The following is a 69,103-nucleotide window of genomic DNA, read 5'->3' as shown; positions in this document are numbered from 1 at the left end:
TTCGTGGTCAGAGCTGGTAGGTCTTGACCAACACCCTGGTGGTTTTTGTGCCTCAGTTTCCTCACCTGAAAGTTGCAGGACTTGCTCCTTTAGCCTGTTCAGCTTCTTTGAGCCTCTTCTCCGCCACACTAAAATTAAAGGGCTCCTTTGCAGCCAGGCCTTCGGGAAGCAGCCTCTGGACTCTCAACCACCATGAGACACAAGATTTTTCCTCACTTCAGAGGAGGAAAAAAATGAATCTGTTATAGGACAGGGAGAGGGGCAGCCCAAACCCCGCAAACCTGCCTATTCTAAATGGGTTCTGCCATCCGCCGCATCAACACAAAACATAGGAGACTTTAATGGGAAGGAACTTTAATAAAACTAGGAAACAATACAGGTAAGGCAAAGAGTCTAGTTTCTAAATGAAGCATCCAGAGTTACCCATCCCCTCGTGGGTAAAAGTCCATCCAAATGGGATTGGCCCAGAACAAGGCCCCAAAGCCTGCCACAAGTCTAAAGCATCTTCCAGTGGGGACCCACAGCAAAGGGTCACAAACAACTGGACAAGCCCGGAAGGAAAAGAGCAAAATCAACATCAAGATAAAAGCTGCCATGGTCACCTCCCCACGGGTCTCACCCACATCTGTGTCACCCAGTCCACGACCAAAAGACAAGCGCAGTTTCTTCACGTGTCTCTAGGCTCCATGCACCTCCTCCAGGTCTCCTGGCTCCATCCTGCTTCCTTCCTCAGTCTCTTCTGCACCTTCTCCTCTTCCTGCTCAGCTCCACCCTCCCTTGGGTGGAGCAGGGAACCTCCCCCTTTCCTGGGGACCACCCTGTTGCAAGTCCAGAGAGGTTAAAGGCCTAGGTGGTAGAACCCAGGTTCTCTACATTGTTTAGCAGGAGAGCAGCATTCTGTGTTCTCAGACTGGCTTGGTAGGAGTTTAACTTGTATTTGGAAGGCTTAAAACTCCAAGTCACTGCTATTGGCATTAAAACAAAGTAGAGAAGGATGTTCTTTGCAGCATGATAGCCCCCCAAAATGGGACTGAGTCACTGAGTCACTGTTCAGTTGTAGGGTAGTGGTTAACTAAACTGATGTGTGTAATAGGGTATGCCTTTAATTTTTTTTTTTTTTTTTTGCTTAAACCAGCAGTCATTTAATATATCTCATGGCTTGTGGGCTGATTGGTTCTGCTGAGTAGTTCTGTTTTTCTCACTTAGATTCTTTATGTGGTTGTGGACAGATGGTTGCTGGGACTGGAGTGATCTGGGGCTCCGGTGTAATATTGAAGTGGCTTCTTTCCTTTTCATGCCTTCTCTGAGACTCTCCTATGACTTCTTCCTTTGGTCTCTCTAATTGATCTTTCCAGGAGGGTAATTGGATTTCCTCATAGTGGCTCAGGAACTCAATATGTCTGCTCTCTTCTGAGTTGATGAGAGTCTTGCACTTCCTCACCACCTTGAAGTACACAGTAATCTTAGTTTGCAGCAATCTCCTTGGGAAAGTCCTGGAACTCTAGAACCAGGACAGTGTCTGAATCTTCCTGTGACCAATTAGAGATTGCTGGGGAGGCACCTAAGTAATTCCTGGGATAGTAGGCAGATAGTTGGTGTGAACAATATCAGTCAACAATAAAATGTTATCTTTACTCATTGTGTTAGCCCCCAAAACCTTTGACTTAAGTGTAGTCCACCTAGTTTTTTGTCAGGAATGGGAAGAACACCTTGGGATACTGGTGGAGGCAGGAGCCTGGTATAATGAGTAGAAAGCAGGAGGTACGTCAGGGGAGTAGGCCAACTCGGGAGAATGTCAGCTACTGTTATTCCCCCCAGCTAAGGCTGGGAATGTTGAGAAATATTGTACAGACTAGTAGTGGACCACTAGAAGTGTGTGTGTGTGTGTGTGTGTGTGTGTGTGGGCGGGTACAGAGGTAATCTCTATGGCAGCCCAACCAAAGGGTGGGGACAGCCTCAGGCCAGAGCAGACTCAGGCCAGAGAGGCCTCAGGCCAGAGTGGTCTCAGGCCAGAGCTGTCTCAGGCCAGAGCGTAGCAGTTAAGTGCATGAACTGGGAATTTGAATCCCCAGCTTTGCTATTTAATAGTTTTGTGCCTAGGGCAAGTTACTTAACTTCCCCATGCCTTATTTTCCTTATCTGTAAAAAGATTGTATTTAACTTCTCAGATTTGTTAAGAAGACTTACAGGGGGCTCCCATGGTGGCATAAGGGGTTAAATCTCAGCACTCAGAGGCAATCTGCATTCACTGCAGCACAGGTGTGATCCCTGGCCAAGGAGCTTACCCACATAGCGCAGCAGACCTCTCCTGACTGGTCTGCTGCTCCCCTCAGCAGAGGATTTCAGTAGATCTGCCTGTTCTGCTCCCCACTCTGCCTCTGGTGAATCTTCTCACTCCCCCCACCTACTTCTGGCCTACACCCCAGTTTTTTTTTTTTTTTTGAATACAAGAACCGGGGTATAGGCTAGATGCACGGGAGGGTCAGAGGATTCACCAGAGACGGAGCGGGGAACAGAACAGGCAGACTGACGAAATACACTGCTGAGGGGAGCAGTGGGTGAGACAGGAGAGGTCTGCTGCGCCATGTGGGTATCTCCCTGGCCGGCCGGGATAGAACCCGCGCTGCAGAGGCTGCGGACAGCTTTACAGTGCGGTGCTCAACCGCCTGTGCCACCAGGGAGGCCCCACCCCAGTTCTTGTATGCATAAATAAATCAATCTTTAATAAAAAAGAATAAAAAATTGGTAGAGGGTGGTATCACTCAGGTGTCAGGGCACCAAATAAATCATCTGTAATCCCTCTGGGTTCTTCTTGGGATGGATGAGTAATCAAACAGCATCAGACACAGATAGCTGAGGAAAAACAGTAACATATTGATGGAGAATGTAAATGCTTAAGAAAGGAGCAGGATGCAATATTTAGCCCACGTTGCGCCCACGTTGGGGCCTCAAGGATAGAGACAAGTTCACTTGACAGACAAGGCAGGGGTGGGGGTTATGTCATCTGTATTCTGAGAGTAAAGATGAGATTTTTTTTTAAAGATTTTATTTATGCATATATGAACTATGCACAGGCCAGAGGTGTGGGGTGGGGGGGTGAGAAAATTCACCAGAGACAGAGTGGGGAGCAGAACAGGCGGATCTACTGAAATACACTGCTGAAGGGAGCAGCAGGCGACTCAGGAGAGGTCTGCTGTGCCATGAGGGTCAGCTCCCTGGCTGGGGATAGAACTTGTGCTGCAGTGACTGCAGATAGCTTCATAGTACTGCGTCTTAATCCCTTGTGCCACCAGGGAGGCCCCATGATGAGATTCTTAAAGAGTTCACTGATAAACCTACACGTGGAGAAGACCCTCCAAACTACTTTCTTCTAGGTATTTCTCTGAGGGAAAAGTGAAGGAATTAGGCAAGGAAAGAAGCTTCTAGCCGTCAGGTCCCTCGCAGCTCTCAACTCAAAACAATTTGGTTATTTCAGTAATGGTAATAATGGACTTCTCCAGGCACATAGGGCCTTGATTGACCTCCAGTTCCCACATGAAGGTGACAGGAGGTCTATTCTGAGTATATTGAGAAAAGTCTAACTGACCCTTTTGGGAAGACCAACCTCACACACGAAAGTGGTTTGGGGGTACTGACTTGAGATTGAAAGTTTGCCAATCCTTCTGTTCAAATTATCACATGCTAACTTGGAAGGCAGCAAATGTACCAAGTTTGTTTGTTTTTTAAAGATTTATTTTTTTATGCAATCAAGAGCTGGGGTACAGGCCAGATGCGCGGGAGGGTGAGAGGATTCACCAGAGACAGGGGGAACAGAACAGGCAAACTGACTGAAATACACTGCTGAGGGGAGCAGTGGGCGAGACAGGAGAGGTCTGCTGCGCAGTGTGGGTACTCCCTGGCTGGCCGGGGATCAAACTCATGCTGCAGAGGCTGTGGATTGCTTAACAGTGTGGTGCGCTTAACCCCTTGAGCCACCAGGGAGGCCCCCAAATGTACCAAGTTTGAAAGCCAATTTGAAGACCTTGGAAAACAGAATTTTAGTACCATGGTAACTGTTGGTTAATTTGGCAAGGTACCAAAAAAAAAGTTTGAAAGAAGAAATACAAGATAATTACATCCAGCACATCAGGCATGGGGCCCAGGGTCATAGAAAACGGTGAATGGGGGAGTCCCTCCCAGTCAGCCTTACACTGAACACTGTCTCAAGGTAGAGGGCTCCCAAGTGGTCTCCCTGTTATAGGACAGGGAAAGGGTCAGCCCAAACCCCGCAAACCTGCCTATTCTAAATGGGTTCTGCCATCCGCCGCATCAACACAAAACATAGGAGACTTTAATGGGAAGGAACTTTAATAAAACTAGGAAACAATACAGGTAAGGCAAAGAGTCTAGTTTCTAAATGAAGCATCCAGAGTTACCCATCCCCTTGTGGGTAAAAGTCCATCCAAATGGGATTGGCCCAGAACAAGGCCCCAAAGCCTGCCACAAGTCTAAAGCATCTTCCAGTGGGGACCCACAGAAAAGGGTCACAAACAACCGGACAAGCCCGGAAGGAAAAGAGCAAAATCAACATCAAGATAAAAGCTGCCATTGTCACCTCCCCACGGGTCTCACCCACATCTGTGTCACCTAGTCCACGACCAAGACAAGCGCAGTTTCTTCACGTGTCTCTAGGCTCCATGCGCCTCCTCCGGGTCTCCTGGCTCCATCCTGCTTCCTTCCTCAGTCTCTTCTGCAGCTTCTCTTCTTCCTGCTCAGCTCCACCCTCCCTTGGGTGGGGCAGGGAACCTCCCCCTTTCCTGGGGACCACCCTGTTACATCCCCAGTGATGTTTCATGAACGTTGCGGACATTGACTTTACTCTCCCCCTTGCTGAATGGAAGTGTTTCCTACAGTTTTCCTGTCCCTAATTCACCACCATATGCTAGCTCTGTGGAAGGCAGATGACCACATATCATAGAATTTCAGCTTAGCAGCTAGCCAGCTGGAAGTTTTAGGTTGTCTCCCAAGGTAGATATATTTTCTTGAGGGAAGGAGAGGGTAGCCTGTGCTTGTCAATAGAGCCATCCACAAATATTCTGACTCTCCTGGGCCACAAAAGGCAGGATGGTATTAATAGTTCCCCTCCCTGTGAAGTTGCCCAAGGCCCTGTGACTTGCTAAATCTAATGAAATGAAACAGAAGCCACATGTGCCCCTTTCATTACACTATCTTCTTGGCTTCCTCACAATAGCTGGCAATGTTCCAGTGACTGCTCAATCAGCCTAGGTCAACCACTGACGGGGGTTTTAGCAAATAAGTGAGAGATTAAATCTTTAAGCCAGTAAAGTTGGGGAAGGGGGGATTTGAGGGCAACACAACCAGTCTATTTTGATAAGAGAAACTGGGGAAGGTGCCAATTATGCCTCTATTTTTTTCTCAGGTTGCCATCTACTGATTCCTACTGCATCACCATATGATCAACAGGACTTTCTGCTTCCAGTCTTGTTCTCTCCAATCAGCCAAAATGAGGTATTCAAGCATTCAGCCCCTCAGTGCTTCCAAATGGTAGTCCTTTCAAGCAGTGTAAATGTTTAAACATGGCTTAAATTTGCAGCCCCCTCTAAATCTGTTCTAGTCATACTACACTGTTTATAGTTTCTCAAACTTGCCATGCTCTTGCCTGGCTACCATAACACTTGTCATTTCTTCTTCGCTAGCATAGCATCTGCCATCAGATCTGCAACAACCAGTACATCCAGTATACCTTAATGTTGTTCCTGCTGCTTTTTGGTCATTTTATTTTTCACAGGTAGATTCCGTGAAGGCAGGGACCTTGTCTATTTTGGGCACTGGATATAAATTTTTCCCTAAGTGATCCTAGGAGTTAAAATAATCAAATTTTCCTTTAATCTTTATTAAAAAAAATTATCTTCTCCAATCAAAAATTTCCCTTCAATCTTTTAAAAAATGCTTTACAAATTGATGTCATTCTTGCAGAGGCCATGCTCATCTCTTACCATTCCAATTTTAGTATATGTGCTGCTGAAGCAAGCACTGTATCTTCTTTTATCTCCTCACATTTCTCCCGTTTTTGAAACCTGAATAAAGTCAATAATGATCCTTATTTCTAAGGTGCTATTTTTACCAGCTGAGAGTTGACTAATATGATGACTAATCTATTTTAGAGTATCCTTTATTTAAGTGAACCAAACTGTCATTTCCACTCATGAGCCCACCCTACAATAATTTTTTAGCTTTGCAACATTTTGGAGTGATCTTATAAGTTTATGTTGTAGTGGTGCAAAAAGAGGGGGACTCATGCCTTGAAATCTGTCTACAAAATACTTTTTTTTTTTATTTTTAAAGATTTATTTATGCAAAAACTGGGGATAGGCCAGAGGTGTGGAGGGTGAGAGGATTCACCAGAGACAGAGTAGGGAGCAGAGTAGGCAGATCTACTGAAATACACTGCTGAGGGGGGCAGCTGGGAGACAGGAGAGGTCTGCTGCGCCATGTGGGTAGCTCCCTGGCTGGGGATGGAAATCATGCTGCTGTGGCTGGTGATAGCTTGATAGCGCTGAGATCTCAATCCCTGCACCACCAGAGGCCCAGACTTAGATCTTACTTTCAAAAAGTATTTGCTGTATCAAAACATCAATATTGTCTTTTTTTTTTTTTTTAGAGGCATGTTTTATTTATTTGTTTTGTTTATACATGCACTGGGTACAGTCGGAAGCGCGGGAGGGAGGGTGAGAGAATTCACAGAGCCAGAGCGGGGAGCAAAGCAGGCAGAAGGACCGAAGTACACTGCTGAGGGGAGCAGCGGGTGGCAGGAGAGGTCTGTGCGCCATGTGGGACCTTCCTCTGGTGGCCGGGGAGCAGCCGGGGATTGAACCGCAGAGGCCGCGGGCAGCTTCGCAACCCAGCGCTCAACCGCTGCGCCACCGGGGAGGCCCCATCAATATTGTCTTATAGTTATATGTAGATACATATGTGGCAAATATGGTTATGGTGGTTTTAAAAATAATCCACATATTCTGAAACCCTGCTTTTTTTTTTTTTTTAAAGATTTTATTTTTTCATATTAGAACTGGGGTGTAGGCCAGAGGTGTGGGGGGTGAGAGGATTCACCAGAGACAGAGCGGGGAACAGGAGGATTGACTGAAATACACTGCTGAGGGGAGCAGCAGGCGAGACAGGAAAGGTCTGTTGCATCATGTGGGTCAGCTCCCTGGCTGGGAATTGAACTCAGGTTGAGGTGACAGTGCTAAGACTTAACCCCTTGGCCACTTGGGAGGCAGACACTCTGCCTTTCAAGCAGCTTAATGTTCCTTCCCTTAGAGTGTGGGCCCAAACCAATAACTCACTTTTAACAGAATATTACATTATTATATTCTTCTTTCTTGGATCACTTTTGGGGAGGGGGGGAACCCAGCTGCCAACCTATGACTTGCCCTATGGTGATGGTGACACACCCCTGTGGCAGGGAACTAAAGGAAGACTCCATTTCAAAACCTAGCAAGGAGTCAGGCTTTGTCCAGTAGTCTACAGAACTGAAGCCTCAGTGTCCACCTGCATGGGCTGGAGAGGTAACCCTTCAGCCGTCGTCAAGTGGTGAGATGACTACAGCAGGGCGGACAACTTGAGTCCAACCTCATGAGAAAGCTGGACCAACCCCTTTTAGCTTCTTTTGCATCTCTGATCCATAGAAACCATGAGATAAATGTCGTTTTAAGCTAAGTTTAGGGTAATGAGTTAGCGATGGATAATACAATGGCTTATAACTTGAAAAAGCTCCCCCATTGTTGAATGAGGCGTAGAGATTTCTTTGCTAAAGCAGCCCAGAACTACCATATCTGAATACATATTTCTGGAGGTGATATATTTACTAAAATCGTGTTACTGCTCAAGTAATTTTCGAAACTAATCTTTAGAACATGAATCTTATCCTTTGGAATTTTGCTTAATGGTGCCAATTCAATATTTAAAGGTATTTGTTATCTGCAGTAAGTCTGGTATGAATATGTACATTTTTTCATTATGGATCAAGCTTAAGGCATCTTTTAAAGTAAAAGGCTTAATTTACTGGTATGGGAAAAATAACAGGAAAATTCCTAAGACTGCCTGATACAATACCAGCACAATCAAATTGTGTATCCTTAAAATGATTAGCTTGAAAGATGGTACTAATATGGATGTGTAATTTTTGGAAGTCTTCCTTTTAAGGTATTATAGAATAACTAAATAAGGTCACTTTTAAAAATAATAATAAACAGAAATTAGTATTGTGTGATATTGACATTAAAGGTTTCTTTTGGAATTAGCAGAAATAACCACTAGATGCCACTGTTGCTGCTGTTTTAAAGGTGAGCAAGCAAGATCAAAGAAAGGTTCAGGATAAACAATATTTTGGTCACATTGAACACTAGAATAAAAATTGTTGGATTATGTCAATAAAGAGCCAAGATCCTGTTTTTACTACACAGAAGTTTATTGTGAAAGTAAATTAAACATATAAACAACAGTATGGCTAATGGTAGCAAAAGCAATCTGGAAGCTTAAGGCAAGTTTTTATGGAGATGAATTTAGAAAAGATGATGCAATGATGTAATTTTGTTTAAATACAGATTATGGAAAAATATCAAATTGCATCAATAACTTAATAAAAGTAGTTTCCAAGGCCTGTACTACTGGAGAAAAAGGGCTCATGATCTTAATGCCAGCATTAAGACAGACAAAAGCAGCATAGTGCCAAATGATTGGAAAAACCCAGTATTTACAGGAGGATGGCAACATGAACATTTAATAACATGTGATTTTAGTTACTGGTGGACTGAAAGCCCTCAGCTAGATGCAACTGAGAAAAATGTACCATCATCACGTTACTAAAAAAATTTAAGTGCAGAAGTCAAAAACCAAGGAGCTCTGTAATAAAGTAATAAAGTAACCTTAAAACACCACTGTAAGGACCACTTAAAAAGGCAATTCCCTCAGGGGAAATTAGGGCACTGAGTGTGTAAACATGTGAGCTGTATAACACCAAATACCAACCAAATTCATTCATAGTATTTAGTCACACAAAATCAGCATGGTCTTTTATGATGCACTATTGTTGATAACAATTTAAACAAACTCCTTACCATGCATGACTTCAAATATATAACAAATATTTTTATTCAGATACAGGATATGTTTATGAATTATAAGACCTATATACAATGAAAGTCAGACCTCCAATATCAAGTACATATATAAGTTTTAAATGCAGTGACCTTATTCAGACTTCAGTTCATTTTCTGAATTGACCATGTCCGTTTTTCAAACTCTTTAAAATAATGCCATTCTATTATGATAAAATACATTTTTGCAAAAATTCAGAAATGTACTAACATTTAATGAATGTGACCATGAAAAATATTTTAAGGAGGTGCCAAATGACTTAGCACTTTTTTCCAGTCTTGTATTTAAAAAAAAAAGTTGCATTCAATTTGACAGTGAAGCTATTCTTAAAAAATATTCTTACACTAATTCATCTCAAAAGGTTCTATTAATAGTCCTTTTGAAAAATACCATATATATAGATGTGAATTTTTTTCCCAGGATAATTAATGGAAGAAAATGTATCCTCTGCACAGATGAACATTTTCTCTTATCTTTTATCACCCAGCTTTGTTTTTACAAAAGCTTGCATTTTAAAATACACAAAAAAGCAGACATGTTAAACATGGTTTTAATACAATATTACCTTGTAGCTGATTCATCACTGTCTCCAGTTTAATATGCTGTTACATACATGAAGAAGCTCCAGTATCCCTTTTCTGACTGACTTAAAAAAAAAAAATCCCTGAATAAAACAGAAGCCAGCCTGTGACTTCTTTTAGGCATTTCAGTAGAAATATTATTATCTATGGAGAATTATCTCCACACAACTCATGATTACAGAACAGAATCTAAAACAGATCTGGGACAGGTTAGAATTAATACCAATTTAAATTTTATGTTTAAAAAGGAAAGGAGCTGATTACTGACATTTGAAAGGATACTGCAACTTTAACAACTGTAAACTTTGTGTTAGAAGGCTGTGGCAGACAGCTCGATGCTACTAGGTTTTTAGCTTGTAAATAATGCAAACATATCAGCAGTTTAAATGCCATAGATTATAAAAACATGAAAGGAAATTGGGGGAACAAAACACAAAAACCAAGAATGCCTATCTAAAATGAAGTCGTATAGCCATCTAAAATTACAAAAAAAAGAGCAACCGACTAGGGAAAAAACCCTCTGATAAAAATTTTAATTTCTTGACTTGTCTTAAAATGACATGAACTTTAAATTAAAATGGAGTGAAAGAAGAGCTTTACAAGTGGATAGTTTCAACTCACTAAAATAATGCCAACAAGGTAAGCTTGCATAGGAAAAAATTTCAAATTATTACTGGCTACATGCATACAAAATTAGAAATGCAGGTATTATAATTTTAGTGCAAAACCATGGCAGTTTGTGATGTCTTATAACTGCCTACGGTTGAGAATTAGACCAAAGTACCTCCAGTTATCACAGTTTCTGGTCTTTTTAATCAATTATTTCTGCCAACGAGAAACAACACATATGTAAAGATGGGAACACATCTGCTGTGCTACTAATTAACGAAGTTTGAGGTCATCACCACCTAAATTAGAACCAGGACTAGGGTCTTGTTGTCTTCTTGCCTGCAATGACAAAAATCATAGATTGGGGTCAAAATGAGTTTTGAATTATCAAAGTTGTTATATAAAATATAAGATACAGTAGCACATAATTTCACAACTAAAAAAACCCTAACCACTATCTCCATATGTAAGAAAAGACTTAAAATTAAGTATGGATTATTTTTCCTCTTTATATAGTACATATCAACGAATGTTGAAAGAACAATGAATCTATATTTATAGTTTTGAGGCTAGCGGGCTTAATTTTAACACAGCCAATCGACCCAAGCAAACTTTCCCTTTTAGTAATAGCTGACATGTATAGAGCACCCAACTATATGCTGGGCTCTCTCCTAAACACTCCATAGATGAGCCAGTTTAATTGCTACCAATCACCTGTAACATAGGTACTATTCATCCATCTTATAGATGAAGAAACTCAGTCATACAGTAGTATATGGTCTACCAGTTTATGACTGTAGTAGTGAATTTCAAGTCTTAATTCCACTTCTGTCAACTGAAATTTAACTAGACACCTCTATCTTGGGAAATAAAATCCAGAATTATTGTGGATAAAGTACTGTCCCAAAACCAAAAATAGAAATTTAAATTTAAAGAGTTCTCGGTATACATCTATCTCTGTAAGTTATCTTTGTAACAGTATTTAACTCCTAAGAAACTTGACAATTATAAACATAGAGGATTTCAAGATTCAATTCAATTAACTGTAACAACACTTATAGTTAAACTATTTATGGCAAATTACTTAAGAGAACATCTAACATACTGTACTTGACACTGCTAATACATGGTTTTATATAACACAGTGCCCCTTTGGTTCACATGCAACATTTACTTTCAGTCTCTTTTTACAAATTCCAATTCACATTCTTTCATGATCTTTCTTTAGTGACTACAAATATCAGTCAAGCATAAACATCTGATTGTATCCAGACCCTGGCTCCTTTAGCAACAGTTTTCCTGTATTAGATAATTTGACTACGTCCACACTCTCACCCTACTCTAAGCCACCATCATCTTTTATCTGGATCTTGATTTTTTTGCCACCTGTTAGATGCCAGTAACTAGAACTAAATGCAATTAATCACCAGTGCAATTTTTAGTTAAATGGAATTGTGTATTAGTATCACCAATTGATTCTCCAATGTCTGTTAATTTTTACGAACAAACATATCCTAAAATTGACACTTAATTCCTAAGATCTAAAGCAGCTGTTAAGAGAAAAGGCATCCTTGACCTTCAAAGAAATATCTCAACAAAGTCACACTTCTATAAGATCAAGTTTAGTCAGAAGCTCCAGCTATTTCCTAATTCCTCAAGAGGGTCATGTCGTTTCGACAAAAAGGACACTCACTGCCTTATTCACTTTCAAACCAAATAAGTAAAATCAGTCTTTCTTAGACATTTTTATGTATCTCTTTAGCAGATTTTTTTTAACGATTTATTTATTTATACAAGAACTGGGGTACAGACCAGATGCACGGGAGGGTGAGAGGATTCTCCTGAGACAGAGCAGGGAACAGAACAGGCAGACTGATGAAATACACTGCTAAGGGGAGCAGTGGGCGAGACAGGAGAGGTCTGCCACACCATGTGGGTATCTCCCCGGCTGGCTGCAGACAGCTTCACAGTGCAGTGCTCAACCACCTGCGCCACTGGCCCTCTCTTTAGAAGATTTTAACTTTTTAACTAGCATACTTCACACGGACTACATTTTAACACATTCCTTTCGATTAACTGGTCAGGTTAAAGTTATGCTGTGTGTGATCTCAGAGTGAGAGAGCTATGGAATCCATATGCATCAGAAAAACGATCTATGCTCCATATAGAATCAATGCTGGATGTAGTATAAGGACAGATCAATTCTGCAAATTAGAGATGGTGATATAAGCATCTGGCTTCAGTCAATGAAGGTAGAAAGGGGCTGAGCAATGAAGAAAAAATCTGGAAAAAAAAATCAATCCTAATTAAATATTTATAATCACTACTAACCTACCAATACTTTGTGAAAAGGCTATTTCAGCTTTTGTCTTGGGGTAAGAATCATTTTTAAGTTATTTTAATAACAGGATGACTCCAAATGAGTGACAAATAACAGTTACCTGGAGTTCTCCCATTTGGTCATGGCTATTCAGGGTTGCCATGGGTTTGATTAAAATATATTTTTGTAAAGCATGGGGAGAAGTGAAGAAAGTTGTTTTGCTATTTATATTTTTGATTTCTATTTACATTGTGAAGAAGGAATGTGGAAGATGTGTGGGAAGACAATGTGAAGGAGAGTCAATAATAGGAAAAATAAGAGGAGTGTAAGTGATAATAGTATAACTATGAGCAGAAGAGGGACAACTGAGAGCTGGGAAGAAATTTAATGCTAGAAGGGACAATGCCTGGGTTGTCATATGAAGGAGACAAATATGGAAACAGATTTAGGTTCAGTGCAATAGTTCCCACAGCACTGGGTTTCAACAACTAGATGAGCTGCCCTTGAGAAGCAGTGCCTTCTAATGTGACAGCTTTCTAATATAGGCTGATGTTTTAGAAGCAATTCTTTTATGCGTAGTTAGCTAGACTAGATGATGGGAAAGGAAGTGCTCTGAACTCAATTATTCCAAAAGCACAAAGCTTGTAATTTCTAGTTTAGTCAATCCTCATGGATCCTTGATTCTAACTTTTATCAATAGTTATTTCGGAATAAAGTTTTAATATAAAGCAGACACTCAAGTCTGTTCAGAATACAAATCTGTTTTTAACGTTTATAGAGAATTTAATCTAGACATTTTACTATAGACTGCTTACTACTTGTTCTCCTGTTTTTTCTCTTTCAATGTACATTACCTAGAAACATGGCAAATCCATTTCTAGAAGGCAGTCTAAAATGGAGACAAGGAACAGCCACCAGGGAGCTGGAGTTTTCCCTACCAGTCAGGGCTGTGCGGGGGTAGCCAAGAGCTGATATCAAATGAAAATGAACAGAACTAGAGAAACCTGACCAAGGGCCAGATAAAGTCAAACTCAAAACCTAGACCTTGAAAGCAGACTACAGAACTGAGACATTCAGAGGGGGAGGGGAGGGGTGAGCACAAAATGGGAAGGGAGTGCAGTGGTAGACTATGGGTGCTTTGGTGGTGAGAACACTATGGTAACAACACTGAAAGGGGGAGATCCTATACCTCCAAAACACAACAATGTAAACCAACATTACCTCCATTAAATTCAAGGGCTTCCCTGGTGGCGCAAAGGGGTTAAGACACAGCACTATGAAGGTATCAGCAGCCACTGCAGCAGCAGTTCGATCACCAGCCAGGGAGCTACCCACATGGCGCAGCAGACCTCTCCTGTCTCGCCCGCTGCTCCTCTCAGCAGTGTGTTTCAGTCAGTCTGCCTGTTCTGTTCCCCACTCTGTCTCTGGTAAATCCTCTCACTCCCTGCACCTCTGGCCTGTACCCCGGTTCTATGTAAAAATAAATCTTTTAAAAAAATAAAAAGAAAATGAGTAAAACTTGATTTCCCTAATAATCAAAAATGGCTACAATTTTTTGAATGCACATCCATACACTGTGCTAATCACGTTGTTTGACACGGGGCCAGATCAGAACATAGCATTAAAGAATTTCAGAGTGGTACAGTGTTTTCAAGATCTAGTTCCATTCGTTTTATGGATGTTCAGCCTGAGAGCAAGAAAGTTAAGTGATTTCCATAATGTTGAACTGAAGCAGTCAATGTGGCACTCAAAGTATAAACCCAGATTCCTGGGAAAGATGAACCTTTTAATTCACATTTAGTACTAATGTAAGCTTCCTAAGTAATTGCTATTGCTTTTATCTATTTTTTTAAAGATTTATTTATTTATGTATACAGGAACTGGGGTACAGGCCAGGGGTGCAGTGGGGTGAGAGGATTCACCAGAGACAGAGACGGGAACAGAACAGGCAGACTGACTAAAATACACTGCTTAGGGGAGCAGTGGACGAGACAGGAGAGGTCTGCTGCACTATGTGGGTTACTCCCTGGCTGGCCGGGGATTGAACTCGTGCTGCAGAGGCTGCAGATAGCTTCATAGTGCTGTGCTTAACCCCTTGCGCCACCAGGGAGGCCTGCTATTGCTTTTAATTGCTATCACTTAGAGGAGACATAAAGCAGAAATTTTAAGTCTTAAATTGAGAGAACAGAATGCACTTTCCTCAAACTTATTATTTTTTAAAAGATTCATTTTATTTATTTATGCATACAAGAGCTGGGGTGTAGGCCAGAAGTGAGAGGATTCACCAGAGACAGAGTGAGGAGCAAAACTGGCAGATTGACTGAAATACACTGCTGAGGGGAGCAGCAGGTGAGACAGGAGAGGTCTGCTATGCCATGTGGGTAGCTCCCTGGCAGGGAATTGAACTCATGCTGCAGTGGCTGCTGATAGCTTCATAGTGCTGAGACTTAACCCCCTATGTCACCAGGGAGGCCCTCCCTAAACTGATTAAAAAGGTTAAAACACAACATAACAAAGAATAAGGTATAAAACTTATGGAAAACTTTAAATATAAAAGTAACATTTCTAAATAAAAGAGACAGTAGAAATAATCTACATTTCTGGCTTTGGATGATTTTAGTACTTTAGTTATATGATCTTGGACAAACTTCTTGTTCTTTCAGCCTCAGTTCCACAAAAATGGAGATATACTTGGTAGGAGAATTTAAGAATCATGTGTGAAGCAACACTGTCGTATATTCAGCACATATTTCTCACGCTTTTGTTACAAGAAAGCTATTCATCACCTCCCAGTTTATCTATGTGAAATTTTCGAATGTTAAAAAAGATTTGCATCCTGCATTATTTTTTACAAACTAAAACAAGGTTAACTGAAGTAATTTTTTTTTTCAAGATTTATTTATGCATACAAGAACTGGGGTATAGGCCAGAGGTTGGGGTTGGGGGGGAGAGGATTCACCAGAGACAGAGTGGGGAAAAGAACAGGCGGACTGGCCGAAGTACACTGCTGAGGGGAGCAGCGGGGTGAGTCAGGAGAAGCCTGCTGGGCCATGTGGGTTGCTCCTTGGCTGACCAGGAATGGATCTCCTGCTGCAGTGGCTGTGGATTGCTTCACAGGTTGCGTCTTAACCCTTGCACTACTAGGGAGGCCCAACTAAAGTAAATTTTAATAAAATCTACATCTCCTATGATAGAGAGCAAACCAAGACACCTTTCCTTTTAGAATGGGTAAGTGAGGAAAGACTCATTTATCTTTCTCCAATTCTCTCATTTTTTCCCCAATTCTCATTCTTACTCTAAGTTCACATTCCCAGTTTACTCTCATCTACTGCCTTTACCCAAAACGTGCCTCAGGAAAGCCCAGCACAGACAGATTCTTACTTTAATTTGTCCTTACACAAAATGAGTGTTGGTAGTCAAGTAAGTAAAAAACTGAAGTCTGTGGGAATTTAAAATAAATAGAGGCTGGGACCACACAGAACTGAAGTCTCCAAAAGCATAAAAACACAAATACAAAACCACATAAAGCCTTTTGCCTGTTTTTATTTCCAAATTGTTTCCACATAAAATTCTAAGATTTGCTGAATGGTCTTAGAGCTGCCTGAAGTAGAATAAGCAGTAATTATTTACCCATTCTCTGATATTAAAGACAATTTTTTTGCTAATGCTTTTTAGCCTAACTAGATATGAAAGCATTTTCTAGATAATGATAAAGAAAATCTCTTTCAGCACCATCACCTTGAGTTAAGAGCCAACAAGTGCTGTATTACAAGTTCAGGTTAAGAGGCCAATCAAGTTGAAAGTGGACTCCTAACACACGGCATATGTGTGAGTTGCTATAAAACAAATGGCTAAGTTTTTCCCAATTTATCTAGGTATGACCAGAGTACTATCTCTGTCCCTTATTAAACCCAATCTCCTTTCAAAAAAGCTAAAAGTAAGACATTTGAATTACAGTTATAGAAATGTGTAACCTGAAGAGAACTCTGTCATGGGTAACATCAATTTCAAATCATGGAGGGAGTCTCAGGGAGAAAAGGCACTTTACAGAAGAAATGTCTGTGATTTTTTTTTCCTATAAAGTTTATTTTTTATTAAAGTACAAAAGAGTGCACAAATCATAAATACCTAATGGTAAATTTTCACTGAGTGGAACACACTCATGCAATTAGTGCCCAGATGAGAAATAGAACACTACCCAAACTTGGAAACTTCTCTTTATGTCCCCTTTCCAGTCACTAGGAAGCCCCATGGGCAACTGCTATCTCAACCTCCAGCAGAACCAAGAAAAGCTCAAAATCCTTTATTGTTGTTAAAAAAAAAAAAACAAACATACACCACTAGAGTCTAGACTTTCACAGTTTAATATTAGGATGTGCTGCCTTAATGTTCTGCTGCCACTCCAGATATATATATTGTGAGCCAGGGTGCATAGAAAGGGCGGTTGGGGGTGAAAAAAAATATCGGTTGGTTTCACTTATAGGAGGAATATAGAGGATCCAAATAAGGGATCAGGGGTAAAAAAAAGTAATTATAATAAAGTAAAAATCACAATCAACAGGCAACTATAAGCCAGAGACATTGTGTGGGGGGGTTGGGTGGGGGTGGGAAGAAGGGAGTGGGATCAAAATGGGTGGGAAGGGCATAAGGGACTATGGTGATGGTTCACCATTCACGGGTGAATGGGTGGTGGGTATTTCACGGGGACTATACCCGAGATGAAAATGCATACATTGTACAAAAGTAAAAAATGGTGTAAAAAAAACAAAACAAAACTATCTTTCCTAAAGGCCCCATTTTAAAAATCATACTGAATTAGATAGCAGCTTAGAAGGTAGGATATAGGGCCTCCCCTGGTGGCGCAGGCGGTTGAGCGCTGCACAGTGAAGCTGTCCTCAGCCTCTGCAGCGCCAGTTTGATCCCAGCCAGGGTCCCACATGGTGTGGCAGACCTCTCCTGTTGTGCTCGCTGCTCCCCTCAGCAATGTATTTTGTCAGTCTGCCTGTTCTGTTTCCCGATCTGTCTCTGGTGAATCCTCTCACCCTCCCGTGCATCTGACCTATACCCCGATTCCTGTATAAATAAATAAATCTTTTTAAAAAAAGAAAAAGGTAGGATATAACCCGTTTTACAGATAAGGCACAAGAGGATAAGCAACTTCCCCAGTGTCACATGGTAACAAGTAGTAGAGCCAGGATTTAAAACCAGGGTAATGGATTACAAATTTCATGCTCATTCAACATCATCAAGGATTCTCCAGTTATTCAATCTATTCTACCATCTACTGGGTTCCCTGAAGGGAACTCCGGAGGAACCCTCAGGGACCCTACAGGAAGACCCGGACAACCCCTACCCCCGTTTCACCCAGAGCATCGCCTCTTTAAAATGCTTCATAAGGGCCTCCCAGGTGGCGCAGCGGTTGAGCGCTGGGTTGTGAAGCTGCCCGCGGCTGCAGCACCGGTTCGATCCCCGGCTGCTCCCCAGTCCCATATGGCGCGCAGACCTCTCCTGCCGCCCGCTGCTCCCCTCAGCAGTGTACTTCGGTCCTTCTGCCTGCTCTGCTCCCTGCTCTGGCTCTGGTGAATTCTCTCACCCTCCCGCACTTCTGACTGTACCCAGTGCATGTATAAACAAAACAAACAAACAAAATAAATAAATGAAAAAAAAAAAAACATGCCTCTATAAAAAAAAAATGCTTCATAAAATGAAGTTCTGTATAAAGCTTCAAATGAAGAAAGACTTTCATAATTTTTAAAACAGTCCTGTATACTAGAGAATACAGATAGCAAGATCTAGATGCTTATTTTGAGTACTCTGTTAACATTAAAATTTTTAAAAATTTTTAAGCAGGTGATTGATGCAGATGATACAAAATTTAAAATGCACAAGTGATAAACAGTGAAAAATAATCACCCTCCATGTGCCCCTCCCCTCAGATAGCTGATTTCCCTCTAGTTTCCAGGTGAAGTTTCTCACACATCCTACTAGAAAGAGCCCATGCACATCTAAACAAAGATGTGTATCTAGTCCTTTTAAAAATACCTAAAAGCGTAAGGCATTATACACTATTCTGCATATCACTTTATTGTACCAAAGATTTAACAGCGTTTGGACAAGGTTACTAAAATAAATGTTTCTTCAACTCACTAGTTTTTCACTTGCCAAATTAATGATAATATGCCATTTACCTCTGAAAGATAAAGAAAATATTGTACCACTAAAATACCTTTTCCCAGAAAAACCAGAAAAAGAAAATGCTGAATCCCACCATTGAATGATAGATTGAAAACTATAGATAGACTGAAAATTTTACAAATGGTGAATGAAAACATGCCCATGGAGTTTTATAACTGGTTTCAGGTTAGAAGACACTGGCAAAAATCACAATCTTTTGGGCGATTCTCTACATGGAATTCTGCTTCCCACTGTTGTAACCTTAACTCTACACGTGTATTAAATGCTTGTGAGCACTACCTTTAAAAGTTTAGCATGGCAGGGCTGGAGATCTCAGAGGTTATCTAAACAGGGGTGGCTCGTCCCTAAGCTCTTGTGCTGCCAGGATCTCAAGCTTCCAAGGACCATTTACTGGTTACTGCTCCCCACAAATTACCAGTGCTCCTTGGCTGTTGTTTCTAGTCAAGGCATCAAGACCACCCACTGGAGCCATTATTATTCTTTTCAGCTTCAGCTTTTTCTTTTCCAGGCAAAATGGTTTCTAACCTCTCCTGGCAAATTTTATTTTTCAACTTAATCATTTTTATGGGTGATGTGGAAATTCATTTCCCAAAGCTAGGCTGTATTTGTGGAGACCCTTTGGTTAAGAAACTGGTTAGTCTTCACTCTTCCTTCCATTAACCAACTATTTGAAAGAGGTCAAGTCCAGTTTTTCTCAGAGTCTGTTTCCTCAATTGTAGTAAGAATGTCAGACTGTATGATGTAAGGTCCCCTATAGATGCTTGAATTTGCAGGGGGGAAAGACAACATTATACTCCAATGTTGTTCTTTTAGAAAAAGAAAGTAAAATGCAAGAAAATAAGCTAACATTGGGATTTTATTATTTTTTTAAGGAAAGCAAAATATATATACATGCAAAGTATCAAAACACATGCATACCCTTAACTCCTGTAAGTGATGGCCAACGCAACCTCTAAAATCAGATTCCAACCCAATTTGTAGATGACTGTTCTCTGTAAGAACTGATATTTTAAATTACTGCCATAAGGGACTGCAGGATCTTAAATCATTGATGAAAATCTAACCATTTTCTCTATGCTCTAGGTCATAATGCAGGGAAAGTGCCCTGATACACTTTAGAGAACTAAAAGGATGCTCTTGTTAGCCAGATAATTCAATTAACTGGAACCAGCACTGTGGTAGAGCTTTTAGTGCTAAAAGAAGTACTTTAGATCTATTATTTACTGTAGGCATTCACATACCAAGCAACACACTAAGTGCTTTACAAGCATTTTCCTATTTAATTCTCACAATTTCTGAGAGAAAACAGTGATGGCTTCTTGCAGGAATCTCAAGGAAGTCTGATATAATCTATCTGAGTAACAAGTTATATGATACATCAACAGATTATGCTTTTGTTCATACTTAAATATACACATACATATAAACTCACAAAATGTTTTTTTCAAGTAATACTATTTATAAGAACAAGCAAACTAAAATTTTTAGGACAATTCTTAACAATTTTTTAAAGACAAAAATTTATTCCCAAACTCCTTAAGTCCATTATCAAATAGTTACTTTTCAAATCTATTGTAGCTGAAAAACACTTTTTCTAAAACAATTCTTCCCTGAATTTAAAGTCATACTAGCTTGCTCCAGAAAGACTGATCACTCATGTTCTCTGATGTGGGGAGATCTCTTACTCCTTCACACTTTTGAATAGTTATTTCACCACTGTTTCTTTGCCATGTACAAAAACCAGAGTACTTTTCTTGACCTGTCCAGCTGGCCAGTTTACACTCTTCCTTCAAATCCCTGCAAGTATTTCTCCTGTAAATCCCCCAGCAGAGGCAAATGTAAGTATGCTTTCTCTAGATTGCCACTGTTCCCACTCTGAACCTCAATCACGCAGGGCTGCTGCTAAAGTAGATTGCAGCCATCTGTTTACACATATCTATTTTCCCTCAAGACTGATAGCTGCTCAAGGACAGAAATAATAGTGTCGATACAATTTTGTGCATGGAAAAACCCCCACAATTTTCTGTATTAGAACAAATTTTATTGTGGCAAAATGTATGTATCATTAACAATTACCATCTTAACCATTTTAATTGCACAGTTCAGTGTTGTGCTTCTGATCTCCCGAACTCTTTTAGTTGATATATGTATTTTTTAAAAGATTTATTTATTTATTTATTTATTTATTTATACAGGAACCGGGGTACAGGCCAGAGGCGCAGGAGGGTGAGAGGGTTCACTAGAGACAGAGCGGGGAACAGAACAGACAGAATGATGAAATATACTGCTGAAGGGAGTAGTGGGCGCGACAGGAGAGGTCTGCCGCCGCGCCATGTGGGACCCTCGCCGGCCCGCAGGGATCAAACTGGCACTGAGAGGCTGCAGACAGCTTCACAGCACTGCACTTAACCACCTGTGCCACCAAGGGAGGCCCCTAGTTGATATATATATATATATTTTTTTGAAAATAGGTTTTATGATATGGATTCTGATAAATAGGGCTCTGATAGATGTTTAACAACCAGCTGTCTGGGAGAAAAAATGGGAGTGAGAGGGAGATCAAGAAGCCAAGCCCTGATTTGAAGTGTTTGCCAATGTCCATGTTGTGAATGCTCCTGCGGTAGCTGATTTTAATTTACCAAACTGGTGCTGGATGTGGCAATGACAAGAGACACCCAGCTGCCTAGTTGATATATTTTTAACTCCACTTCTTATGATTATCAAAGATGAATTATGCTAGGTTTTTATTTCTTCTTGTGTGAAATCTTTACACTGATTAAACTTTATGAATTTGAGGCATGTGATAGGTATTAACATCTGAAAATATTCTTTTTAAAACATTAGCTCTTATCTTTATAATTCTTGTTTTGTTAAAGTATACTTTTTATAGAATTAGAATTTTTTTTAAAAAATTTATTTATTTATTTATACAAGCACTGGGTACAGTCAGATGTGCAGGAGGGTGAGAGAATTCACCAGAGCCAGAGCGGGGAGCAGAGCAGGCAGAAGGACCGAAGTACACTGCTGAGGAGGGGAGCAGTGGGCACAGCAGGAGAGGTCTGCATGCCATGTGGGACCCTCGCCAGGGGCCGGGGATCGAACAGGTGCTGCAGAGGCTGCGGGCAGCTTCGCAGCCCAGCGCTCAACCACTGTGCCACCAGGGGAGGCCCCTAGAATTAGAATTTCTGAGCAACTTCTATATACTCTAAGTATTATTTTTTATAGCTGAAGACTGCTTAAACCAGGGTACAATTTTAGATAAGAAAAACTAAACATCCATGTCAATTAAAAGTTTTATCAAATTTAAACACTGGGCAAGACTACATTTCAATGTCTAAGACTGAAGAAGTCATGGGTAAGAAAACTATCATAAAAGTAATCAGGAAGCAATTACTGTAACTACCGAGATAATGATTACTTTTGAGGGGTGGGAGAAAGTCATGATTAGATGTACACATGGAGCAAGGGGATTGCTGAGGAAAAAAAATCAAAGTTTTATTGACATGGATGACTGGATGATAGTTATAAAGGGTGTATAATAACCAATGTACATATACATTTCCTGTAGTAATCTACTGGTTTCTGTATTTATATTTTACTTCACAATAAAAAGGTTAAAAGAAAAAGGACTGGATTAATTTCATTCTTTTTTTAATTTGAAAAGATCAAATTTTCTTATATTAAAGAGAATACACAGGGGCCACCCTGGTGGTGCAAGGGGTTAAGACAGACCACTATGAAGCTATCTGCAGCCACTGCAGTGCCAGCAGTATATTTCAGTAGATCTGCCTGTTCAGCTTCCCACTCTGTCTCTGGTGAATCCCCTTACCCACCGCATCTCTGGCCTGTACCCCAGTTCTTGTATGCATAAATAAATAAATCTTAAAAAAAAATAAAGAGAATACACAAATGATGGAAAATCACACCATTACAAAATTAAGACAAATATTCATCGAAAAAATGGAAAATAATATTCCCAGTATTTTCATGATTTAAAAATATGTATTCTATATTAACTAAGGTAATTTTTACAATATGGAAAATAAGAAAAAAAAGGCTAAGTATTTAGATCAACAAATTAAAAGAAAACATTCACTGTTACAGTAAATGAAGAATTCATATGCAATCTTAAAATTAAGACTAAGTTTCTTTATAGCAATTACATTTCCCTAAAACAGTCACAGAGTACACTTAAAAATGAATGACAAAATTAAACGGTTTTAAAACATTATGCACAAACATCACAAAAAAGAGCCTGAGAGTTTGGGGGAAAGTACTAACCAGTTACTGCCAGCAGCTGTGAAACTCTCACCTCCATTTCCTCCCGATGAGACCTGTCTCTATCTTCAAATTCGCGGGTCCTTCTCCGAGCCTCTTCAAAGGCCTGTTGTGCTAAAGCATCCTCCTGCTGTGAGAAGAATACATGAAATGGGTATTTAAATTTTTTTTTCCCCAAAGTGTGTAAGCATTCTTTTTTTTTTTTTTAAAGATTTATTTATTTATTTATATAAGCACTGGGTACAGTCAGAAGCACAGGAGGGTGAGAGAATTCACCAGAGCCAGAGCGGGGAACAGAACAGGCAGAAGGACCGAAGTACACTGCTGAGGGGAGCAGCGGGCAGCAGGAGAGGTCTGCCGTGCCATGTGGGACCCTCGCCCTGTGGCCAGGGATCAAACGGGCGCTGCAGAGGCTGCAGGCAGCTTCGCAACCCAGGCTCAACCGCTGCGCCACAGGGGAGGCCCGGTATTTAAATTTTTTTCAGAGATCTCTGGCCCCAAACCCACAGGTGCCTACCGTGTCCTCAGGTCATAGGGAAAGGGTTCCCCCAGCTCAGGCTCCTTTTCACTGCTTGTCATGAAGGAGGCGTCTCCGGGTGGAACAGGCTAGCGCTTCAGGCACTTTAACCCAAGCACCTTTTCCTCTGGCCTCCCTTTTTTACATATTATTTTCTCTCATACATTTCAGGAAGCTCTCTCAGTTCTTAGAGCACTGAATATGTTCAATGTAAACATTAATTCTTTTGGCAAGAATCTTGTCCTTTACTTGTTGATAACAATGCCAACTGCATGCTGGGTAATTACAGATTCTTCCTGTTTTGCCATAACATTTGTAGGGCATTCCGTTTGAATAGTGCTCATTCCCTTCCGGTCTACAACACATAACCTTTCTTACAGATTTACATGTATGTGGCCAAAGAAATAACTGCACGGTTTCTAAACGGCCTTGGGAACCATAGAGGGCGTCGTTCCCCTTATCCGTTGTGTTGGTCATTTTCTGGTGATTTATTACAAGATAGAAGTTCTGGTCAAAAGGAAGGCAATCTTTAAATTTTGATTTACTATAAGGAATTTAATTTGGTGATTTTATATTCTGAAGGAAATGAACAGCACAGTATTTCTCAACACATCAAAATAAAATAAAATTCAATACCAACCACTCAAAAAAAAAAAAAAAACCACCCTCTGTGTTTTAATATCACACCTTCTTGGAAACAGTAATTGTGTCCAATCATATTCTAACAACTAAAAAGGTTCTTCCCTTTTCCTATCTCACCCTAAATTAGTATTTAAACCAAAAAAGTACAAAAAAAAAATTGGCATATACTTCTATAATTTGAAGATAAAAGTCAGGTTCTCTACTTATGACACTGAAGTCATAAATAGAAGTAACAGAACTCACTATACAAATGTTAGAAATTCTAGATAACAAAAGGTAAATACTACTCCAAGGGATATTATCAAGAACAAACATTTGTAACACGTAAGAAATCAATCTTAATCCTTTCCTAATTAATAGCTAAACAGCTCAACAAGAGGGAAACCCCAATATCTAAAACTCGCAGAACTGTCTCCTTCATTTCCCTCGCCTTGGCAGGCGCCCACTCATTAATTTCTGCCAGAAGCTGGAGCCACCTGCATTCTTCCCTCTTCCCTTTCTCCACCAAAACAACCAGCCACCATCCATTCGACTTCCTAAGTATTTCCTAATCTTTAGTTTCCTACAAACACCATCCTAGTTAAGGCTCCTCAGATCTCCTAGATTACTGCAAACATCTCCTAATCAGTTTCCCTCTGCTTCTGTCACCCCCCAATATACCACCCAGCTGACAGAACATGCTTTCTGAAGCAAAGTATGACCATAATATCCCCAGCTAAGAAAATCTACTTCACTGTCTACAGCAGACTTACTCAACCTTTGTAAGTAACACACTTCTGAATACTAGGATTTTTTGATGGTACATGTAAGAAATTAAAAGATCAAAAACAACACCAAAGTCACCTACATTCACTGCAGCAAGGGGTGGCCTGGTAGTTCAGTTCTAGCTAATGAAACTGGAGGCGTGAGTCACCTAACAGGGCTCCTAAGAAAGTTGTTTAAGAGATCTTTCACCTTTCCTCCTTCCTGGGAAATAATACAGTGCCCAGAGGTACGACAACCATTTTCCAAACATAATAATGAGGATATAGCCAGACAAAGAGCACTGTAGAGAAAGACAGAAAGATCCAAGGCCCCAATTACTATAATTAAGTGCTATACCAAGCCTAGACTATATACTGCTTGGATATCTTGTTCTTTGTGATAAATCCTTTGTTGCTGTTAATAGGGTTTTTTTTTTTTTAAGATTTATTTATTTATGTATACAAGAATTGGAGTACAGGTCTCTTTGGTGAGAGGAATCACCAGAGACAGAGTGGGGAGCAGAACAGACGAACTGACTGAAATACACTGCTGAGGGGAGCAGCGGGCAAGACAGGAGAGGTCTGCTGCGCCATGTGGGTAGCTCCCTGGCCAGCAGGGAATTGAACCAGCGCTGTAGAGGCTGTGGGCAGCTTCACAGTGCTGCGCTCAACCTGCTGCGCCACCAGGGAGGCCCTTAATAGGGCCTTTAATACTTGAAATTTTCACTGACACAATGTCTATAACAAAACAAGACAGTGTGATCAAATTTCCATCGTCATGATGCATTCACTAGCTTTATGATAGAGAGCAAGCCTTTTCATTTCTCCGAGTATCAGTAAATACACACATATGAGCAGAGTAGGAATACTTCACCAAACTGTTGTAAAGATGAGAAAAAATCTAAAGTGCTTAAGCATACCCTCTGACAGTACTCATTAAGTGCTAGTTCCTATTTTACAAGCACTTATATAAAGTACGTACATTCAACTAAACATCATTACACATACCTACTGTATTCTCAGAATGTACAGTAAGTTCTCAATGTTGTTGACAGCTTCTTGGAAACTGGCACTTCAAACAAAATGACTGTAAGGAAAGCAGGTCCTTGAATTCATCAGCTGGGATATTTTATTGTCATCAACATTATAAAGAAACATTGAACAAAATAGTGTTATTCAAGGACCTTCTGTACTATATAAGCCAGGGGGCATCTACAAAAGAATGCCGCATCCCCAACTTGCAAAGGGTTTTTATTACTTAGTTAGGTCCCAACTGGGATCCATCTGCTGATAACAGGATACACTTTCCATCCTGTGTATTTATTAGACACTTTTCATTTATTCCACAAATATTTAGTGAGTTTTTATACTAGGTGCTCTGGATACAACGTGAGGAAACAAATAGTACTTTTCCTCATAATTCCTGGTAGAGAGGGGCAGGTGGACAATGAACATATAATTACTCAAATCAATATATAATTGTCAACTATGATTAAATACAGCAGAGAAAATTACATGATGAAATGAGAGCATGTGACATGAGATCTAATTCCCTGAGGAAGTTATTAACCACTAATCTGTGTTGCAGCAACAGTCATAGATTTTTATTTCATTATAAGAAAAAGAGGATTATTATGACAATTATAGTAAAATAAGTCTAGAGAGATTTGGTAGTCCTCCACTTTCTAATTCCAGCTTCTCCCTTGCTCTTTTTCAGTGAAATGTGAAATATACACAGTAACAGAGACTGCATGTTAATAGGTGGTTAAAACCTTTGATACCCTGCTTCTTCCCTATGGCAACTTTAAGTTAACACCTCCCTTTCAAGGACAGCATAAAGGACACTTGCTGATCAGATGATGTGTGACACAGATCACACATGCTCCAACATGGAGCAACGAGCTCTTTGCCTCAGGTGGTAGTCAGGCTGTGAATATTTTGGTCCCCCTAGTACTTCATGGTCTATACCAGATTCTGCACAAAGTAGCTAGGCAGGGGGCTTCCCTGGGGGCGCAAGGGGTTAAGAGGCAGCACTATGAAGCTATGAAGCACACTGCAGCACGAGTTCAATCCCTGGCCAGGGATGTGATCCACATGGCACAGCAGACCTCTCCTGTCTTACCCGCTGCTCCCCTCAGCATTGTATTTCAGTATATCTGCCTGTTCTGTTCCCCACTCTGTCTTTGGTGAATCCTCTCACCCGCCACATCTCTGGCCTGCACCCCAGCTCTTAAATGCATAAATAAATCTTAAAAAAAAAAAAAAAAAAAGTAGCTAGGCAGTTGATCATAAAAGGTGACAAAAATTATGTGAAACTCACTAGGGAAACAAAGGCCTAAGAGTCTTGTCATGGAGCAAACACTACATATTCTGACTATTTTTGTTACAGTAATTTTGTCTATATTGAACTACTTAAATCTAGTTATCTTTATAGCTTGATAATACTTACCTTATGAAGCAATCAATTTAACAAATGGAGGTGTATGTTTAATGAAAAACTAAGAATCAAATTTGTTTCCAAGAAAGTTGATGAGGGAAGTGTTATTTGCATATGTACTATTCTCTGGCAGAATGATATCACTGATCACATGAAAACCAGAAGAAATAAATCTGCTGAAGAAGCAACGACATAACTTCAAAGGCAACAATTTAACATTTGCAGCTGCAAATGGTACTTTTACCATCATTCTGTAGAATATAACTTCATTTAAATGACTCTTCTAAATCAATGTCACTCACATTATCAAGCACAAACAAAGCGCAAAGCTGTTTATATGTTGGCTTCATGAGAAAAACCTTGCAAACAGTTTTTGCAAACAATCCTTGAAAACAAGATACCAGTTTTCCATCAGTGTTAAGAGGTACTTCAAATAGAAAATTTATTTCAATAATGATTCAATTTTTCTAACCTGATCATAGAATAAAAATGTTTGAAAGCTCATTAAGCTAAAGGTTAAACATTTTTCTGTGATTGCCAAAATTAATTTAAAAGTACAACAGTAAGGAAGCCTCTCTGGTGTGCAGGGGTTAAAGTCTCAGTGCTCTCAAGGTATCACCAGCCACCACACCAATCCCTGATCAAATCTCTGGCCAAGGAGGTGACCCACATGGCGTAGCAGACCTCTCCTGTCTTGCCTGCTGCTCCCCTCAGCAGTGTATTTCAGTTGATCTGCCTTGTTCTGCTCCCCACTCTGTCTCTGGTGAATCCTCCTCTCACCCCTCCATACCTCTGGCCTGCACCCCAGTTCTTATATGCATAAATAAAGATAAATCTTAAAAAGAATTATTTAAAAAAATGTACAACAGTAAGACAAAATTGTTGGTTCTTACTTCAGTATTTACATTATGTAAAACCAGTTATTGCATTAGCTTAACTATTACAAAAGAGGACGCCTTTTTTGTATTGATAAAGTTCAATTTGTGTGTGGACCAGGGCAAGCAGCTTGGAAAATTCTAAGTATCAAAAATGCTGTGGCTTAAACTTAATTTTTTATTATTTTAAAGATTTATTTATTTATGCATACAAGAACTGGGGTACAGGCCAGAGGTATGGGGGGTGAGAGGATTCTCCAGAGACAGAATGGGGAGCAGAGGGTGAGACAGGAGAGGTCTGCCGCGCCATGTGGGTCACCTTCCTGGCTGCAGATTGAATGTGTGCTGCAGAGGCTGTGGACAGCTTCATAGTGCTGCGTCCTAACCCCTTGTGCCACCAGGGAGGCCTTTTACCTATCATTTTTTTTTTTTTTTTTTTTAAGATTTATTTTATTTATTTATACAAGCACTGGGTACAGTCAGAAGCGCGGGAGGGTGAGAGAATTCACCAGAGCCAGAGCTGGGAGCAGAGCAGGCAGAAGGACCGAAGTACACTGCTGAGGGGAGCAGCGGGCGGCAGGAGAGGTCTGCGCGCCATGTGGGACCCTCCTCCGGTGGCCGGGGAGCAGCCGGGGATCGAACCGGCGCTGCAGAGGCAGCGGGCAGCTTCGCAACCCAGCGCTCAACCGCTGCGCCACCGGGGAGGCCCTTTACCTATCATTTTAATAAAACATTCAGTTTTAGAAGTCAACTCCATATGAAAATTTTCCCTTATATATATTCAGTCTGCTGAATCACTTCTTATAGAAAACAGTCTTTCAAATTGCTCATTTTTGACTACTTTTCTGAAAGAGTTAGGGGGCTCCTTATCTCTATGGAAATAAAAGTATGTTTTAAAAAGATGCTTTTTAAGAATTTAAATTCTGAATCTGCACTATTTAGTGATAAGGTTTTCTTTCTTTTTTCAAATCTCTTAATATTATTAAGAAAATTTTCACATTTCCAAGGATGGAGAACAACATAGTAGGAGACAATAGAATAACAAAGAGGTTAATTCTGTAGCATCTCTTTCCCAAAGTTTGCTGCTTCTGATACCACTGCTTAAATTTTTTTTTCTTTTTAAGTCTTGCTTTCCAGAGGTTTCCTCCTGGGTCAGCATAACTTAGTGGTCAGCCATGATGGTCAGAGGTTTTGCTTAAACACCTCAAGCTAGTAGGCTTCCGTCTTTTGCCACCGAATCTGTATGCAGCTTTGGGGAATATGTTCAAAGTGCAGGAAGTTTCTTAGTTTACCCTGGTTTCAGCCAGGGACTTGTAGTTTAAAAGGGCCCTCTTTGTTTGCTCCTGAACAGGTGTAGCCTAGCACATGCACATAGTCTTCTGGACCATGAGGGGTTAAGTGTGATGTCAGTAAGATCAACTTTAGCTATCTCTTTCCCCAGGGCTGCCTGATAAAATTTTTGGATAGTTTGCCATTTTATTGCTTCCTTCAACATCAGCCTCTCATAAGTTGTTTGCACAGAGAATTCTACTGTGTCTAATACATGGGCATGGAATTAATCAAGTCAACGCCCTCCAATAGGACAGCAGAGTTGCTAGTCCTCAGGGTTTGCTTGCTAAGGGTATAACTTGAGGGACTACAAAGCAGAGGGAAGGGATGAGAGTAACCCCTTGTTAAAATGCCACAGACTATTACCGTACTTACTGAAGTGCCACATTTGTTTGAATAAATGCCCCTCAATTTATGTCCTGTTGTTAATTTCCAGAGCTCTTTACTGGGTATTTGAAAAGTAATTTTGTCCAGTTTAATCACTGCTTTCTACGGAGAGGACTTGCCAAGCTCCTCACTTAGCCATGCCACAAATGCTGGTTCTACACTTTACCTTGAACTGTTTTTTTCCCTCATAATGTTCTGAAGATCAAGTACAAGTATTAAACAGAACCATTTACAAGAATTTGAAGTTCCCCCACCAAGCAGAGAGGGGTATCCCAACAAAATTCAGAATCAATGAAGGAAAAACTTTCTTAATATCATGATCAGATTTGGGCCTCATGTTCAGGATTCCTCCCATTACTTGAACGTGAGACCATCTATACTTATTTATTTAAAAAGATTTATTTATTTATACAAGAACCAGGGTACAGGCCAGATACACAGGAGGGTGAGAGGATTCACCAGAGACAGAGTGGGGAACAGAACAGGCAGACTGGCGAAATACACTGCTGAAGGGAGCAGTGGGCGAGACAGGAGAGGTCTGCTCGCCATGTGGGTTGCTCTGAGGCCGGTGGGGATCAAACCGGTGCTGCAGAGGCTGCAGACAGCTTCACAGCACTGCGCTCAACCACCTGCGCCACCAGGGAGGCCCCAAGAGACCATCTATACTTTTTAAGAATGGGTAAGATAGACCCCCAGACAAAGGGGAGATAAAGGGACCATGTTCAGCAAAGCTTGATGTCACCTACCTGGGCTCTCTCCTCATCAAACTCCAGGCAGCCCATTCCATCCAGCCTCTGGAGATCAATCCAGCCTTTCCAGATAACACAGACTCCATTCAGAATCATGGGAGCCTTCAAATACACCTAGGATACAGAAAAGAAGGATGAAACCAATGATAAGTCATCACACACAAAAAACAAAGGATAAACTTACTTATGAAAATTGCAGCTTTCTTAGGAAAAAAGATGAATATAATTATAAAATTAAGGATTAAGGAAAGCATATAAACCACAGCCTTCAACAAAATTCTATTAAGCGAAGTAACTGGGTTTGTGAGGATTTTATTTCTAGTCACCATTCTTTTTCAAGTAAATAAAAACCCATAGAACAAGAGTCTCCTTACTATGATTTCCAAATTCAGATAGTTTATTTTCAATCACCAAATTAATGCTCATATTGACTGAAAATGTAATTGCTCTCAAGAGCAATTAAAACTTCATCAAGAAAGGAAAAGTGCTAATGCTATCATCCTGAGGTGAATATTATGATACAAAAAGAAATGTAAATTTTATTACAATTCTTACAATCTCTTCTACCTTAACATCACACTGGTTTAATACTTTTGAAACACAACATTTTTCAGGTCTTCGTTACCTAATTTAACATGGATTTCCTGAACAAACATGTACATAGATTTTATCTTGCTGCCTTAACAAATATTTTTGAAAATGCAGAGGAAGCAGGACTTCAATGAGCTTTCAAAACTTCAGGTTATCAAATACAACCCTTATAAGAGCCTCACATACTCACAGCTAATTTACTTTTTTGATAATCCCAGTGCTTCCTTGAGCTAAAATTAGGATTGTTTGTTACACATAATTCTATAAAAATTGGTAAGACAGTTTTTCTTATTTATTTAATAGTTTTATTTTTCAAAAGTTGGTTGGACCTGGTTAGGAGTCTGTTCTTTACCCATTCAGCAGTTTCTTCAACAAAGAATTTTGGGACATTATTATTTTTAGAGGCTTAGTAAGAATAATTGTTAATAATTATAAATAAGGTAGAAACATTACCACTGAGTCACCTATATGAGAATACCTATGGATTTATGCCTTTTTGGTACAGATTTGTGTCACCTCCCACTTCATTACCTAACACAACCATTATTCCTGTTAAGGTTCTAATAAGCCATGTTGAACCAATTTCTACTTACACTGGAAAAAAAAAAACCCCGAAAACTAAGGTTCCATTTCTCCTCCTATTTGGACCAAGGGAAATAGTCTACAGTTATAGCTGAAACCGTTTAACCACACATTTCCTTCTGGTCTGATAAGTGCTCATTCCCTTCCACACTATAAATTTGAAACCCCACTGATGTGCACCCACTCAAACAAGTGATTATGACAAGTTCATATTCAACACCTCACGAAATCTAAAAACAATACCCCCTTCACAGCCTATCAGTATAACTTGATTTGCTACATCTTCTAATCAAAATGTATACCTGCTCTTTATAATGGGGCAGGTGGTATCACAGTGAGAAGTAACACATTTCACCTATTAATGCATCTCATTATTTTAAATTCTCATCTAATCATGGTCCTCCCTGGTGGCGCAGTGGGTTGAGTGCAGTGCTGTGAAGCTGTCCAGCTGTCCGCAGCCTCAGCAGTGCAGGTTCGATTCCCGGCCAGCCAGGGAGCTACCCACATGGTGCAGCAGACTTCTCCTGTCACACCCGCTGCTCCCCTCAGCAATGTATTTCAGTCTGCCTGTTCTGCTCCCCACTCTGTCTCTGGTGAATCCTCTTACCCTCCTGCGCTTCTGGCCTGTACCCCAGCTATTGTATAAATAAAAAATAAATCTTAAAAAACAAATTCTCATCTAATCATGAAGAGAATTCTTCTTACCTAATAAAGACCAACTTGACCATCAATGATTTATGTTTATTAGAAGCAAAGGTTCCATAATCTGGGTTTTCATATTAACCTCCACAGTCCAAATATTTTTCTCATGAACTTTAAAAAATCCATTTATTACTTTTTTATAAAAGTTCTCTCATGACAAAGAAAACCACTGCTCTATTTGGGCAATTCCTAAATAGGTTCAGAAAATGGCTACAATTCTTAGTCAAGGCCTGTGCATGTAACCATAATTTAAAATAGTATTTAGATTGTCCCACTGATTTATTTACATGTTCACATTGAAATAAGTAGTTTTATGTGTAGATCTTCGAAGTCAATGTTTGGCACTTTCATACATTCATAAACACCAAACCTCAAAGGATGAAGAAAATAAAATTCTGTCTCTTAATAGTTTGACATTTTGTAATGTAATTCAATAAAGTTATTTAAACACTAAGACTTTTTCAATGAAAATAATGATGCCTTATTTCAAATTGTGAAAAGAAAACATATTGGAATATGATCTAGGGATTAAACCCATCATCCTACAACAATTAAATATTTTATACAAAATGGACTCTATAAAGCCTTTAAAATGGGTGACTAGATTAAACCAAACAAACCACCAACAAAATAACCTGCTCATCTTTCCATAAGTAAAATATCAGAGACTGTGTTTAAGATTCACAGAAAGTTAAAAGTGACTATAGCCTTATATTTTGTTGTGGTAATGCTATACAATTTTTAATGAACCCAAGTTCTAAATATCTACATTGGTGATGTTACAGTCAGTCTAAAAGATATATGCTATCACTATCATCTTCATATTCTGTAGCTTTACATTCCATCACTATAGCAGTAAAGTTTCAGCAAAAACATGTATGTACCATCAACTGTGGCAATATCCATATAATGGAATATATGCAACCATAAATAATAAAAGTATTGATACAAGCTACAAGACAATTGAAACTTTAAAACATAGTAAATGAAAGAAACCAAAAAGGTCTCATATTATGATTCTATTTACAGGAAATGTCCCCAATAAGGCAAATACAGTGAGATAGACCATTTGGTTGCCAGGGTCTTAGGGAAAGAAAGAATGAGAAGTGATTACAAATAGGTACAGGATTTTTTGAGGGGTGATAAAAATGCTTTGTAATTAGAGAATGGCGATGGTTATACAACTTTGTGAATATACTAAAGAAAATCCTGTGTACATTCTAAAAGGACAAACTTTACAATGTGAATTTTATCTCCATAAAGCTACTATAAAACAGTATTTGTAATAATTTTTGTTACATAAGTGACATCTATGATATGTAAACAGATTTTTGATTAGCAATTGTAAATGGTATTCCAGAGTGCTGAGGAGTGATAAGGACTGCTGATACAAATCTGGCATCCAGGGAGGAGAGATTGCTAAGGGCTATGTTATGGAAATCTTAGGTCACCCACAACTTTTAACGATGCTTTTATTTACAGCAAGAGTTCTTCGTATGGAGGTTCAGAGAACCTACAGGAGAGCTCAGGTTTATGGATAAGTTTCAAGAAGACCAGAAGCCTGCTGAAATGTGGTGTAAAATGTGTCTCTGTAACCATCTACACTTTTCTAGGGAAGTCACTGCTTTCACCAGTTTCTCAAAAGGGTGTGTAAGTCAAAAAGGATTTAGCTATGACAGTAAAAGCATCATCCTTCCCTTCCTGTCACAAACACCAAGGTCTTTTTAGCACAGAGTCTGTGAGAGCTTCATTTAGTGAATGGATCAAACTTAAGTAGCTAAAAAGGTAGTTACTGGTATTTTGAAATGTTTCAGAGGAAAGATATGCGAGAACCTAGTCAACTTCTAATTCATCAGCCTGTACAAAATATTTCCATCTCGGAGAGTTTGGAGTTTACATATTCTGACAGTATCTAAATCTGGAATAAACAGTGGCATCATCTAGTGCCCTTTCCTCTGTAATACTCTGTATTTATAGAAGATCAGGCTTATGCAGCAGGGCTGTGGCAGTCACAGACAACTTAATGGGAAAAACAAAAACTCTAAAAATGCAACCAATAAATATGGTTAAACTGGCTAAGCACTTGGGGGGAAATACGAGTTTAGAACAAAATAAATATACTTGATCTTAGCCAAAGGCCTAGAAGCGACAGAACAAAATAAATATAAATGGCCAAAAATTATGAAAAATTACACATTACTAATCAAATATATTAAGATAACTATAAACAAATATAAAAATTAAAAAACTTTAATAATGTCTAGGAGGAGGAAAACCAGGTTCAACAGTTTCAGGAGTATCAGGAATATAAAATGGGTAGCAATTCTAGAAAGACATTTTTTGCCATTAAGTGAATTTTCCTTTGGCCCAGCAATGCCATACCTAGGGAAATGTACTAAAACTTAAAGATGTGCACAAAATATTTGATTACAACAGAAGTTTACTTGAGGATTTTTTAGCAATAGTAAAAGACTGGAAATAACCTAGATATTCAATATCTTATAACTATGAGAGGTTAACTACTCAAACAATATGTATTAAATAAGGCGTCTATAAACAAAAACAGACATAACACAAGATCAAGTACTGACTAGCTGAGGAATATGTGACCAGAAGCTGTAGGAACCTAACGTATTTTCCTGAAAGCAATTATTTAGTATTCACTAATTCAGTACTTACATCAACTTTACATAAGAGGATTACCATAAATGATAAGAATTAGCTGTAATTATTTTTAAAGGAAAAAGAGTATTATTGCTATGCTTAATCCTAAGATCTCATAGGAAGAAAGAAAACAAAATGTACTTTGGAATCAGATAAAACCTGGGTTTAAATTCTGTGTGACGAGTTCGATCCCTGGCAGCCAGGGAGCTACTCACATGGCACAGCAGACCTCTCCTGTTGCGCCAACTGCTCCCCTCAGCAGTGTATTTCAGTCAATCTGTCTGTTCTGTTCCCCACTCTGTCTCTGGTGAATCCTCTCATCCTCCGCATCTCTGGACTGTACCCCACTTCTTGTATGCATAAATAAATAAATCTTAAAAAAAAATTCTGTGTGAGTCTGAGACAAATTATTAAGTTTGCTAGTAAGTCTCAGATTCCTCAACATACGAAGCCAGGGCTAAATAATGCCATTTCATAGGCTACAGGAAAAATTAGTTAAATCAATGTTTGAAAAATTTATGAAACATATAGAGCATCACAGAAACTTGACTGCTTACACACACATTTCTACTAATTAATTTTACACAGTAATTACTTTCCAAGGGAAAGAAGACTTTTTTTTTCAGACAATGAAGTCTTTTCCACCAATGAATCGGCAGAGAAACATATTGGAATGCCATGGGCTCCCAGGACAGAAAGATTTTCCACTAAGAAGTATGTACCCTGCCTTTTAGTTATAACCATTTCTGTAGTCTATTTAACAGATTCTTTCAGAGATACTTTATTAACTCATCCTGTTCTAGCCACATGCTCCTGGTTCAACAGGCTAATCACCTATTAGGTAATCACCACGGTCATTCAACTCACTTACCTCTGAATTATAATAACTGGGTAGCATGTAAGTGTAAGAATAGCTTCTACAGTGATTTAATGTAAAAAAGTAAAAAATGTAGAACTAGCTCAATCTGGGACATTTGATGAGGCATTCTGACAACAAAAATCACATTGTGGTACATTTTAAAATCCAAAAAGCATACTGAAATATACCCTGTACAGTGCCAACAAATCTGATGTCATGTGTTGTAAATTTTCACTAGACATCATTTTTCAGAAGAATGCTCCACCTAGAAACACTGATTGTTGCGTGAAAGCTAATCCTTCTGTGAGTCAATCATATCATTTACATGTATAGTCAGATATACAACTTCGTTAAATAGAAAACATTTGTAGTCTAATCTAAAATTTGGTTAATGTGTAATGTGATTTATATTCTTACATAAAATTTTTCTTTGTGGCGGTCTATTAAAAACCTGCTGGCTTACTCACTATATATAAAAAAAAATTGTTTCTAAAGTAGTCTAAATATCACAAACCACCATAAACTTGAACACTGTTGAGAACTCTGAAGCTATTTCTGGAATCTCTGCAACTCCATGCCTCTCCTTTGAAATTACTGAAAGAAGCCCCTAACCCACCGCAAAGCAGTTTCACACTGCTCCTGTCATTTCTTTTCTTTCTTCTTTTTTTAAAAAAGATTTATTTACTTATGCATACAAGAACTGGGGTACAGGCCAGAGGTGCTGGGGGTGAGAGAGTTCACCAGACACAGAGTGGGGAGCAGAACAGGCAGACTGACTGAAATACACTGCTGAGGGGAGCAACATGCCTGAGTCAGGAGAGGTCTGCTGCACCATGTAGGTAGCTCCCTGGCTGTGGATCGAACTCCTGCTGCAGTGGCTGTGGATAGCTTCATAGGTTGTGTCTTAACCCCTGCGCCACCAGGGAGGCCCTGCTCCTGTCATTTCTTAACTCATTTCTTAGCTCCTGTCATTTCTTCAAATATCTTTCACACACATTTAGCATTACTACCTTAAGTTTATATAAATGCTTTACAACTTTCAAAGTTTTTCCAGTCCTATTTGACTGTTACAACCATTCAATAAGAAAATTTTAAAACAAGAAATTAAAACTGAGGGCCTCCGTGGTGGCGCAAGGGGTTAAGCACCACACTATGAAGCTATCCACAGCCTCTGCAGCACAAGTTTGATCCCCGGCCTGCCAGGGATCAACCCACATGGCGCAGCAGACCTCTCCTGTCTCACCTGCTGCTCCCCTCAGCAGAGTACTTCAATATGCCTGTTCTGTTCCCCACTCTGTCTCTGGTGAGTCCTCTCACCCCCCGCATCTCTGGCCTGCACCCCAGTTCTTGTATGCATAAATAAATCTATAAAAAAATAAAACTGAGAGACATTAAAATGATTCATTTTCAGATGTACACACAGCTATTAAATGGTAACAGCTAGCACCCAGAACTCCTGACTACATTCACGTAAACCACAGTTGCATTAACAAATTGCACTATTAATGTTTTCCAAATATTTCAGTGTATATGAAAATAGACTATTTCCTAAAGAACAGACTGGATAGTCAACTTCATCGTTAAATCCAGAGCATCTAGAACAAAAATACCATGAACTCTTTACCATGACTTTAGACTACATCATATAACTACTTCCCCTCTCCCCAAAATCAGATTAATTTTGTCATGTTCCTTCTATGATTCATAGTAAACAGTGTATGTCTAAGAGAATCCTGAACATGTTCTGACCTAGGAGATATAACTTCAAGTGAAAAGCATACAAAATTAAATTATGAAAGTCTTTGTTTCTTTTTTTTTTTAATTCTTTTTAACAATCTTTTTTTTTATAGTTTTTTTTTTAATTTTTTATTTATTTATACAAGCACTGGGTACAGTCAGAAGCGCGGGAGGGTGAGAGAATTCACCAGAACCAGAGCAGGGAGCAGAGCAGGCAGAAGGACCGAAGTACACTGCTGAGGGGAGCAGCGGGCGGCAGGAGAGGTCTGCGCGCCATGTGGGACCCTCCTCTGGTGGCCGGGGAGCAGCCGGGGATCGAACCGGCGCTGCAGAGGCTGCGGGCAGCTTCGCAACCCAGCGCTCAACTGCTGCGCCACCGGGGAGGCCCAGTCTTTGTTTCTTAAGACAAAAAAGTAATGAAATAAAAAAAGGCAGATGCTATTTATTATAATCCATTCCTGAGTTAACTAAGAATTATTTTTAAAAATATTATAGTTGATTTGACCAAATTATTAATAACACAAAACAATTGATAATGACTACTTTTCCAGCAGTTCAACAATCACCATAAACATTATTGACACAGTGAATTAGAGAAACAATTCAGGTTAAGATAAAGATTAAAAAGAAAAATATTAAAGGTTATTCTGAAGTCATCAAAATAAGGACTAAAAAGAGCATACTGAAATATTAATGGTTATTGGCTTGAATGGGAAGAGTAACTTGATAGGCCAAAATAACTTAAATGTAAAGTTTTGGAAGGTGGTATATGGAGTTTCAGGCAACTCACCTAATGATTAGCGTGGTAATTGTAAAAAGCATATACATTCTGGGGTAAAAAAGACCTCAGTCTGAATCCTGGTTCTATGTAGGTAACAGATTTTGACTCCTGAAGATTTTATTTAACCTCTCTGGTTCTCAGTTTACTCAGCCGTAAAATCAAGCTAGCACTAAATGTATTCTTAAAAGCAAATAAAAAAAGCACTATATAATGCAAGGTTAATAGGGTTAATGAGGATGTAAATCCTCTAGCACAGTATCTGGTAGTGGTGATCACCTATCAAGTAACTGGCTTGCAGATTTCAGAACCGAAAATGTTCTGAAATTAGAGTGTTGGTGAAGATCACATTGTGAATATAATTAAAAAAAAAACCCACTGAATTATATATACTTTAAATGGGTAAGAAAGTAAATTTTGTTACATGAATTTTCTTACAATTTAAATAATTAAGTGGCACAGAAATGTTCTGGATAGCAAAAGGATGGCAAGACAGGACTGAAAAACTAGCAGGAATAAGAAGCAATACTGTCAAAAAAACTAAGGTTTCTTTGAAGGGCTTATTATTTAAAACACTATCGTACAAGTGAGATTAAACACTTCCATTCCCAGATTCGGCTTTTACTTTCTCAGGACATATAGTACAGCACTGTAGAATAACAGAATCCTAAAAGCATTGTTTTACCACCAAAAAGTACATTTTAAGTGTTATTTTAAGTTAATGGTTGCAAATACATACCAATTTGAGAGGGTCAGCCTAAACTAAAACACTGATGATAGAAAATAGTTTCCAATTGTTTATAGTGTATACGTTCACAAAAAGACAGCAATAATTTAATTCCCTAACCATATCACTATATATAAGATGAAGAATGTTAACTAAGTCTGTGGCCTCTAATTCTCTACAGAAAACTAAGGATCAAAGAAGTGATATCAAAGAAATAGGGTCTCTGAGCCCTAAATGGCATTAAAATTTACAAATGTTTTCTTACCAGTAAAATGGAAATCATAAATGTATCAGTGTGTTTTCTATGTTTCCATTAAAACCTAACTGGCACATAGCCAGGGTTACAGAAGTATTTGCTACTATAATTCTTAAACAGGGGAGTAAAAGTACACTATAGAAAAGGGAGTCCTCTATTCAGAGGCAGTTAATAAACTTTCTTTCCCCCCAAACCTGCTTTTACTAGTATGCCAAAGGCTTTCTGATATGAGAAAATTATTTTTCATGACTATCACCTGTACAGTATGACTACTGTTTTTCCTTGATTAACCTGCAAAGGCTTCCTATATTCTGGAGGAACACTAACTGTGTCTGTTCACTAAGTGCAGCCATGTCCATATTTCTCCTCTTTATTATTTTAAAAATTAACATTGATAATCATTTTGTTGCTTTCCTCTATATACAAAGGGATTTACTTAATTTTAATTTTCCTATTCTTTCATGGTTAATAGCAGTAACATCAGAAAGATACAGATTTTTTTTTAAATGTCAGATAAAAAAGTATCCACCAATTTTTTGTAAGATGTGCAGGAAAGCTGTCCAAAGATAGGTGAATTCTGTTGTATTATACTTCAGCAACACTGATCCAAAAAATCAATTACAAGAGAAAAATGCAAAGAACTGAACTAGAAGATCGCAGCCCTTATCAAAAATCAATCTCTTCAGTTGATAACATTTCAACAATTTTTATCCTTGTAGTATTTCAATTAATCAATAAAAAATATTGGGGTAGGAAACAGAAGCAAGGAGAGAAGAATTAAGGAAGTTCCTCTCAGACATTATTTCTACCTTCTTTAACCTAGAATATGTAGTTCAGATGAGGCCACAAATGAAATTTCACCTTATACTAAAAGGTAAATCCAGGTAAAATATACAATTCAAGCAAAAGAAAAAAGAGCACACAATTTTCAAATACTTCAAAGGTACATTTACCATAGAAAATTAATGTAACTCCAATTGGATGATAGTATGACATCTTAAATTTTAAACTTTATTATTCATGAAGTCAGTCAATAGTCGGAGACTTAAAAATAATTGAAATAAAATGGCTTCTTTCAAAATATATGCATAAGGCTCCCTGTTCTAAGTATTACTATTCGGCTATTAAAATATAATCAGGGCCTCCCCGGTGGCACAGTGGGTTGAGAGCAGCGCATTGCGAGCACCGCTGTGAAGCTGTCCACAGTCTCTGCAGCACGGGTTTGATTCCCCACCAGGCTGGGAGCATCTCACATGGCACGGGAGACCTCTCCTGCCTGGCCCTCTGCTCCCCTCAGCAGCGCTTTCAGTCTGTCTGCCTGTTCTGCTCCCCACTCTGTCTCTGGTGAATTCTCTCACCCTCCCACACCTCTGGTCTATACCCCAGCTCTTGTATAAATAAATAAATCTTTAAACAGAAAATAAATAAAATGTCATTTACTTAAAATATATTTAAAAAACAGATGACTTATTTCATGTACTAAACTGCTGATAAACAAACCCTACAAAATATTCTTCATATTTTAGTTGAATTAAAATACTTAAAATCTAGATCTACCAAGCTAAAGTTGCCTCAATTTCTCTTGGGGAAAATCACATTCCAAAGTTTTACCACAGCTATCTTTTATTTGGAGTGACTGGGTTGTCTAAGGAAAAAGAACTTGTTGAGCTTGAATAGGGATTTCTCAAAGCTAACATCACAGAGTCCTCTATACCCTGCCAAATTGTGGATAGTATATAAACAGACATAATATTTATTTTGGGACAAAGATTCTGCAGGCAAGTAAGCAAAATACTCCAGAAGAAACAAAGTCATAGAACTGTGGAGAAGCCATTTAAAGCAGTCTGTCCTCATACATTAAATCAAATGCTATTAAATTTTATTTTGCTGTGTTATGCTATGAAAGTAATAAAAACTTTTGTTTAACGTTTTATAAAAGTTCAGGAAAAAAAATTACATGGGAGGCCTTCGTGGTGGCACAAGGGGTTAAGTCTCAGCACTGTGAAGCTATCTCGAAACTGCAGCATGAATTCAATCCCCAGCCAGGGAGCTAACCCACATGGCCCAACAGACCTCTCCTGTCTTGCCTGCTGCTCCCCTCAGCAGTGTACTTCAGTAGCTCCACCTGTTCTGCTCCCCACTCTGTCTCTGGTGAAGCCTCTCACCCCTTCTCCCCCACACCTCTGGCCTACACCTCAGTTCTTGTATGCATAAATAAAAATAAATCTTTAAAAAAAAAAAGGAAGAAAAATTACATGGAACTTTCAAAAGTACTTATTCTAATTATATACTTTATAACTACTTTTCAATATCCACTACTATTATTTCTATCAATTTAAAATCATAAATTGTAAATAGAAATTCAACTACTGTAAACAATTCAATCCCTTTTTCTGGGGCCAATGTAATCAAACTAGACACTGTATTCAATCGCCATAGAAATAATAGTAAACAAACAGTAGCACTGTAAAGTTCATTCTTTAGTTCATAAAATATTTTTCACACCCTTTTTCTTTATGCTCACAAACTAGGATCTTGTAAGCTTTATGCCACACAAAATGCATGCAAAAACATTAATCTGACCAATGAAGACCAATAATGTATGGTGAACCATAATCATTGGCATTTGTTTGAAATAAACAGTATTGAAAATCAGTTCTAAGAGGAAAGAGCAAGGGAACTGGAGTTGTTTGGGCTACAAAAATTTAAGGCAAGAATGATTTAAATTCTGACCAGTTGCTTTCCTTGTCTTCTACCAGCTAAATTAGAGGAAAGCAATTTATTTATTTTTAAAGGTTTATTTATTTATTTATTCATTCATTTATACAAGCACTAGGTACAGTCAGAAGCGCTGGAGAGTGAGAGAATTCACCAGAGCCAGAGCAGAGAACAGAACAGGCAGAATGACAAAGTACACTGCTGAGGGGAGCAGCGGGCAGCAGGAAAGGTCCGTGCGCCATGTGGGACCCTCGCCCGGTGGCCGTGGATCGAACCGGCGCTGCAGAGACTGCGGGCAGCTTCTCAACCCAGCGCTCAACCACTGCGCCACTGGGGAGGCCCTAGAGGAAAGCAATTTAAATGAAGGAAGAATTAAAAACATCTGGGATGTCAGGGTTTCTAATACACCAGGATGGCCCCTTGGGAAAGATGTGGTGTTCCAACACTGTACAGCTACCTGAAATGAAGCTGACCAAAGGCACCCTATAGCACTAAAACTGGATGATGAAGTTATCTATAATCTCACCGTAGAAAATCATCAAATAGTCTAATTTTGGACAGAACCTTATAATTTAAAAGATATTTCCTATATACTCTGGTTCCTAGTTTATTTTATTTTTTTTAAGATTTATTTATTCGTGCATACAAGAACTGGGGTACAGGCCAGAGGTGTGGATGGTGAGAGGATTCACCAGAGACAGAGTGGGGAACAGAACAGGCAGATTGACTGAAATACACTGCTGAGGGGAGCAGCGGGCAAGCCAGGAGAGGTCTGCTGCACCATGTGGGTTTTGCTCCCTGGCCGGCTGGGGGGATCCAACTTGTGCTGCAGGGGCTGCAGATTGCCCCATAGGCTGTGTCTCAACCCCTTATGTCACCAGGGAAGCCCTGGTTCCTAGTTTAACCTTCACATGAGGTATATAAATATGGCCGACATTGTGATTCCCATTTACAGGTAAGAAAAAGTTATGACAATCTTTTGACTCACAGCTCTTTCCTCTACACTGTATTATTTAAACTTTTTCTAAGAAAGACCCTTATTAGATGTCAACGTAGACAACTCACTAAAAACCTGAGTCCAAAAGTTTGAAATGTATTTGTAACACAAACTTTAAAAGTCCTTGACTTGACCTTAAAGTATTTATTCATGGTCACATATCCATTAACAGATCTTCCTTAAAGACACTTGATTTGAAAATATTCACAAAGGCAGAGAGAATGAATAAAAGAAGATTTCCCTGAACCCATTTTCTTAAATCTAAAAGCCATATTTCAAATCGAAGAGATTTATGGAGCTCATGTTTCTTATTAGCATTCTAATTTTTTTGAATTCACTAATTTTAAGTGAATATTGTGGTAGCCAGTCTCTAAAACGGCCCCAATGATCCTAGCCTCTTGGTATTCACACACTTATGCATAAATATATCCTCCCCTCCCTGTTGAGTGTGGGCTAGACTCAGTGACTCCTTCTAATGAATAGAGTAAGACACAGGCGACTGTAGAATAGGTCGTAAAAAGGAAGGAGGGTGGCTTTACTCTTTTCTCTGTGAAGAAAAACACATAATTAGGAACTGAAGTCACCAATCAATAGTCAGATGAGTGAGCTTGGAAAGGGACTGTACAGCTTCTGTCAAGTCTTCAGAGAATGCATAACCCTAGCTAACAGTCTGACTGCCATTTCCTGCGAGACCCTGCTCCTACCACCATCTAACCAAGTCAGATTTACAGATTCTGTAAAAGGAGATGAGGAAACTTCTGGGGTTACCTGCATTGTGGATGATGTTTACATGGGTACACATATATTTGCTAAAAATGGGTACATTTTATTTTATGTAAAACTATACTTTAATAAAGTTGATCTTTTTTGAAAATGCCCTTGAACTCTTAAGATAAGCAGACTTAAGTATTATTTGTGGAAAAAGCAGTGCCATAACTTAAGAAGGGTGGGTATTGAGAAAACAGAAGCTGTAGTAACAAGTTACCACCACATACTCACATGTCTTAAATTGCTCCTCAAAATTACTCCACCCACAGCTTTCCCCATCTCATATGACAGCAATCCCATACTCCCAGTTGCTCTGGCTAAATATGTTGGAGGCATTCTTTACTCTCACAGCCCACACCCAATCCCTAAGCAAATCTTATTGGATCTCCTTCCATATACATTCAAACTATGGCTATTTCTCACAATCTCCACTACTTTAATCTCTCACCAAAGTTTACACAAAAGCCAGGCCTCCCTGGTGGCGCAAGGGATTAAAGCACAGCACTATGAAGCAGTTCCCAGCTTCTGCAGCACGAGTTCAATCCCCCGCCAGGCGGGGGAGCAACCCACATGGTGCAGCAGACCTCTCCTGTCTCACCCACTACTCCCCTCAGCAGTGTATTTTGGTCAATCTGCCTGTTCTATTCCTCTGTTCCCCACTCTGTCTCTGGTGAGTCCTCTCACAGCCCTGCCCCCCGCATCTCTGGCCTGTACCCCAGCTCTTGTATGCATAAATAAATAAATCTTAAAAAAAAAAAAGTTACACAAAAGCCAACTGGTCTTCCTGCTTCATTACTGTCCTCTAAACCTAAGGGTAACCCAAAACCTAAGGCTGATCTTATTCATCTGCTCAAAAACCCAAAATACTCCATTTTACTCAGAATGTCTCCTGTCTGGAGCATCATCCTCCACCCCACCTCCCAATACCTAACTTTCCTTGGGTCTCAACTCAAGAATGACCACCTTTACCCAGACCATTCCAGTTAAAACAGCAAATAATCCTGTTCATGGAATAGCTTTATTTTACTCTACTTTTCCCTTTTTTTCCAGAGTGATTACCACTTTGTAACATAACATACTTATTATCTATATTGTCTACTTCTCGAATCCTTCCACAAAACAATATGGCAGGATTGTAGCTCAACTGTCTAGTACATTGCTTGGTATACATAAAAGATATTCAACAAAGATCTTCTGAAGATATCCATTCTGAATAACTGTCAGGTATTGAACTGGGAGCTATGCATTAATCTCATTTTACAACCGAGGACCATAAAGGTTAAATAAATTGCCCAAATTAACACAGCAGTAAATGCAGTAGTATATGAATACAGTATTCAGCTCAATTAATCCTAACTTCAAAGTCTTAATCACTAGTTTCTCAAAACTGGGTATGAATGGGAAGAGAACTAAGATGTGTTAGGAGGTAAGTACCTAGGTTGAGAGTATGTGGAAGAGACAGTGATTTGGGATCAATATAAAGAGTGGAGGCAAATAATTAACATCTGGGGAAATTTCCTGTAATTTTCTTTGCTTCTAGTTCTAGTCCTGTGGGGACAGAAATAAAAGCAACTAGCTATTAAAAAGACATACATAAAAAATGAGGAAGAAAAATAAAAGATCCTAAAGCTTATGCTCAATAATGGAGAAAACTTAAGTCAGTCCCTCTTCTCTAAACGCACTGGTGTACTTTATCCCAGTGATACGAAGCAATATACTAGCTTTTTTTTGGCCTTAAAAGTGTTCTTTTCTTCTAGGTCCTATTGGTGTAGTATCGGGATTGACAGAGCTGTACTTGAGAAATACATGATCTACATATAAACAAAGATTTAAATCTGAGGGAAAGACACTGATTTCTGCTATTCTTAGAACACAGTCACACTCAACTGCATATATGGTGCTTATGATTTATTTCACACTAGAACAGAAGAGCTGAAAAATTGCGTCAGATCATATGCCTGCAAAACGGAAACTACTTACTACCTGATCCTTTACAGAAAAAACTTATAAAACAAATATGAATAAAATATAAGTTCCCCAATAGCTCACTTTTCCTAAAAACATATCCTCTAAATTCTATAAGTCAGTCAACATTTTTGTTGCTCATATACCTGACAGTATCTCAATGGCTTAAGCCAAGAATAATGTACTCTTCAATCCAGCAAACAAATATTAAATTAATTCAAGCAAACATACTTTGCAGCAGAGTTAATACCTATTTATTAATTATTAAATACTGGAAGACCCCCATAATACGGAGATATCAATTGTGATGGTTTAAGATAGTTTAGCATAAAAACCAAGAGGAAAGGAATTTTTTAGTTTATGTCTTTAGTATCTGAGGAACCATGTTAAATAAACTTTAAGAAAAGATTTTGGACAAGGAAAAAAATTTTTCTTCATTTAGTCACACATTCATGCACCAAGCAAAAAAAGCAATAATCCTACAATGATTTCCCAACTTTTCCTTTACATATAAGGATTACCAAATAATAAAATCCGGAACATTTGCTTTTAATCTTTCAAGCAAAAAAAGTTAATAGATAGGGAAGCAAATTACGTATTACTCATTTTTTAAATTCTTTAATCTTTATTTTCCATCTCCCAATCCAAAGATTAGTTGGTTTGTCATCCATTAAAATAAATCAACTTTACTGTATAAAACTAAAGAAAACAAAAAAACTCTTCACTGTGATGTGTGTGTGTACACAGCCTAATACAGCCTAATACAAAAATCTTTCAAGTTCCTCCGAAGGGTGTTTAAATGCACGTTATGCTTTCTAAATAAAGTGATAGGTTATGGTATTTGTGACAACAGTTAGAAAAATTAGCAAGTTGGCAAAATCAGGTATGAAAATACACCGTGAAGAAAACAGGAGAAATATTAAGTATAAAATAAAGCATATAAAAAAAATTCTCTAAATATCTTACTTCAAGAAGTGAAGAAGTAAAAACATCTACATTGAAAGATGAACCAATCCAATATATTATTCATTAAAATTTTACCAAAATCATATAAAACATATAACTCAGCTGTAATAAGGCTCCAATTTAAACATTTCCACCTACATTTTTCATATCTTCAATCTAAACTTACAACATGAAAATTTTATTTACAACATGAAATTAATGCATTTGTTTTCCCAGAAACTTTTCCTCAACACAAAATTTCCATGTTAGTTTTCACATTGTTTTCCCCAAAATTAAATTTGCTGCATTAATAGTAGAAAGTTACCCATGAACTGTTTCTAAATATTATTAAATTTTAAGCCCACAGAGACTTTTCCCATTTTTCTTTTAATTTCATTTAACAGTACTGTAGTCACACACATTTTAGAAAAAAAAAATAAATTTTTTTTGTCAACACTTTTAAACGAATTAAGTTTTGAATGTTACATGTAAGAAAGCAAGCTACTCTCTTTAAAGGACTAGAACTTTCCATTGTGAATATTACATACATTAAATTAGTAATAGAATGATATAAAAACTTGGAGGATTTTTTAAATTGTGCAACATTTTTATTTATTATGGAATGCAAACAAATATAATAATATACCTGTATAATCAGACCTGTGACCTCCTTTACCAAATAGACTCTTGTGCTCTTTATGCAAATTAGATAATCCATAATGAAACAATGCACAGTATTTCAAATTGCAAAGAAATGCTTCCTACCTTGCCTGCTTCTCTTTCTAAGTCGACATATTCCCGGCTAGGTGTTTGTCGCTGTTCTCCCTGCCAGCTGGCCGGAAAAAACTGGAGAGACAGATTGGTTCCTGTGGCCACAAAAGCCTTTTAGAAAAATCAATACAAACAGGATCAGGAGCAGGACATTACATAAATTATGCAGGCAGTCATTTATTTTTACATCAGTTTCTGTCTTAAGCCAGGCAGCACCGAGAATACTTAAAAGTAAAAAACATGCACTCATCATTTTTCTTAAGTATTAAGTTACAAACATCTGATTCCATTTTGAGGACATTTGCCATTGGCTGCTTAAATATAAAATCAGACATGGAATCAATACTTTCTTTCAGGTCATTTTTTGCTGACGTTAGGATCGCGCATTGCTAACATCAAACTAGAAGCCACCATCCCTGAATTAAAAAACTTGTACTTTAAATAGGAAAATCACTGAAGATCTATACAAATATTAAAATTTAAATCATAGCACAGTTTAAAGTCGTGCAAATTACATAGTTAAATTGTTCCCGATTTCCTTTGCTGAAGAAAATACTATGCTCTTAAAGTTCATGTTAAAAATGTATTTGGAACTGTCCTCTGATAAACCATACATTCACATGTGATGTGATAGTTCTCACCTCTTTAAAACCTTGGATGATTGAAGCATAAATTTTCTAAAATCTGACTTAAGTAGGAGAATGGGATCTGCCAATAACAAGAATATTCATCCAGTATTTATAAACGATTTGGATGGCACAAGTCAACAGACAGAAGAACCTAAAACCATTTTCTCTGTAGCCCCTAAGCAATTTAATTCTATTATTTCCCTCAGAGTAAAAAAGAAAAAAAAAAAAAAAAGGAAGTAACATTGTGTCTAGTCCAGAGGGGAATTAAGAAATAAGTAAAAAGCATCTTTGGAAAAAAAATTTTTTTTCATCATATAAATATAAACTCTTCGTTAAAAGATTTTTCTTTTACTAATTAAAATTCTAAAGTGTAATTTGTTTTCAACTATAGAGTGTTCATCTGAAAGCAAGGGGTTCACATTTTGGGCAATGTGTTTGAAGTCACTGGCTGATTCAGTTATACACTAGTTCCCTGATGCTTAAGAGTTTTTATAGATTCTTTAAAAGGTAAAAATTATACTTCCTATTTCTAGTATTGATACTGTTAATATAATTGTTAACCTAACCTCGAAATCTCTGTAGACAGACATCTTTGATGGCATTTCCCTAATGAACATTGAGGTAAATATTCTATATGAGTAGACCGAACACACATCAACATTAACCTTAAAAAAACAAAAATTTGTCCCTAGTGACAACCCCCCCCCCACACACACTCTGGCCTACATTCCAGTTCTTCTACACATACATAAATAAATCTTTAAAAGAAAAATTTCCCCAATATTAGCATAAGTTTAAAAAACAATCATGTCAAGTGAAGTGAACCAATAATACTTCAAATGAAAAGCAGGCTCTAGGAGGGAAACTGCCTAGGCAGTATAACCTGAGGCAAATTACTTAACTCTGTATCTCAGTTTCCAGTATTTGTAAAGTGCTTACAACAGTAGCACGTAAACACTGCATGTATATGTAAATAAGAGAAATAATTTTGAACTGAATAAGAGAGCCACCTTTTCAGCCTCAGATAATGAAATTATCAGAGCAGAGTGGTAGCTGATAAGAGATTTAGCCAAGAATGAAAGATCCTCTGTCAAAATGCAGCACACATTTTTTTTTTAGCACTGAACTAGTAACTTCTACTCCTACCAAATCAGTTCTGAGCTAAGTAAAGACAGTCTACAGATCTTATTACCTCACCTCCTGTCTGAAGGCCAACCTCAGAAGAGATTTCCTGCTTCATCACTTTATGCCCATTATATCAACATCCCTTTCTGAGACAGAAGTAGTTAAAAAAACAAACAAAACAGGATCATTCTAGAATAGTGTTTCCCAAACTTATCTGAACACAGAACTTTTTTTTTAAATAGAATAGCTACACATAACAGTTGGGAAAATTCTGTTAAAAAACATGAAAAGGTCAAACTGTCTATATGTAAAACTGTCTATAGGTGTAATTGTATGTAAGAGTTCCATGATGTCCCACCTATGTTTTATAGGTTCCATAAATAATAAAAGAGCAGAACATGTGCCACTCCAACATACCTTTATCCTTCCATCTTCAAGATTAAAAATGTATATAGTTTTTACTGCTCAAAGTAATCACCATACCTCTCATAAGCATTTTTTCTTTTATTAATCATTAGTGTTGGAGACATCGCCCACACTCCTAGTACAGTGAGAATTAAATGAGATTTTACCAAACAGATTCTTCTACTCCTTATCCATAATCACTTTTATTTTAGGTTACAATAAGAGTGTGGGTAAGTTTTACAGCTAAGAAAAGATGAGCATCGCAGCCCTTACATTGTTTTACATTTAAAAAATATAAAATCTTCATTAGCACAACTAACATGTCAGAGATGTCCAAAACATAAAGAAAAGAGGGGAAAAAACCTGTTGGGAATCATATGTATGTATGGTGCTATGTTTTATAAATGTGTGTACATATACAGTGTAATGTTCTAGACAGATGTTTGCCATATAAAGCTGTTGACAATATATATGCAAAATGATACCTTGTCCAGTCAAAGTAAAAACCACAGCCTGCTTATAAGTCGTAGGATAAATTTTGAACAGTAAATCTAGTGATCTATAAATTCAAATAATCAAGCACTTATGATGAAAAAAAAAAAAAACTACATAAAACCTGCACAGAGCAGGCTAGATGAAGGATTCTTGTACCACTCAGTGCCAAACCAAAACATATTTGTCCTATACATTTGAGTCATGCAAGTACTGAACTAGTCAAGAAACTTGGAAGTGGGCTAAAAAGTGGAGATTTTCTTTCATAATGTGCAATAACGACAAAATATTCCAGAGCTAATAAATTTAGCCAGTAACTTCTATCAGTAACATAAATCGAAAACGCCTTCATCTTAAATATCACATATTCTTTAAAAATAAATTCGACTTCAGTAACAAAAAGGGAGAATTCTATGGTATGAATATGTAGTATGTCTCAATACAAAGAAATATTCTCTATATGGGGGTGAGAGTTTTCCAATGTCTTATCATTAACCCCAATTCAAACCGGATCTTCACCTTAAGTCTGCAAAAGCAATGGTCCAAGCCATCAAGTAGACAACGGTACTGCATTACACAATACTTGAATTTTTTTACTTTTTAAAATTAACAATCAACCTTTGTCTTTAGTTTCTTCTTACCCACTTTTCGGTCTCATCAGCACCTCCAACAGGACAAATCAAAAGGACAAATCAAAAGGAGATGAGGGCAACGAGGACACTTATATTTTCCCTTCAACATAAAGTCTGGTGGAGATGAAACAGCCCCCAGTTCAACTGTCGATTTCTCCAATCCACTCAATTCTTCAGGCACGACAGCCCCGAGCGGGGTATCAGGTTTGAAAAGAGCCTGCAAAGGCGTCTTTCAGATCCTCCTGAGGCTTAACATTCTAAGAGGATGGCACGGACTCCCCCGCTCCCCTGCCAGGACGAGAGCTAACTAACCCCTGGGTGATTTCTCAGATTCATTCTGTTGTACGGGGGAGGCAGCTTCACACACACACACACAGCTTCACCAAAAATCTAGCGTCCAAGAAAAACAAACGATCGTGCAAGAGCCAGAATCCTGAATGAAGCCTCATCCCCCCCACCCCAGGATGATTTCTTCCCACCTATGTACCCCAAGCCTTCGGTCAGTGCACCCCAAGCCTTCGGTCAGTGCACCCCAAGCCTTCGGTCAGTGTACCCCAAGCCTTTGGTCAGTGTACCCCAAGCCTTCGGTCAGTGCACCCCAAGCCTTCGGTCAGTGCACCCCAAGCCTTCGGTCAGCGCCACCGCCCGCACCACCTTCCCGGGTTCAGCCGGGGCCGGGGTGGCGTCCCCCCGCCGAGGCCCACCGTGCGCGGGGGTGTCCGGGCGCCCCCGCCCCCCGCGGCGGGCCGGGGCAGGTCTCCCCGCGAGGACGCGGCCCGCCGGCGTCTGGTTTCGCATTTTGAATCCCGAGTAGGAAGTGAGACGGCGGCCGCCCAGTTCCGGAACCCGCCGGGCGCCGCGGCCGGGGCGCAACAAGTGACCCGCGCGCCGGGCGCCCGGCCCCCCGAACCCCGGCCCCCCGCGCCCCCGGCCCCCGCGCCCCGGCCCCCCGCCCCGCCGACTTACGATTTCCGAGCGGCCGTCGCGGCAGGCGTTCTGGAAGCGCGCCTGGCGCTCCTCGTGGGGCCGGTCCCTGAAGCCCGTGTACTTAATCTGCGAGGGAGACGCCGCAATCAGGGGCAAATCCGCGGCGCCGCCCGCGCCCGCCCGCGGCGCCGATAAGGACGGGCAGCGCCGCGCGGCCGCCGGGCGAGATTGCCCCGGGCGCGCCGGCGGGGCCCGGCCCGCCCGCCCAAACTTTTCCCCGCCCGGGCCCACTCGGGGCGCGCGCGGCCTCCGGCGCCGCCGCCTCACCTCGCACTCGCGGCTCAGCTTCCTGAAGAACTCCTCGTTCTCGAACTTGCTCCTCTGGTCCGGCACGACGCGCGGCATCTTCCCGCCCGAGGCCGCGCCGCGGGGCTCCGGCTGGCGCGGGCACCCGCCGACCGCCTGCGCCCACCCGCGGCGCCCCGGCTCGCGCTTCCCTTTGTTTCAGGCGCCCGCCCGCGTGGACGCCGCGCCCGAGCCCGAGGTGCCGCCGCCCGCCCGCGCGCAGCCCCCGGCGCCGCCGCCCGGCCGTTGTCTCCCGCCCGCGCGGACCCAGCACCCGCCGCCCCCGGCCGCCGCCGCCGCCACTTCCTCTCGCCGCCCGCCCCGCGGCCCGCCCCGCCCCCGCGGCCCCACCCTCCTGCGCGCGGCCCGCCCGCCCCAAACTCCGGCAAACAAAACGCACCATTCACAACTCCGCGGGCCGCGCCGCGCATGCGCCGCCCGTCCGCTCGCGGGGCCGCCGGGCGGCGGCGAACCCGAGCTCCCGGCGCGGCGCGGCCCGGCCCGGCCCTCCTCCCCGGCCCGGCCCCCTCCCCCCGGCCCGGCCCGGCCCGGCGCGACCCGCCGGCCCTCGGACACCGGCGGCGGGGCCCGCGCGGGCCGCTTCTCTCGACTGTCTGGAACTTCGCGGCCCCTCAGCTGCGCGGAGAAGCCCCGCGTGCCACCTGCGCCTGAGGTAACTGAATTGCTGGGGCGCGTCGCGCCCCGGACCCGAGGCGGCGCCCGGCCGGGACTCACGGTGGACGGAGAGCGGAGGAGGCACGTGCGTCCGCGTCGTGGTGGCGGGACGGGGCTGCGGGAGCCGTGGGCGCTCGCGCGGCTCTGCCGGCCGGCCGGGGCCCCGCCCGGGTCCTGACTGCGAAGCCGCTGTTTGCTTGTTCTTGAAATACAAACACGCGCAAACTCGCAGTGTTCGCGTGAGGGCCTTCTTGTGGTTCTAGCACGTTCGGTCTCCAGCTACCTCAGAATCGCCCCCTCAGGTGTCTCCACTGCGAGTGACAGAACCCCAGGGCTGACCCACTTAAAGCTGGGAAGGCATGCGTTTTTATTTCAGGTAAACAAATCACAGAGAGGGACTTTATCTCCATTTCTTTCATTGCTGAATCTCTCAGTCTCGTTTCGGTGGCATTCATTTCCTGGCAAGGGGCGGAGGCAGCCATTTCTCCATTTCCAAGTCGTAAAATTCCCGTGAAGAACTTTGATTGACCCAGTCTTGGTCGTGTGCCCTCTGCCAAGTAACCATGTACAGGCAGATGTGAAGAGTTGGCCAGCGAATGTCACCTGCCTTCCATCAGGGTTGGGCGCCTGGGATTGGCTGCCTCAGGGAGAACCTAAAGGCGGAAAGATAGGAAGAGCAGTTTTGTTGTTGCCTGTAGGTTCTGGTGACACAGGAGAGGGAGATTTCACATCAGCACAGGCAAACGCAGACAAAACCAGTCTTAAAAAAAAACATGTGCTACTTGGGCCTCCCTGGTGGAGCAGGGGTTAAAGTCTCAGCTCTATGAAGCTGTCGCAGCCACTGTGGCATGAGTTTGCTCCCCGGCTAGGGAGCTACCCACATGGCGCGGCAGACCTCTCCTGTCTCACCCGCTGCTCCCCTCAGCAGTGTATTTCACTCTTTCAGTCAATCCGCCTGTTGTGCTCCTCACTCTGTCTCTGGTGAATCCTCTCACCTCCCATACTGCTTGCCTCCACCCCAGTTCTTGTATGCATAAGTAAATAAATCTTAAAACAAAAAACACGGTGCAACTTACGTTGGGTGAAGCAGCTTGTATCCCAGGGCAGAACTAAGTCACCCACAAGGAATGGAAGCTTTCACCCATCTGCTGCCTCTCCCTCAGGTTTTCCAGGCACTAGCTCAGTGCAGCCATTGCTTAAATAAGAGGAGGACGATGAGTTTGCTCCCAGGGAACAAGGCCTGTTTGAAGGCCAGAGGCCAGGGGAACAACATTTCTGCTGTTGTTGGCCTCTGTGATAGGAAATAAAGGCTATCCCGTGTGACACCATTCAGCACCTCTATGTTCTGTGTAGGTACACATTTGCCCCAAACTTTCCATTTCTGTCTCTAAAAAATAATCCACAGGGAAGCACCCTTCTTCCACAAAGAGACAAGGTAGAATTCACCTAGGGTGGCCTACGTGCTCAGACGGACATCCTGAGCTTTGACAAGGAAATGGTCAGGGTCAAGAAAAGCCTTCCAGGTTCAGTGGAACTGGATGAAGGGTGGGTATGCAGAGCAGAACAGAGTACTCTAATTGTCACTCTCTGCGGGGGTGGGGAATGATATCCTGAGGGAAAGGGATGGGAAAACCTGCCAGGCAGACCCAAAACAGCACCAGCATGGCAGCTTTTGGCAACTCCAGGTCACAGGGTAACCCACACTTGGTATTGTCTGGTGGCTAACCTGCAAGGAAGACAGGGAAATAAGGCTAAAAGAGACCATCTCCTTGAATGACCTGTCGTTGTTTATATATTTTCCGCTTACTTTTTTTTTTTTAAAGATTTATTTATTTATGCATACAAGAGCTGGGGTACAGAGATGCAGGGGGTGAGAGGATTCACCAGAGACAGAGTGGGGAGCAGAACAGGCAGATCTACTGAAGTACCCTGCTGAGGGGAGCAGCTGGCGAGTCAGGAGAGGTCTGCTGCGCCATGTAGGATTCTCCCTTGCCGGGGATTGAACTTGTGCTGCAGAGGCTGCTGATTGCTTCAGAGTGCAGTGCTTAACCCCTTGCGCCACCAGGGAGTGCCTATTTTCCACTTACTTTTAAAACTAGATTAAAGGGAATTATTAAGGGAAAAATTTCCCCATTTGGGTATATTCACCTTTGTGCTTCTGTCCAGCTGGGTATAGATTGATCCAGGCACCACTGCATGGAGGGATTTGCTAAGAGCCAGCTCAGGTAGGGTCCACACGTGGAAACCTGAGGGATCTGCTTGTTGTCTAGAAATACCCCTTTCCCACTATGGAACCTTGCAGAGTTCTCTGAAGCCCTGACGTTTGGAGACTTCCTTTCCTAAGGTTTCAGCCAGCCCAATACCTCCTCTTCCCATTTCCCTAGGTGGGCAGAGAATGCACAGTAATGTTGAACAGGAGATGGGGCCCTCAATTCTGTGACCCAACTGTGAAGCTGGATGCTTATAGGCCCCTTATCTCAGTCAGTTCATACAACCACCTTCTAAGACAGATCTTGTTCCCATCTGACAGATGAAGAAATAGAGATCCTGAAAAAGTAAGGAAGTAACCAAAGGACAGTGACAAAATCTTCACTCATTACAGATAACAAAATGGCTAAGCATTGGGATATATCATCTTCACCTCCTCAGCATAACTCTAACACCTCGTGCTCTTCCTCATATCCAGTTCCTCATCCTGGAACCTCGACCCTGAGATTAAGAGTATCATGCTCTGCCGACTGAGCTAGGTAGCCAGGTGATCAGCCAGGTTCTTGCTGAGTCTCTAAGTAAAGTGAAGTCCCAGATTAGGGCAACACTAGGTTCTGGACCAGTCTGGATAACATATTTCAGTCTCACATCACCTTCAAGCCCCACTTGAGAACCCTGACAGAGCTGGCTGCCTCATTAGTTCCCAGTTTTTTTTGTCTTTTTTTTTTAAAAAAGATTTATTTTATTTATTTATGCATACAAGAACTGGGGCCTAGGCCAGAGGTGCGAGAGGTGGGAGGATTCACTAGATACAGAGTGGGGAGCAGAACAGGCAGATTTACTGAAATACACTGCTGAGGGGAGCAGCGGGCAAGACAGGAGAGGTCTGCTGCGCCATGTGGGTTAGCTCTCTGGCCGGGCATTGAACTCATGTCGCAATGGCTGATGATAGCTTGATAATGCTAAGACTTAACCCCTGCGCCACCAGGGAGGCCCAGTGTTTTGGTCTTGAAGCAGCCTGAAGCCCACCTATTGATGCCCCCAAGTCTGCATCATTTCCTTAACCATTCCGCCCTAACACCTTTGCTGGTAGACATGCCGAAAGTCTTGCTTTTTTCCTTAACTGTGAGCTCATAGAGAGCTGCAGCTGGGGCCCCCCATCTTGGGGCACTCTACCATGCTTCCAAAGAAGCTCCAGCAGGTTGAATGAAGTCCCACCATGGACCTAGTGGCAGAATGGGCCTCTTGCCCTTGATGGTTATGCGTTCTTTCCTATGAAGCCCGGTTTTTGGTCCCCCGGTTTTTGTGCCCCCCGGTCTTGAAGGTTAAGTCTAGACATCCTGCCTCTCCAGGTCCAGTAAAAAGGATAGCTTTCTTGAGATCTAAGTCAGCAGTCACCTGCATTGTCTTGCCTCTGAGAGGGGGTGAGGACCTCCCAGGTCCTTGAGTCTCTAGTGCATTTTTCCGAAGGAAACAGTTTCTCTTCAGTTACTGAGGAAACACTGTGCCCTCTTAAAGTTGAAATTGGACCTGGAGCCACAAATCAGACTTGAGAGTGGGAGAGAAGGAAAATTAGTGACTGGCACAGTGCCTAAAATCTGGACTCCACCCACCTTCTAGTTTTAGGATGAGGGTGTCATCTGTCTAAATGAGGCAGTTTCGGGCCTCCCCGGTGGCACAGCAGTTGAGCGCTGGGTTGCGAAGCTGCCCACGGCCTCTGCGGCGCCGGTTCGATCCCCGGCTGCTCCCCGGCCACCAGAGGAGGGTCCCACATGGCGCGCAGACCTCTCCTGCCGCCCGCTGCTCCCCTCAGCAGTGTGCTTCGGTCCTTCTGCCTGCTCTGCTCCCTGCTCTGGCTCTGGTGAATTCTCTCACCCTCCCGCGCTTCTGACTGTACCCAGTGCATGTATAAACAAAACAAACAAACAAATAAATAAATAAAACATGCCTCTATAAAAAAAACAAAACAAAAAAAAAAAACAACTGAAAAAAATAAATAAATAAATGAGGCAGTTTCCTGACCCCTAGAGTGGTTTTTTTTTTTTTTTGAGATACCATATACATCAAATCCACCCTTAAGCCCCTAAGAATTTTCCTCCCAGAGGTTCCCCCTTCTTAACTTCCCTGCCACCATCCCCCACCAACTCAGCCATCCCAGAGGGAGAGGAAAGCAGAGAGGAGCAAGTTTCCCCAGAATAGCAATTCTTCAGTGTTGGGATCAATAAACCCGTTTGCTTAAAAGGAACCAGATGATTTCATCCTTGTAATTACAAGTTTGACGTTTGCAAATCTTGCCCAGGCTCCAAATGAGCCTGTTTGTCATAGGAGGCTGAGGGGTTTGTCTGGGTGCCTGGGGATGGAGACCGGGCCTCATGTGGTGGGAAGAGGGCCAGGCTGGGGTCAGGAGACCTGGATCATCAGCAGGGAGGGCTGCTGAACTGCTCTCCTTCCTTTCCCTGACTCTCCAAGTCTTGGTGGGTGATGGGAAGCAGATTAAGCCAGGGAACTAGAGAATGGCAGTGGTGAGCTCTAACCGCATGATGCCCTCCAGCTTGAGACCCCTCCCCCAAGTCTCTGATTTGCCTTGGCAAAGGCCCTGAGTGCAGCATTCATGACCCCTCACAATCACTACTTTCCTTTCCAACCCCAGCTCCTATCGTTTTCCCCCCATGGCACCCTGCAATCCAGCCACACTGGCCTGCTCACAGCCTCACATGTCGCAGCGCCTTTGCTCTAACTGTTCCCACCACCTAGTGTAAATTCTTCCCTTTCTCTCCTGGGAAGAGAAATATACTTTCTCTTTAAAAATGAGTTCAATATGACCATCGATTGCACTCTAATAGAATCACCTCATTCTATTATTTGAGTGCATATGATGAGCCAGAGATAATCAGCGTACCTAGGACTTAGCAGCACCCTGGGTTTTGGTTCTGGAGGATTTGGCTCCCTGCAGCTTTTGTGTGTATTTTACTGCTGTGCAGCCTTTATAAGGGTATCTTTTGCCCCACTGTTAATTTTGTTTAATTATTCAAAATTGGTGCATATTTTTAGTAGAAAATTTAGGAAACATAGGAAGAGAGTCCCACTACCTCAAAACAATCTGCTAACATTTCAGTGTATTTCTTTGACTTATTTCTTTTTTTAAAAAAAGATTTATTTGGGCCTCCCCGGTGGCGCAGCGGTTGAGCGCTGGGCGCGGCCTCTGCGGCGCCGGTTCGATCCACGGCTGCTCCCCGGCCACCGGAGGAGGGTCCCACATGGCGCGCAGACCTCTCCTGCCGCCCGCTGCTCCCCTCAGCAGTGTACTTCGGTCCTTCTGCCTGCTCTGCTCCCCGCTCTGGCTCTGGTGAATTCTCTCACCCTCCCGCGCTTCTGACTGTACCCAGTGCATGTATAAAACAAAAAAAAAAACAAAACAAACAAATAAATAAATAAAACATGCCTCTATTAAAAAAAATACATATATAAAAAAAAGATTTATTTATTTATGCATAGAGGAAATGGGGTAGAGGCCAGAGGTGTGGGGGGTAAGAGGATTCACCAGAGAGATTGGGGAACAGAACAGATAGACTGACTGAAAAACACTGCTGAGGGGAGCAGCAGGAGAGGCAGGAGAGCTACCCACATCTGTTGCGCCATGTGGGTAGCTCCCTGGCCGGCCAGGGGATCGAACTCGTGCTGCAGAGTCTGGGGATAGCTTCACAGTGCTGTACTTAACCCCTTGCGCCACCAGGGATGCCCTTCTTTGACTTCTTTCCATCCACATTTCTTTGCATAGTGATGACATTCGATACGCTCTGTATACAGTTTTGAGTGTTCCTTCATCACCTCATCCTATAGCATAAATATTCCCCCCATGTTATCATATAAAACTCATAATGGCATCCTGGCCAAGCTCTCTACTGTTGGGTATTTATTTAGGTTGTTTTCTTCTATTTGCTGTTTTAAAATAAGGCTTCTAAGAACATTATGATGTTTAAAGCTTTTGCATAAAAGTTTTGCATGGTATTTTTAGGATCAATTTCCAGAAATAGAACCACTATTTCAAAAGGTATGGACATTTTAAGGTACCTGATACCTGTTGCCAAATTTCTCTTTGGCGCTGCCTTTCTTGTTGAGTCTTAAAAAATCTCTCCTCCCCCATTCCACTTCTCAGTGTCTCAGACACAGGAAACGCCTACCAAGAATAAACCAAGACCTGCAGATAGAGATCAATGGATCAATAAAGGAGGTTGAATAATTCAACACTCACTTCTGGCTCATTTATCGACTCTTGAATCCAAATGCATCCTTTTATCTTCTCTCATTTTGTCTCCCTGCCGATGATACCTTGACACCCTGCCCTGTTCTTGGATTCTTTCCCTATTTTCCCAAGCTCTAAACCATCCTGGCAGACAGGGTTCCCTATCACGTTGCAATATTGCTTTGAAAATAGGCAGAAAGAATTATTAGCCCCTGGTCACCTCCCTGGCCTGCCTTCTCCCCAGGAACACAGGAGAGATGATTTAGTAAAGCAAAGTTCTCCGCTTTTAGGTGACTTCTGAGTGAATGAGTAAGAGAGGTTCAGCTTTAGACTGTTCCAGCCCTGGCTAAATTTCTGTCTGGTTTGCCTCTTGCCCATTTCTTAGGCAAACAAATGCATTCTCTTTCATGAAGTGGGCATTCAGAGGCCTCTGAAAAGTTCTCAGCTATGCTGGGCAGAATCTCCTCACCACTGCCTGCCCTGCAGAGTGGACCCAGCCTCCTCAAATGTACCTCACAGGCTTGGCAGCTTACCTAGTTCCTTGTGCTAACTTCATCTGGCTCCTGCCCACGGAAGAACTTGTGACCCCAGTGAATGGGAATGACCCCAGTCCCTTCAGGGGCTCCCGAGCCAGAGGGTTATCTGTGGGTCACTCTTCCTTCCTGGGTAGCTCACGTCCAGTGACTGATCGAGATGGGAGTATGAAGGCCCAATAGGACAAGGCTGATGGACCATGTTAGCACCAGAGCTCCGTATGGAATCAGCTGAAGCTGTTGCTGAATCTGCAGTGGAACTTGGTTTCTCCCTCTATCCAATTCTGCTCCCTTCCTCTCCATCAACAGGTTTGATCCCAAGGGTACTCCTTAACAAACATCCTGCAAGCAAGACTCTTAGAGAACTTAACCTGTAACAGTGACAGAAAATTATTCCCAAGAGAGCTTTGTTTAGTGCTATCTCTCGTACTCTCTGGGCCTGTTCTGAGCACGATCCTGCCCAACGAGATACTGTGGGAAAGCCGACCATAAACCTTTAAAGGTTTTGTTAGGTTAGGTTTTAAAAACTTTAAAAATTGTTTTGGAAGAGATAGGAGCCATTTGGGGACAGTAGTTGTTATCTGGTATGAAGCTGTCTTGCCTCATTTGTAAAATATGGACACTATTTAACATTTGCTTTATTAGAACAAAACAATTTCCCAAACACTCTCACTGGACTCTCTCAAATTCCTACAAGGTGAGAGGGAAAGGAGTTACTGTCCAATTTCGCAGCTCAGGAAACGGAGACACAGAACAAGTAACTAACTCATTCAAGACACAGAAGAAGTAACTAACTCGTGTCAGCCCAAGGAGAGCTCCCAGGGGAGCAGAAGTGCCCTGAAGTGGAAGAAATTCACTCCTCCCATTCTTTGTTAGAGCAACCTGATGTCAGAGAGCTTCAGTGACTTACCTGAGATCCCAGAGCTAGCTGGTGTCTGTTTTCTAATCTATAAATTGAGGACAAAGACTTTGCCTTATATGTATCAGGGCTGTTTTGGTTTGAAGTATCTAAATGCCAATTAAAACTATCTTGTACAAGAAAGGAAATGTATTAGCTCATTTAACTGAGACATCTAGGTGTATAAATGACTTCAGTCATAGCTGGATCCAGGTGTTTTGGCACTGCAGCAGAAATCTCTCTCTCTCTCTTTCTCTCTCTAGGTTCTGTTTTTCTCTTTTAGGCTTATTTTCACCCTAAAGTGAGGAGAACTGCTTTTTCCTGAGATTCCCAGAAAAAGCTTGGGCTTGTCTTGAATAGGCCAAGTTCAGGTTACCTGCTCATCCCTGAATTATGATCACTGTGAGTAGCTGTGGACGGGGTGATGTCACAGGGAAAAGGTGGGTGTACAGGGCTGACGAAAACAACAGACGGTACTTGGGTTAGTGTCTGGCCCAAAGCGATCTAAGATCTCAGGGAATGGTGGTTATGGCTACCGAAGATCCTTTTTAGCTCGAAATTCTAGGGTTTATTCAGCTGTATGCTTTGATACAAATCCACCTTAAATGCTGACAGTCAAGGGGAGCTCTGAGTAACAACCTGAATTCACACACGTTCTAGTCAAAATGCCATAAAATGAGCTGAGAGGGCCTGAAAAAAAGAACCTGGTCAAGTGAGGCGAGGGGGTTAGTTAGCCCTCCGAAGGCAGAGGTGTACTCTGGCCTGCCTCCATTTGTAGCTCAGCCAAGGACAATGGCAATTCAGGAACGGGGTGTTGCCCTGGACGAGATTCCCTGAGGCTCTAAGTTACATCCATAGCCCCTTCAAAGGATCTTGCTTCTCTTAGCATCAAATGAGCTGGCTGGCTGGGACATGGATTAATTCTGGGAGCTGAAGGCAGCCATGGGCTGGCTAGAAGGGGCTGCAAAGACTGCCCAATGGGGAGCTTTGGGTGAGGTGGGGCCAAACAATGGCCCCATCTTCTGGAGCTTTCTCTGAGACATGTGAGGTATGAGTGTGTGTGTGTAGGTGCCCAAAGGAGGCAGGGCTTGGAGGTCAGGTTATATCCAGGAATTCATTCACACTGTAAGCCAGATTAAGTCATGCCCCATGGAGGTGTGTGCTACACCAGCTCTCTGCCTGTCATACCTGGGCACTGTGGGTGGGAAGTGCTTGATGCCTAGGAAAATGAGCCTCACATTCAGGCTGTTTCCCTGCTTTCACATTAGACTCCCAACTACTAGGGGTGTTTTGGGGATGGTTGCATCCTCGCTCTTTGAAAAATTACTATTTTCCCACATGTACTGACTATTGTAGATATATAGGTCACCAAGAAGCCAGGCGAGGTCAGGATTCTACCCGGCAGGAAGGATTAGAGAGGTCAATGAGTATCCAGGATCACACAGCAGAAGGAAGGGCTGTGTTAAAGATCAAGGCCCCTGCCCATCAGCAGCCTGTGCTGGCACTACAGAATCCCATGATTCAGGAACAGCAAATTGATGGCGGTGCCTCCACCAAGGCTAAGAAGCGCCAGCGTTTTAGAATCTTGGATCTGGGCTCTTCGGGAGGCCCTGAAGGCTACCAGTCCTTCCCCCAGTCAGAAGAGCTGCTCCTTAGGCAGGAGACATGAATCAGCAGCAGGCGCCTCTGCCAGCTTTTGATGAATTTTCCTGCCACTGGTACTAATTTCCTGAAAGGCTTTTCTTCCACCTTAAGGCTCTCCTAAAGGGTTCTTGCGCCTTCACTGTCAGAGATCCATTATGATCACCAATGACGCCTTGCTGGGGTTACCAGCATGTTCCTCCACAGAGCCTGTGGCTGAAAGGGCTAGGAGTAGACAGGAGATCGGGGGCACAGCTGGAGTAGCGCTTGACCACAGAGATTGTTCCCAGGGCACAGATGATGACAACCAGGCCCAGAGAGGAAAGTAGCTTATCTGAGGACACACACAGACCAAGGGGCCAGGGAGAAACACACAGCTCCCAAAATCTGCCCAAAAGAAGCATGCCGAACTCTGCTTTGTGAGGGCATCTAATCCTAGCCTCAGTTTTCAGGACTCAAATGGGCTTCCCTCCCTTCAGATTTACTTCAAAACAAATAGACCCAAGCCTAACCACTCGTGGCCATGGAGTTATTGCTATAGTTTTAAAGGAACCCACTGGGGGGGTGTGCTGCACCAGCTTTCTCTGCCTGCCACCGTGCCCAGAAGAGTCCTGCTTCTCTCAGCATCAGATGATCTGGCTGGCTGGCACCTGGATTCTGGGAGCTGAGGGCAGCCGTGGGTGGACACTAGACAGTGGCTCCATCAGAGCCCTCTCTGAGACATGTGTGCAGGGCATGGACTCAGATTATAGGGACAGAGGCACTCACAGGGAAACAGAAGAGAAATATTGGGTAGCAGATCTCTTTGATCAGCCTCCTTGATGGACCTTCCTTCTGAGCCTTCCCCTGCTGCTTTTCCCTTCTAGAAACTTCAGCTTTATCCAGGGTGTGTCCTGGGCGTAGATCCAGGGCCCTACTACAGGGTATCAGGCTTGGCCTGGAAGGGGGGGGTCACTTGAGGAAGGGGAAGCCTTAAAGTGTTGGAACCTGTCCACCACTGCTCCCTCTTCCAGCCCCTTTTCCTGTACCTGATGTCTTCCTTCCTGGACCTCGGAGCTATAATTAGCTTGGGGGAGCCCGCCACGTCCCTGGAACTTCTACCCAGGCAGCCTGTAGACTCCTGCAGGGCAGGGCAGATGCTCAGGTCTCCTGAAGCCTCCAGGTGTGTGAGGCAGGCTGTGCAGGGCAGCAACACAGGAGAGGAGGCCCTTGCAGGCACTCCTCAGTCATGAGGGCCTGTGTCCCTGCACCAAGCATCACCCTCCTGCCCATCTCTCTGCATCAAAGGCAAGGTTTGGCAGGGCTGAGGGCTTCTAAGGCCAGGCCCTGCCTGCTAGGGATACCAGCAGGGATCTGCTGTGGGGTAACTGCTCTGACCACCCCAGACCAAGACAGGCATGAAAGTCCCAAGGCCAGGAGGACCGTGAGGCTGCGGGAGCACATGGGAAGAGCGTGCTCCTGCGCTGCCGCGCCTGAGTCTTATGCCTGAGATTGGGGCCCCTCAGCAATGTGGGTTGTGGCCCTCATGCAGCAGGTGATGGCAGGCGTGGGGGGGTGGGTGAGTGCAGGAACCTGAACAGGGTAAGACTCCCCTCCCCCCATTCAGCTCACTCTCACTACCCAGCAGGGGCGGTGAGTTTCAGGCTTAGTATGCTGGTGTCCACTGGGGCCCTGGCCCTGTGCCAGGCTGCTGGATCCATCACGGCAGCTGGCTGAAGGCCCACGCGGTGTCCCTCGGGGCTCCTGGGCTGCAGCCGCCGTCAGCCAGGCGAGGAGAGCCGCGGCGGCCAGGCAGTGGCTGGCTGCGGGGCTGTGGTCAGCTCGGGCACTGTGGAGGGGCCACTTCTCCCGCACTAATTGGCCCTTCCCCAGCCGCCTTGCCGGGTAATTGCTGCTCCAGAGGCAGGGGCTGGGGGATTGTTAGGGGAGGAGAAGGGGCGCCGTTTGCATGGCGGGGAGTCAGGTTCAGACCGAATAGAGCCGCTGGGAGCTTTGTGCTGCCTCACACTAGTGGCGGCCTGGGCCACGGGGCAGAGCAGCCGCAGAAATGTCCTAGAGTTTTCACCAAGATCCAACCAGATCTGAAAACCGCTTTCTACTGGGTGGGGTCTGGCCGGGGGTTAGGAGAGAGGCAGGGTGGCCCCAGCGACAGGAAGGGAGGGAGGCGATACCCCAGTAGGCAGCCCTCCCCGCCGCTCCCACCCAGCAGGGCCGCCAGAGGTGGGCAGACAGAGAGTAGGGACCTTTCTGAGGAGATGGGAAAGGTGTGTGCGGGGTGGGCCGGGACTGTGGGAAGCAGGGACCAGCCACCCTGCAGGCGGACCACCAGCGTTCTTCCAGGCTGGAATTCCCAGAGAAAGTGCTAGGGTTTTCCTGAGTGTTCTTGATGACTCTCGCATCTCTCGCATCCTGGCTGAGCCCTGGCTCCTGCTCAGCTGGACGCCCTCTGATTTGGAAGATAGCCTCTGGGCTGGTATCCGTCTGGAGAAGGCTCCTACCTCAGACCTGTGTGAGAACCTGAGGAGGGGAGAACTGAAGGGCCCCTCAGAGGATGGACCAGCCTGGGATCAGGACCTGGACCTTACAGGAGGACCCCTGCAAGGACTGGGGTGAATCCAGCCCCGCTGGAACACACTCAGCACCCACTGAGTTCTACAGAGGTTGCCCGGACCACCTTCTAGGTGAGTGCGATGTTGTGTATATTTTACTACACACACACAAAACAAAAAACAAAAGACTCATGGGAAAGGCTAGAGTATGTCCAGGTTGAGTTGCAAGAGAGACCAGAGGGTGAGGAATGTGGATGCACCACCAAGACTAAGTCTGTGGACAAGTGAGCATACCCGAGGGGGTCCATGCGCTCATGAAGGAAAAAAGTGTATGGCAGCCCAGGCGACTTAGCTGCAGCTCCCGTGACAGAGTGTAACACAGAGGCTCGGCCCAGCAGGGAGTAGGCAGTGACACTCCTCCAAGGGCTCAAGTCAAGATGTTGTCCGCTTCACCCAGCCATTGGACAGGTAAAATTCAGGACACGTCTGCATGGTTTTATTGTGCACCATCCTGTGTCCAGGCTTGGAGAGGCCGTTGCGGAGATGAGTGTGGAGGGGGGAGAAGACCCTAAGCTCTCAAAGCTTCTCTCCATCTAACAAAGAATCTGCCCAAGGCCTCAGGCCAGTGTGAGGAGCCACGCGGTTGCGCAGAAGGCGGGGTAAAGGCTCAACTGGGTGCAGTGATAGGGGCAGTGACAGTCTGGGTGACTTCCCATAAAAGTGGCTTCACCTTGAAGGGTGGGAGGATTTGGAGAAGGGAAAGAAGGGTTTTCCTGAGATGGGAACTGGGTACTGTGGCCGCGATGAGGCCGGGCCTAGCCTGATGAAATGAGTGAGATAGGCAGGTACCTCAGGTTGGCATAGGGCCCCTAAACAACAGGCTGTCTCTGGCTCTGACCTGGAGTCAACAGGGAGTCTCTGCAGGTCCTAGATTTGGGAGGTCAAGACCCCTGTTCAAGATGTGTCCAGGGCCAGTTGCCCCAAGACCTGGGCGGTGGGACAATCCCTTAGGCTCCCTCCTAGAGAACTACCCTCAGAAGTGCTTCTGCGTGTCACACCCTGTATTCTGGTGCAGCCTCATCCAAAAGGCCACCTTCTCCTCCTTGAGCTTCACACCCACCCTCACAGCGTAGTCCAGCTGCAGGTACTTCTCGTCCTTGTCGTAGCGCGGCCAGTAGGGCAGCTTCCCGTCATTGGGGTTTCTGCCCAGGAGGAGGAAGAAATGTTATTTGTGCTCATCTTCACCCCGCCTCCTTCTTTTACCCGTCCCCTTTGGAAGTTGGGGTCCAGGGGCTTTATAGATATGCTATGTAAACAGAGCTTTAAGAAAGAGTAGGGAGGCCTCTCCTGTGGCGCAGCGGTTGAGCGCTGGGCTGCGAAGCTGCCCGCAGCCTCTGCAGCGCCGGTTTGATCCCCGGCCGCCAGCAAGGGTCCCACATGGCGCGCAGACCTCTCCTGCCGTCCGCTGCTCCCCTCAGCAGTGTATTTCGTCAGTCTGCCTGTTCTGCTCTCCGCTCTGGCTCTGATGAATCCTCTCAACCTCCCACGCTTCTGACTGTACCCAGTGCTTGTATAAATAAATAAATAAAACTTTTAGAAAAAGAAAAAAAAAGAAAGAGTAGGAAGATGTGTGGCGGGAAATGTCTTTCTAGGCAGAGGGAACAGTATGCGCTAAGGGTAGGAGGTAGGACATACTCGGGCTTTTGGAGGGAGCATTGCTGTAGCGTTAGGTTAAAACCTGAGGCATGTGAAGAGGATGAAAGGAGATAACACAGAAAAGACTGAAGGTTTTTGTGTCAGGCTAAAGGGTTGGGACTTTATCCTGGGGGCAGAGGGAAGCCATTTAGAGTTTTAAGCAGGTGATTAACTTAGTCGGATGATATTTCAGAAAACCCCTTGAGTGTCTGAAGGTGGATGCGAAACTCCTCATGAGGCCACCAAAGCCCAGCTTGAATGTCACCTCTACCAGGAAGCCACCCCTACCCAATCCCCAACGTGGTCAGATACCTCTCTATGCTCTTAAAGCGCCTTCTGCTCCCCCAGTACAGCTCTCATTATGCCAGGTTGTAATGTAATGTTCTCTTTAAGCGGGAACAAGCCACTGGGCGGTGGGAGTCCCCTCTGTGATGTCCTCCAATTCCAGCTCCCGGTATTTGCTTGGGTACAGAAGTTAGCACTAGCAACGACTGCTGAATGCTGGAGTGAATGACGGGTGTGGCTCATGGGACAAAGAGGGACATGTGCTGGGGACATTTAGGACCTGTGACTGGGGATAGGTGAAGAAGGAACATTCTGCTTGTGCTGATGGTGCCTTTCCTGAGCGATGGGCAGGGACAAATATCTGAAGCAGCTGCCATGGTATCTAGTGCCCAGATGTATTGCGGGGCCAGACTTACCCTGTGCGGGCAAAATTGGCCCAGTAGCTCATCATCCGGGAACTCAGTGCCCTCTCCTCACCTGCGGAGTGGCCTGGAGACACAATGGGGTGTGGCTTTGGGAAAGAGCAGAGGGTGATGCTGTCCCACCTATGCCTTCTGCGGCTCCTCCCATAGTGGGGGCTTTGATTGGGGAGAGCATTCCCGAGTAGGAACTGGTGAGTTCTCTGTGGTCAGCCAGTGGGGGGGGGGGGGGCTCCGAATACAAAGGTGGGGAGACTAGACATCAGTGAGGGTGTCTGGTAGGGCTTTAGCACCTTTGAGGAAGGGAGTTCCGAAGATGTAGTAGATCTCATCACCGTGGTCTGCCACGTCAGTTCGGGGCTTGATAATGATGGTGGTGGGAGCATGGTGCATGAACTCATAGAGGTAGACGGGGAAGCCGGCGTCTAGGAAGAGTGAAACTGAGGCGGGCTGCAGGAGAAGCCGCTGGCTGACTTCCTTATCCACCCCTGGCATCCCACCCCTCCTGCCTCAAGCAGCCTTCAGGATCAAGGGAGCAGATCTTAACGGTGTCTGTAAGCCCAGTTCTCCATGTCACCCAAGCTCTCTGAGATGCAGTTCCTCGTCTGCTGTCTAGGGGTGCTATCATTGAATTCCCAGGATTGTGGCAATCTTCTGAGCTTTTCCTCTCTTGGCTTGGCATTTAAGTTTCTTCAGCATCCACTCCCTCCAGCCCCATTTTTGATCTCTCACCAACATGTTCTCCAAAGCCCTTGTCAGCCAGGGGAGGGTTCTCCAAGGTACCCCTGAGCCTGTTGTCTCAGTCGGGAAGACTTCCCTGACCAGCCTAGGCTGTCTTCTCTGTTCTTGCTTGGGCCCTGCCCCCCTAAGGAGCAGCTCCTCCTCTCACAGCTGCAAGAATACTGCCTCTTCAGTGGCCTCTTGAAACCCTTCACCAGCCCAGAGGGACAGAGAGGGTGGGTGAGCAGATGGTAAGCCCATGAGTGGGCCAGGTGTGGGCACTCTTGGGGACCCTACATACTGCGGTGGCAGCGAGCAGCCCGTAGGGTGGGAGACACAAAGACAGCGTCCGTAGCTAGGTCCATCAGGCGGTTTCGTAACATCTTCCAGTCGCCGCCATCCATCTCACCCAGGTACTCCTCCATCACCAGAGGTACCTGCTCCTTGGTGATGTTCTGCAGGGGGAAGCCACGCCCATCCTGAGTTAATCCCAGGATTGTGGCAAGGACCAGGGAAGCCTTTTCCCTCTTCTGCACCTTTCCTGAGGTCTAGGCGCCAGCTGGGCCAGAGGTGGCCACATCAGTGACTAGACCCAGGCTCAGCACTCGCAGGGAGTTGTCTCCCTGAGGGAGGGGGGAGTGGGGAGCTTCCTGGGAAGGCCTCCCTCTGCTGATTCCTCCCCCTGTGTTCTTGCTGCACAAGAATAGTCTGCCAGGTCCTTCGGGCTGCTGGGGGCGGGGGAGGCTTGCCCACCAGCAGCGATCTGGTTCCATGCCAAACCCCAGATTCCTCCCCCGCCCC

General features: G+C 42.5%; 2 protein-coding genes across 3 annotated transcripts in view; both read right to left on the bottom strand.

The window, feature by feature from the left end:
• Window positions 1-8,432: 8,432 nt before the first annotated feature.
• CBFB (core-binding factor subunit beta) lies at window positions 8,433-52,529 on the bottom strand. Of its 2 annotated transcripts, none has more exons than XM_037515843.2 (6): window positions 52,419-52,529; window positions 52,131-52,217; window positions 47,876-47,992; window positions 30,819-30,935; window positions 23,146-23,272; window positions 8,433-10,688 (listed from the first exon to the last, which is right to left on the bottom strand). In XM_037515843.2, the coding sequence occupies exons 1-6, from the start codon at window positions 52,494-52,496 to the stop codon at window positions 10,666-10,668; spliced, it is 549 nt and encodes a 182-aa protein (XP_037371740.1). In that variant the 5' UTR covers window positions 52,497-52,529; the 3' UTR covers window positions 8,433-10,665. The 2 variants fall into 2 exon arrangements, with proteins under 2 accessions (XP_037371740.1, XP_037371739.1); XM_037515842.2 differs by having other exon boundaries at window positions 23,177-23,272.
• A 13,660-nt stretch (window positions 52,530-66,189) lies between these two features.
• CES4A (carboxylesterase 4A) overlaps window positions 66,190-69,103 on the bottom strand; it is a 13,434-nt gene continuing 10,520 nt past the window's right edge. The window contains exons 11-14 of the mRNA XM_037515841.1: window positions 68,604-68,757; window positions 67,876-68,007; window positions 67,580-67,652; window positions 66,190-66,385 (exon numbers count right to left, since the gene is read on the bottom strand). Coding sequence (XP_037371738.1) covers window positions 66,217-66,385; window positions 67,580-67,652; window positions 67,876-68,007; window positions 68,604-68,757 — 528 coding nt within the window. The 3' untranslated portion in view covers window positions 66,190-66,216. The remainder of the gene's footprint in view (window positions 66,386-67,579; window positions 67,653-67,875; window positions 68,008-68,603; window positions 68,758-69,103) is intronic.

This window comes from Talpa occidentalis, unplaced genomic scaffold, assembly GCF_014898055.3.
Source record: "Talpa occidentalis isolate TD23 unplaced genomic scaffold, MPIMG_talOcc4v2.1 talOcc4.17, whole genome shotgun sequence".
NCBI classification, from domain to species: Eukaryota; Metazoa; Chordata; class Mammalia; order Eulipotyphla; family Talpidae; genus Talpa; species Talpa occidentalis.
The sequence above is the reverse complement of the archived record's forward strand: the minus strand, read 5'-3'. Positions and strand labels throughout refer to the sequence as shown.

Bases quoted from the DNA above. Each gene is read 5' to 3' on its own strand.
- CBFB (XM_037515842.2), bottom strand. From the start codon at position 52,496: ATGCCGCGCGTCGTGCCGGACCAGAGGAGCAAGTTCGAGAACGAGGAG. The intron at 52,218-52,418 runs GTGAGGCGGCGG...TCTCCCTCGCAG, and splicing joins AGCTGAGCCGCGAGTGCGAG to ATTAAGTACACGGGCTTCAG. The intron at 23,273-30,818 runs GTAGGTGACATC...TTCTTCTCACAG, and splicing joins TTGATGAGGAGAGAGCCCAG to CAGGAGGATGCTTTAGCACA.